Raw genomic sequence first — 72,089 nt, 5'->3', positions numbered from 1 at the left:
GACCCCCAAGGCCTGAAGCTTTCAGGGTCCCGCTCCCCATGATTAGGTAAGTAAGCTGTGCTCTCGATGGCTGACACTTGGGATTTCAGTGGGCTGCATGTGTTGGAAAGTCCTATCCCTCTCGTTGTGTTGATGCCTTCGATCTCTGAGCTCTTGGGGACAGTTCATAGAGATACTGTCCTCCGAAGGTTGATTATCAGGTTGCTTGAAGCTACTCCCTGATCTAGGGTTCAGTATCCCCCCCCCTGGCTGGATAACGGTTTTGTTACTAGGTACTCCGGTGCCAACCGTTCTCCAAAACTAAGTCTGGCTCCTTTCACTAATACCCTGCGACCAGCTCTCCGACTCCTCCAGTCCCAGACCACAGTTTGCGACCTAGCCAACGTCTCCCAGGGAGCTCCAACTCCCCTAGCTCCTCACTCTCTGAGGGTTACCACTGCTCTCCAGGGAGCTGCTACTCGCAGCGCCTCAACCTTTGGGAGCTACTACTCAACTCAACTCTGCCCCCCCCATCAGTCTGTCTGACCCCTAGGCGGGTGGCCCTATTCCAGCTAGACCACCCACTGGTGTGCCTGACAGGGTGTGGTGTGAGGTGTGACTAGGATTTGCATGCTGATGGAGCAACACCAAAAGTCAGGATCCCAGAACCATGGGGGGTTGAGTCCTGCACCAGCAGATAAAAGAGGGTGCAGTACCCTGTGACACCCTGACTAGTTCAGGGGCGTCACATGTATATTAAAAAGTTGTTCTCATTATTGATATTCACAGTGCTTGTACACTCTATAGGAAAGAGTTTGTCCTATTTTTTTTTTTTTTTTAAAAAAAGGAGCCACTGGAGTGCTACTGCAAAAATACTTATACTGAAAAATATTTACGTTTACAAGATGTCTATTTTATCTCTTTTTCCTTTGAAAACACCTTCAAAATTTATGTTCACCAGTCCAGAATTACAACCTAAATGATAGCCCGGGGCTGTATTCACAATTCTGCAGGCATCACAAATATTTCTAGGTCTCTGAGCATTCTTTGTATACTCAATATACTCAATATCTGCACAGAGCTTGTTCTACTAATTTGCATGATTTCGACATGCCCATTGTCCCACAGCATCATAGGAGCTTTAGTAGCTGAATGTGTCTGTCAAGAACCTTATTGACAGCTTCCTGGGGCAACCAACAAAGATTAGAAAGCTCTAAATTTTTTTAACCTAAAGGCCCACTGGCCAAATCCGTCACACCACATCATTTTATGTGATCCGCAAGGTCAACTCACAAAAAGATTTCAATTTAAATATCATGCTGGCGGGTAGCACTTGCGCAGATTAATCTCATGGTGGACTTCAGTAAAATGGCACCCGTGGCACTAAGCAATCTGTGCATGCGCATCCGCTGATTGCATTTTCCTGAAACCTGCCAAGAGATCAAAATGCGCAAGTGTTGCCAGTGGCTAAGACAGCACCAGTGCATAATGTAACTAAGGATGAATTGCACTATCTCTGTTTTTGTTTTTTTGTGTGATCATCCATACTGATTGAGGTGTTACTGTACATACAATATGTAATTTGTTTTCAAGATGAGTCTTGAATATGGATATGGATAGTGAATGTGGGTCTTGAGGAACTTCAAGACCCACCTCTTCCAACAAGCCTACAACCTACAATAGCCCTCAGTCCAGTAGACCACTGCGCAACCAGCTCTGTCCTCATTTATTGTACCATCACCCATTCCCTGTAGACTGTGAGCCCTCGCGGGCAGGGTCCTCTCTCCTCCTATACCAGTCTGTCTTGTACTGTTATTGATTTTTGTACGTATACCCTCTCTCACTTGTAAAGCGCCATGGAATAAATGGCGCTATAATAATAAATAATAATAATAATATATTACTGCTTATTATTTTCAATGAAAATTAATAAAAAAATATAATATTTAAAAAAAAAAGGGACCGGAACATAGTTGAAGACCCTTCCACTTAACATGCCCCATATGTCCGCCTAAATGCACGAATATATGAATGAAAAACTTCAAACACAGATTAAAGAAAATATACAGAATGGGTTTCTTAAACTTAGGCATCATTTTAATCATTATGACAGTGCAAAAATGGCTCCGTCTGTATTTTACATAGTGAAATGCTGGTGACAGTTTTGCTTTAAAGAGCAGTGTGGAAGTGTGCTCACAAACTCAAAATCCAAGATAGCACCCCCCCCCCTGTGTTGGTGCTACCCCCCTTTACTATGTACTGGCTGCATTTTATATTGACACAGCCAGTGCTTAACAGATAGGTAGAGCCAGTAAAAGGGAACTGTGTCACCTTGGAATCTAAAGCTGGGTTCACACTAAACGACAGCGACAACGACGTCGCTGTTACGTCACCATTTTCGGTGACGTAGCAGCGACCTTGTAAGTCGCTGTTATGATCGCTGCTTAGCTGTCAAACACAGCAGAAGCAGCGATCATAACGTCGCTGTGCTACATGTGCAGAGAGCAGGGTGCCGCGCTTAGCGCTGGCTCCTTGCTCTCCTACAGTACACATCGGGTTAATTAACCCAATGTGTGCTGCAGCTACATGTCACAGTTCAGAGAGCAGGGAGCCGCGCGCACTGCTTAGTGCTGGCTCCTTGCTCTCCTTGCTACAGTATACATCGGGTTAATTACCCGATGCATACTGCAGCCACATGTCACAGTGCAGGAGCCGGCGCTGGCAGCAAGAGCGGAGGCTGGTAACCAGCGTAAACATCGGGTAACCAGGGAAAGGTCTTCCCTTGGTTACCCGATGTTTACGCTGGTTACAGCTTACCGCAGCTGCCAGTGCCGGCTCCTGCTCGCTTCATTTCGTCGCTCTCTCGCTGTCACACACAGCGATGTGTGTGTCACAGCGGGAGAGTGACGACAAAAAATGAAGCTGGACATTCAGCAACGACCGGCGACCTCACAGCAGGGGCCAGGTCGTTGCTGGATGTCACACACAGCGACAGCGACGGGACGTCGCTGCAACGTCACAGAAAATGGGGACGTAGCAGCGACGTCGTTGTCGTTGTCGCTGTGTGTGACACCAGCTTAAGGCTACATGCGCACGCTGCATCTTTTTGTGTTCACAAACTGCAGCCAAAACTGCACCTTGTCAGAGAGACCCTGGAAATGTCACAAAAAATGCTTGTAATTCTAGGTGTGTTTTTGCTGCTTTTTCGGTGCGTTTTTGGTGCGTTTTTCACAACCTGCGTTTTTGCTGCGTTTTTGTGACAAATGTTGACAAAAACGCAGGAAGAATGAACATGGTGCATTTTTTTTGTCACAAACTTTTGACAAATAAAACGCTGACAAATAAACTGCAATGTGCGCATAGAAAATCTGACTTCTCATAGACTTTGCTGGGAAGTCAGATGTCAGAAAGTTCTGACAAATAAACTACAGCCAAAAAACGCAGAAAAAAAAGCAGTGTGCGCATGTAGCCTAAGCGAACTCAGCCAGTGCTTTGTATTGGGGGCAGCTCCAGCACAAGAAGTGGGTACCATCGTGAAATTGAGGGGACGCAGTCAGCAAGCACTTAGCAAAGAAGGCGTCATAAGCACAGGGAGCAGGTTCTATCTTTGAACCTTTAAATTAGCATGGTGGCAGCCAGTATTTAGCAAAGGGTCTTGCAAAACTAAGCAGGATCCATCTTTGATTTAGAGTAGATGCAGCCAATACTTAGCATAAGGAGCATTCTATCTTAGAGTCATAGATCTGGGAAAGTACCCTCAGCCCTGCAACCCAGAGACAGCGCCCTTAGCCCTACTAAGCAGAGACATCCAAATCTAAAAAGGTTCGTGCAGCCTCTGTTAGGAGTCTCGACCCAGAAAATAGCCAGATATCTCTCCGGGAAGGACCTAGCCAAAGGAGTGGCTCTTTTTAAGGTGGCCCTTTTAGTCAATATCCAACTCTTTGACAAGTTTAAAGATATGACAAGGGAAATACCAAGGCCAGGTATCCATCCACAGACAGATGTTTCGGGGTATTTCCCCTCATCAGTGTGGAGTAGGATTCTGGCTAGGTGGGAGCAATGCCTCGTAGACCAGCAAGACAAAACAATCACTGATCTCGGGGAGACCAGCCAGAGATTGCTACTACCCAGGAACAGCTCTCTAAAGGCCCAGTCACACTAAACAACTTACCAGCGATCCCAACAACGATCCAACCTGATAGGGATCGCTGGTAAGTTGCTAGGAGGTTGTTGGTGAGATGTCACACTGCGACGCTCCAGCGATCCCACCAGCAACTTGACCTGGCAGGGATCGCTGGAGCATGGCTACACGAGTTGCTGGTGAGCTCACCAGCAACCAGTGTCCCAGCCCCCAGCCAGCAGCGCCGCGTGGAAGATGGTGCGCTTGGTAACTAAGGTAAACATCGGGTAACCAACCCGATATTTACCTTGGTTACCAGCGCACGCAGCTACACGTGCAGAGAGCAGGGAGCAGCGCACACCGCTTAGCGCTGGCTCCCTGCTCTCCTAGCTACAGCACACATCGGGTTAATTAACCGATGTGTACTGCAGCTAAATGTGCACAGAGCAGGGAGCAGCGCACAATGCTTAGCGCTGGCTCCCTGCTCTCCTAGTTACAGCACACATCGGGTTAATTACCCGATGTGTGCTGTAGCTACATGTGCACAGAGCAGGGAGCAGTGCACACCGCTTAGCGCTGGCTCCCTGCTCTCCTAGCTACAGTACACATGGGGTTAATTACCCGATGTGTACTCTGCTACACGTGCAAGAAGCAGGAGCCGGCACTGACAGTGAGAGCGGAGGAGGCTGGTAACGTAGGTAAATATCGGGTAACCAAGGACAGGGCTTCTTGGTTACCCGATGTTTACCGTGGTTACCAGTGTCCGCAGAAGCCGGCTCCTGCTGCCTGCACATTTAGTTGTTGCTGTCTCGCTGTCACACACAGCGATCTGTGCTTCACAGAGGGAGAGCAACAACTAAAAAATGGCCCAGGACATTCAGCAACAACCAACGACCTCACAGCAGGGGCCAGGTTGTTGCTGGATGTCACACTAAGCAACATCACTAGCAACATCGCTGTTACGTCACAAAAGTTGTTCGTTAGCAGCGATGTTGCTAGCGATGTTGCTTAGTGTGACGGGGCCTTTAGCCATACTACTCAAGGACAGCTCTCTTAGCCCTAATACTCAATTCTACCTCTCTTAGCCTTACTACATGAGAAAAGTGCTCTTAGCCATACTACCCAGGGACAGCTCTCTTATAGCCTACTACCCAGGGACAGCTCTCTTATTGCCCTACTATCCAGGGACAACTCTCTTAAGACCCTACTACTCAAGGTTATCTTTCGTATAGTCCTATTGCCCAGCAATAGCTCTTGGATAGCCCTACTATCCTAGCCCTAGTACCCAGGGACAGCTGTCATATAGCCCTGCTACCCAGGGATAGAAGTTGTATATCCCTACTTCCCAGGGACAGCTCTCTTATAGCCCTACTACCCACAGATAGCTGTTCTATAGCTATAGTACCCAGGGACAACTGTGGTGCAGCCCTAATACCCATGGAAAGCATTCATATAGCACTTCTACCCACTAGAATCTCCCACAAAATCCCCTATACAGTATGATGTCCTCACAGAAAAGGTATAATGTCCCACACAGCTCCCAGTATAATATTCTCCACTGTTTCCTAATAATTTGATGTCCCCCTAGTCAATCCCTCTTGTTATTTCCTCACAGTCAACCCCATGTATGGCCCCTATGTATGTCCCCACATCCTGCCCCTCATGTCCCCCCCAACCAACTCCCCATATGTCCCCATAGCCTGCCCCAAGTAGGTTCCCACAGTCTATGTCCCCACAGCCTGTTCCACGTATGTCTCCACTGCCTGTCCCACATATGTCTCCACAGCATGCACCATGTATGTCTCCATAGGCTGCCCATGTATGTCCCTACAGCCAACTCCACTTATGTCCCCACAGGTAGCCCATCATGTCCCCACAGCCAGCCCCACGTATGTCCCCACAGCCAGCCCCACGTATGTCCCCACACTGAGCCACATGTAAGTCTCCACAGCCACCCCACGTATGTCCCTTTAGCCAACTCCATGTATGTTCTTCCAACTTGCCCCATAATTGTCACCACAGCTATCCTCACATATGTTCCCACAGTGAGACTCATGTATGTTCCAACAGTCAGCCCTGCTTATGTCCATACAGCCTGCCCTACGTATATTTCCACTGCCTGCTCCTCATGTTCAAACAGCCAGCCCCACCTATATTTCCACAGCCAGTGTCGCGGGTGGAGGAGGGGACGCTGTGCTCACCCACTGCTCGGGTCCGGCTGCTGCTGCTGCTGCTCTGTGGTGGCTCGAGCAGTAGGCCGGATCCCGGGGACTCGAGCGGCACTCCTCGCTCGTGAGTGAAAAGGGGAATGATTTTGGGGATTTATTGTCAGTGACACCACCAATGGTTGTGGTGAAGTTGGGACACCACCGCTGCTCTGGACGGGGATCCCGGGAGCGATGACAGGGAGCAGCTTGGATGTTGGTTCTCCCCTCTGTGGGTAGGGGGTTGGTTGTCCCGGGGCCCGGTGAGGGTTTGGGGATGCAGGCGGGTTACAGGGCCTGGTGAGGTGAAGGGTCGCGGGGGCAGCGCTGTGCCGCACGGCACGGTGGTACTCACTCAGCCAGTAATTCACACAGAGTCTCTGGTCAAACAAACGGCTGGATGGACGGGTCCCACAGGCGGCTGCGGTGGTTCTGTGGCGCCCCAGGACCTGTTCACCACAACAGCATTGCCCTCCCAAAGGGTTAATACTGAGCCTGGAGGTAATTGGGAGATCTATTGGCCAGTAAGTTTAACATCCAACGCAGTTCTCCCTCCGGCCAGCAGGGGGAGCTCTGAACCTGGAATTCCATGGAGCATTCCTTAAGTCTGACCTGAGGGAGGAAGTAGTGTTCAGTCTGTAGAAAGGAAGCAAAGAGAACAGACGCAGAGTAGTATTGCCTTGTGGAACTGGGGCCTAGAGCTGGAATAGCTTGGCCCAGTGAAGCAAGAAGTGCAGAGAGGCACAGAAGAGACTCGGACATCGGAGTCTGTGGTTGCCAGGGTATAAAATCCTTCCCTGGTAGCCGAATCCGGAGGGCAGGAGAGCTGCAAGCCCCCTGGCCCAGAAGCAATCTGAAGGTACAGCTGCATCCCAAGGGCCCGGTGTGGACTCCAGCAGAGAAGCACCAGAGAGGGCCTGCGCAGTCTACCACACAGAAAAAGGGACGAACCACTGGTCCCAGCAGCAGGAGGGCCTTTGCTAAATTCAGAGTGCAGGGACCTATAATAGTAAAGAAAAGAAAGATTAGGGAGTAGGCCTCATACTCAACTGGCAAAAGATCACCCCCTGGCACTTCCAGGCTGGCCGGACCATCTTTACCATCTGTGACGGTCTCCCTGGACTAAACTGCTGCCGAGTAAAAGAGGAGAAGGTAAAGAGACTACTGTTTGTGCCTGTTTCTTTCACTGCCTGTCGGCCCTGCACCGTGTTATTCACACCATAGACTCTCATGAACACCAACTGTTGCCCCGGGGTACCGCTCCACCTGTGGGGAGCAGGACCATCCTAGTTGCCATTCCAACAGCCCCGGAGGCCCCATACAGCAGTGGCGGCTTAATAGCCGCATACTACAGGTGGCGTCACGAACACAAACTTTATTTAAACCCCAAGTCACCAGCCATATTTAAACTGACACCCACCAGGGCCACGGAGTCGGGCCCCACCACCACTGACTACCCCCGGACTAGTCCGGCCCGGCACCGGGTGTCCCATAGCCCTGGGGTGGGCGAGTCAACTTTGGTGTCACGAACAGGATTTCGTGCCCGGCGCCCACCGGGTACTGTGCGCCTTTGAAAAGACTGTGTGTTTACTGTTTGAAGACTGCCGCCGCCATTAGCTTCGCTGAGTGCAGGAAGATGGGGGGCGTGCCCGAAAAAGAGCGCGAAGGGAGCGCACCATCAGAGCGGAGGGTCGTTAACCCCGCGCTACCCGGAAGAGATTGTAAAAAGAAAGCGGAGCCTGGTAAGGTTCACTAAGGGGGAGGAAGATGTCCGACACCGAGGGAGAGCCGGTGGCTGTAGTAGTTCAAGACGCAGCAGCACCAGCCAATGTAATCCCAGTCGCCGTCGCCCCAGCCCCCGCGGTAGCGCCTGTAATGCCGATCACAATGCCGTACATCCCGGGAGCAGAATGGCTGCCGCAGTACTCCGGGGAGTCCCATACCCTGAGCGACTTCAGAGAAAGGCTGCACAGCTTGTTTAGAGTGTATCCGCTGACTGAGAGCCAGAAGGTGGGCATATTAATGGGGCAGCTAGCCGGCGCGGCCCAGCATGAAGTGAAGTCCTGGCCTGATACAGATAAAAAGACAGCAACCCAGATACTGGCCAAGTTAAAGAGTACTTTCGACACCCGCACCGCAGCAGAAATAAAGATGAGATTCTTTGGGTGCAAACAACGGGCCACAGACAGCATACGGGACTATGCCTTAAACTTGCAGGAGGCCCTGAGATCAATTAAACAGGTGGATCCAGAGAGTGTACGTGAAGAAGACAAACTCCTAACTGAGCAGTTCATAGAAGGGCTCCTGTCAGATGCCCACAGGACCCAGCTGCGTATCATGGTCCTGCAGAACCCTGCTCTGGACTTTGCAAAGTTTAAGGACCAGGCCATCCGGGTACTGAGGGAATCTACACCGAATGACCCAGTACCCCTCCGGCCTCTTGCTATCACGTACCCCGGGGTGGTGCCTGCAACACGAGCCGCTGCAGGGGCTGAGGCGCAGTCCCTGGATAAAGATCCCACTGCAGAGCTCAGACAGCAGGTCCAGGAGCTGACCAAGACTGTAGCTGCCCTTGCCAAGACCGTGCAGTCTCTACAAGTGACCCCATCGCCTGCAAGAATCGAGTTGGCCTCCAGCCCAGATGACGTCCCATGGATGCGACAGAGGAGGATTCCGCCGACCCGAGGAAAAGACACAGACCGGTATGATTCAACGGGACAACCGATCTGCCGCCGCTGCAGCCAGGCGGGCCATATTGCAAGACACTGTCCTTTAAATGGGCCGAGCCTGGGGCCAGGAGCCGACCCCCAGGTGTAAGGCGGGCTTTGCACACTACGACATCGCAGGTGCGATGTCGGTGGGGTCAAATCGAAAGTGACGCACATCCGGCGTCACTTGCGATGTCGTAGTGTGTAAATCCTAGATGATACGATGAACGAGCGCAAAATCGTCGTCATCGTATCATCGCTGCAGCCTCCGACATTTCCATAATGCCGGGGGAGCGACAGGTACGATGTAGTTCCTCGCTCCTGCGGCAGCACACATCGCTGTGTGTGAAGCCGCAGGAGCGAGGAACTTCACCTTACCTGCCTCCCGGCTGCAATGAGAAGGACGGAGGTGGGCGGGATGTTTACATCCTGCTCATCTCCGCCCCTCCACTTCAATTGGCCGCCTGCCGTGTGACGTCACTGTGACGCCGCACGACCCGCCCCCTAAGGAAGGAGGCGGGTCGCCGGCCAGAGGGACGTCGCACGGCAGGTATGTGCGTGTAAAGCTGCCGTAGCGATAATAATCGCTACGGCAACTTTCACTATATATCGAACGTGCGACGGGGGCGGGACTATCGCTGCAGCATCGGTAACACATTGTTACCGATGTTGCAACGTGCAAAGCCCGCCTAAGGAAGCCCGGCTCAACCCCCAGTCGCAGCAAGTATGTGGGAGGACGCCCGGTCCTTCCTATTGTGCTGGATGGGATCCCTTTGAATGCCCTCCTGGATACGGGGTCCCAGGTAACAACCATCCCTTACAAACTGTACAAAAGATATTGGGCTGATTCAGACATTGACCATGGCCCAGATGATGATTTAACAATTGTGGCCAGTAATGGTCAGCCCTTGCCTCAAATTGGGTATAAAGAAGTAACAATTAAAGTGGGGTGGGTAGAATTGCCATGTCAGGGGATGATAATTGTAGATATTGATCACAAAGAATCTGACCCACTGCTAACCATTGGTACAAATGTGAAAATTGTATTGCCGAAGTGATAATTTTGTTGCAACAGGCGTCTGAAACTGCCAGATCCGGGCAGCAGCGTGCCCTACAGAGGGAAATCCGAGCCCTGATGAGGAGGCAGCAGGTAGAGCTGGCCGGAGGAGAAATTGGCAGTGTGAGGGTAAGTGACCCCCTCCCCATTGCAATACCCCCAAGAAGTGAAATGTTGATATGGTGTCGGGCAGCAATAGGCCTCAAGGGTCAGGATTACCAGGCCTTGGTAGAACCGGTGTATTCAGACAGTAGGCCTGGAGTCCTGATAGCCAGAGGGGTGGCAGACGTCCGCAAGGGAAGAGTGCCCGTCCGTGTCCTGAATTGTGGGGAGGAGGAAGCCAAATTGCCCCGGTACGCCACTGTAGCAAAACTGTACACTGTCAGTAACAATACGATCAAAGCAGTGGAACCCTTGATCCCGTCCGACCAGAAGACAATGGCTCCAAGGGACAGCTGGAAGACTGGTGCCAAAAATTACATGTGGGCACCGACTCCACCCCCTCACACCAAAAGCATGGGATTTACCGGGTGGTACAGGAGTACGAGCGGGTCTTCAGCAAACACCCCCTAGATTTTGGGCAGGTGAAAGGGGTTAAACATCAAATCCCCACGGGTGATCATCATCCCATTAAAGAGAGGTACCGCCCTGTACCCCCAGCACAGTATCAGCATGCCAAAGAAATGTTACGGGAAATGAAGGAGGCTGGGGTTATCAGAGATAGTTGTAGCCCCTGGGCAGCTCCACTAGTGCTCGTAAAGAAAAAAGATGGTACAATGAGAATGTGCGTAGATTACAGACAAATTTACCGCATTACACATAAAGATGCTTATCCACTACCCAGAATAGAAGAGTCACTAACGGCCTTAAAAATCAGATAATTATTTCTCCACCCTGGATCTCAGCAGTGGGTATTGGCAGGTTCCCGTGGCAGAGGCGGACAAAGAGAAGACTGCATTCACGACACCAATGGGTCTCTGCGAGTTCAATTGTATGCCGTTCGGGCTCTGCAATGCCCCAGGGACATTTCAGAGATTGATGGAGTGCTGCTTGGGCCATCACAACTTTGAAACCGTGCTATTGTACCTGGATGACGTCATAGTCTACTCCAAGACCTACGAAGATCACCTGAGGCACTTAGCAGAAGTGTTTGAGTCCCTGTCGGAGTATGGCCTGAAGACAAAGCCGTCCAAATGTCACCTCTTGAAGCCAAAGGTACAGTACCTGGGTCATGTGGTCAGCGCAGAAGGTGTGGCACCTGATCCGGAGAAAGTCACCGTAATCAAGGACTGGCCAAAACCCACCACGGTAAAGGAGGTGTGGCAGTTCCTTGGGCTGGTGGGCTACTACCGAAGGTTCATTGATGGTTTCACAAAGATAGCAGCGCCTCTTCAAGATCTCCTGGTGGGCCAGCCGAAGCAGGCTAAGAAGCAGAGCCCTCCATTTGAATGGAACAGCCAAATAGAAACATCTTTTGTCCGGCTGAAAGGGGCTCTCACGGGAGAAGAAATTCTAGCCTACCCTGACTACAGCCAGCCGTTTGTACTGTATACAGACGCCAGCAACGTGGGACTGGGAGCAGTTCTGTCCCAGGTGCAGGGAGGCAGAGAGAAGGTGATAGCTTACGCCAGTAGGAAGCTTCGGCCCACAGAAAGGAATCCAGAAAACTACAGTTCCTTCAAGCTGGAGTTCCTCGCTATTGTTTGGGCAGTGACTGAATGCTTCAAGCACTATCTGGCATCGGCCAAGGTCACCATCTTCACGGTCAACAATCCGTTGACACATCTGGCAACAGCCAAGTTAGGTGCGTTGGAACAGCGATGGATGGCCCGGCTGTCTAACTTTGACTTTACCATCAAGTACCGGGCTGGCAAGAAGAATAACAATGCTGATGCGCTGTCCAGAATGCCTCACTTACCCGAGTCTGGAGAAGACCTGGATGAACTCGAAGAGATAGAGTTACCGGCTTTCCATCACCAAGGTGTTTCCCAGTGTGAGCATGCTGTGAGCATGCTGTAGGAGTGAAGCGCTCGAGCCAGCACGAGGTCTCGGTCAACCCATTACTCCACCATAATTGGGAAGAGACCCAGAACGGTGACCCGGCCGTGCAATTGGTCAAAGAAAAGCTAGCACAAGCTGAGACCCATCTCGGTCCAGACGCTCCACAAGAAGCCCAGCAGTTGTGGAAGGAGAGGGGACGACTGTTCACCTACCAAGGCAAGCTCTGCAAGAGATATGTCAACTGGCGAACGAATGAACTCGTCTGGCAGATAGTGGTCCCACAGAGGGATGCTCCAATGGTCCTAGCAGCTTACCATGATAAAGCAGGACACTTCGGGTGGAAGAAGTTGGAGACCCTACTCCGCGATCGGTTCTACTGGGTGCACATGAGAAAGACGATCGAGAAGTGGTGCCGAGATTGTGGTCCGTGTAACCTGAGGCGGAAGGATGATGCCAGTCAGAGGTCTCCCCTACAGCCAATTGTCACGAAGCAGCCCCTGGAGTTGGTGGCCCTGGACCACGTGAAGTTAACACCAAGCCGGTCAGGCTATGTGTACGCCCTCACCATTGTGGACCATTACTCTCGTTTCCTGGTAGTAGTGCTTTTGAAGGACCAGACAGCCAGAACACCAGCTAGAGCATTCCAGGCATACTTTTGTCGGCCTCACGGTTATCCGGAAAGGGTACTGACTGATCAAGGTCCTGCATTCGAGGCCGAAGTGTTCCAAGAGTTCTGTAACATGTACGGCTGTAAGAAAATCCGAACAACACCGTACCACCCCCAAACCAATGGATTGTGCGAGAAGATGAACCATGTGGTTATTGATATGCTGAAGACTCTACCTCTGGAAGAAAGAAACCAATGGCCAGAGAAGTTACCAGATCTGGTAGACCTGTACAACCATATCCCAGTAAATTCGACCAACTGCAGCCCTGCTTACCTGATGCGAGCAAGACCTGGCAAGTTACCTGTAGACTTTGAGATGGGGACTGTGTCACCTGAAGCAGTTCAGGAGATAGAAGATTGGGATACAGAGCGACAACAGCAGTACCGCAAAGTCCAGGAATGCGTAGAAAGGAGCCTGTCCCAAGCAAGAACGAGACAATAGCAGAACTACAATCAAACAGCCCCAGCAACTCCCTTAGCACCTGGAGAACAGGTCCTCAAGAAAAAGCGGAGGGCGCATAAATTAGATGATCAGTGGGAGAATGAACCCTACACCATTATTCCCTTCAACTTTGACAATAGTAAGGTATGCCTCATAAGCAAAGATGAAGGCAAGACCTATCAAGCCGTTTCTCGAGACCGCCTGAAAGCGTGCCCTGAACGGTGCAGAATCCAAAAAGAAGTAGAAGAAGTACAAGAAAATCCCCAAAGTCAAGAAAAAGAGGAAGAGATGATCCACACAATCCTTGGAAAATTCCCCAAAACTTGGACCCAAATAAACAATGCCATAGTGGTATCAGTCTTGACGTTCCCGCAGTTGGTCGAGCCAGAAACAGAAGAGGTTCCAGATCCACCTAAAGAACCGTCCACTCCAACACAAGATGACACGCCAGCAGTGGAACAGGAGGCTCAACCCCCTGCCAGTGGTGAACCTGCCGTACCCTTGGCGAATCTGAGACCCCGTAGGCAACCAACATACATCCCTGTCAGGGTTAGGCCTACCAATAACACGAGGGGGGCAGACACTCCAAGTAGTCAGGGACAAACCCCAGAGCTACGCCGGTCCCAACGTAGCACTCGGGGACAGCCCCCTCCAAGGTATAGAACATAGAAAGTAAAATACCTAACAGAGTGTAACTAGTTATGTGAAAATGTCTTGTATGTAATGTTTTGTTTTAAGTGATTAAGTAAATGGACAATTGGGCCACTGGACTATGGGTGGCCAACACTCTAATTGTACATAGTTAGCACCAGTGTGCTCAACACCCCTGAAGAAAAACCCGTCCGGCGTGCATAGAGTGGGGTCATCAATGCTCTGACGCACGCCCAGAGCCTACATTGGGGGTTTGATCGCGGCGGGTCCCCCATGGAGCAGTGTAATGGACACCCGGCAGGGAGCCACACTGGGCTCTTATAGTAGTGTTTAAGTTTGTAACGTTTAAGTAATGCGCCTCCCATAATGGGATGAAATGTTCTAACATGTTATGTTTGTTTCTACAGTCCGGGAGTACTGAATTTAACTAAGGGGGAGTGTGGCGCCCCAGGACCTGGTCGCCACAACAGCATTGCCCTCCCAAAGGGTTAATGCTGAGCCTGGAGGTAATTGGGAGATCTATTGGCCAGTAAGTTTAACATCCAACGCAGTTCTCCCTCCGGCCAGCAGGGGGAGCTCTGAACCTGGAATTCCAGGGAGCATTCCTTAAGTCTGACCTGAGGGAGGAAGTAGTGTTCAGTCTGTAGAAAGGAAGCAAAGAGAACAGACGCAAAGTAGTGCTGCCTTGTGGAACTGGGGCCTAGAGCTGGAATAGCTTGGCCCAGTGAAGCAAGAAGTGCAGAGAGGCACAGAAGAGACTCGGACATCAGAGTCTGTGGTTGCCAGGGTATAAAATCCTTCCCTGGTAGCCGAATCCGGAGGGCAGGAGAACTGCAAGCCCCCTGGCCCAGAAGCAATCTGAAGGTACAGCTGCATCCCAAGGGCCCGGTGTGGACTCCAGCAGAGAAGCACCAGAGAGGGCCTGCGCAGTCTACCACACAGAAAAAGGGACGAACCACTGGTCCCAGCAGCAGGAGGGCCTTTGCTAAATTCAGAGTGCAGGGTCCTATAATAGTAAAGAAAAGAAAGATTAGGCCTCATACTCAACTGGCAAAAGATCACCCCCAGACACTTCCAGGCCGGCCGGACCATCTTTACCATCTGTGACGGTCTCCCTGGACTAAACTGCTGCCGAGTAAAAGAGGAGAAGGTAAAGAGACTACTGTTTGTGCCTGTTTCTTTCACTGCCTGTCGGCCTTGCACCGTGTTATTCACACCATAGACTCTCATGAACACCAACTGTTGCCCTGGGGTACCGCTCCACCTGTGGGGAGCAGGACCATCCTAGCTGCCATTCAAACAGCCCCGGAGGCCCCATACAGCAGCGGCGGCTTAATAGCCGCATACCACAGATGGCGTCACGAACACAAACTTTATTCAAACCCCAAGTCACCAGCCATATTTAAACTGACACCCACCAGGGCCACGGAGTCGGGCCCCGCCACCACTGACTACCCCCGGACTAGCCCGGCCCGGCACCGGGTGTCCCATAGCCCTGGGGTGGGCGAGTCAGTTCTCCTCCCGGCAGGTTGATGGTGACTGCCTTTCCCTGCACTTGTGTTGTGTTATGGTTCCAATGGATTCCCACCGGTAACCCGCTCCCCAGCTTGGATGGATGCTGAGGGAGCCCCTTTTGCCCGCAGGCTCTGGTCCTGGGAACTGTAGCCTTGGCGGTGACTGTGTTTCCCTCTACGGTGTGAGCTGTTGCCTTCAATCGGGTCTTGGCTGCTGGGAAACCCCGGAGGTTCCCTTTGCTAACGGATTTGCTCCAATTAGCCTCTCCTGCAGATGGTCACCACCGTCTGCCAACCTTGCTGAGTGCCCGGGCCACACACCCGGACACGGCAGTCTGCTCCTCTACCACTTCTCTCCAAAACTCATCTGACTACCTTTTCCCGCCTCCAGGACTGTGAACTCCTCGGTGGGTGGGACCAACCGCCTGGCCCACCCCCTGGTGTGGACATCAGCCCCTGGAGGAAGGCAACAAGGATTTGGTGTTTGGCTTCGGTGTGCCTAGCCAGGGTGTAGGGTATGTTGGTGTAGTACCTGTGATGACCTGGCTTGTCCAGGGCGCCACACCAGCACCTCATGTCACCAAAACCGGCTCCTCTGGTCTCCATAGTCAATTCCTCTTGTAATTCCCCCATTCAGTGGCAAATATAAAAAAAACTTAAAAAAAAAACTATACTCACTTAATCTAGGCACCCCATTCAGTCAGCCTCTGTCTCCTCTTCCATCTTGTACAGCAGAGGGTGCTGGATGGCGTGATGACGTCACTGCATTGCACCATCTGATGTCCCCTGGGTGCACCATCTCCAGCAGGTCGCAGGCCGTATGGGTCTTGCATTCTGCTGGAGTTCCAGGCGGGTCCAGGAGGTGATTACAGCTCCTCTTCTCCTGTCCCGGGTGGCAGACACAGCAATTGTATACACATATGATAGATGCAAATACAATTGAGTGCAGAAAGGGAGTGATGGCTGCGGTGTCCAGGCAGAGAGAGGGAGGAGTGGTGTCAGTGACTGATGCTGGTCACTATGCCAGCGCCTCGGCTATCAGTGTTCTGAATGACTGCGGCTGGAGGTAGGTGCTAGGTAGCCGCAGGTATTCACCAGTGGCCTTTTTGTTTTTCCCAAAAGTGTGTCCTCCTCAGGAAGGCAGGAGGTAACACCCTAGGTGGGTGCCTACTTTGCCTACCCCATGTCCTGGCCCTGCCTACAACACATGGAAAACTCTTGAACAGATCTACTACCCAGGGACAGTTCTCGTATAGCCCCTGGCAAGGCCAGGTTATGCATTGCAGTCCATTCTCATTTCGTGTTGCATGAAAATCTGCATGAGACATTCCAATTACTAGCATCCCTTTGAAGGCAACCATAATGCTGATGTGTCCCTCGTTTAAAATGAGTTTGACACTCCTGCTTTATAATATAAGATAGGATGTAATCTAAGATCAGTAAAAGTCAAACAAAAGTAATGTGATGTATTTACAGAGTATCTGACTCTCCGACCTGTGACTGTGGAGCAGATCGTCAAACTATCCAGCACATTGTTGAGGAGTGCCCCCTGAGATCCTACCATGGTGACAAGAAGGATTTCTATATTGTAAATGATAACGCTATTGCATATATAGAAAATCTTGATATTCAAATTTGATTTTTACCCTTTTGATATTTTTCAATCACTGTCTATTGTCTGGTGTTTATTTTTATATGATGGTAAGATATACGTTCATACGATTAAATAAATCTGACTTTTAAAGTAGAATGGAATACAATTTAAATGCTAAAATGAGGACAGGGTGGTGCTTTTGGAAAACTATTAATATTATTTAGTAAAATGGAACTACTATGGTCATGTAACTTTCTATGGAATGGACATTTTTATTACTATTAGTATTATTATTTTGCCACTGAAGTGCAAGTTTACAAGGTGCATGCTGTATGCTTGGAAGGAATTGTCCACTACTTGCACACGTTTGTCCTTAAGAGCTGTAGACAAGCAAAATAGATTTGATTACATTTGTTTCTAAAGCTGGGGTCACACTAAACGACAGCGACAACGACGTCGCTGTTACGTCACCATTTTCTGTGACGTAGCAGCGACCTTGTAAGTCGCTGTTATGATCGCTGCTTAGCTGTCAAACACAGCAGCTGAAGCAGCGATCATAACGACACGCGTCGCTGTGCTGCAACATGTGCAGAGAGCAGGGTGCCGCGCACACTGAGCGCTGGCTCCTTGCTCTCCTAGCTACAGTACACATCGGGTTAATTAACCCGATGTGTACTGCAGCTACATGTCACAGTGCAGAGAGCAGGGAGCCGCGCACACTGCTTAGCGCTGGCTCCTTGCTCTCCTAGCTACAGTACACATCGGGTTAATTAACCCGATGTGTACTGCAGCTACATGTCACAGTGCAGAGAGCAGGGAGCCGCGCACACTGCTTAGCGCTGGCTCCTTGCTCTCCTAGCTACAGTACACATCGGGTTAATTAACCCGATGTGTACTGCAGCTACATGTCACAGTGCAGAGAGCAGGGAGCCGCACACACTGCTTAGCGCTGGCTCCTTGCTCTCCTAGCTACAGTACACATCGGGTTAATTAACCCGATGTGTACTGCTGCTACATGTGCACAGAGCAGGAGCCGGCACCAGCAGCAAGAGCGGCGGAGGCTGGTAACGAAGGTAAATATCGGGTAACCAGGGACAGGTCTTCCCTTCGTTACCCGATGTTTACAGTGGTTACAGCTTTCTGCAGCTGCCAGACGCCGGCTCCTGCTCCCTGCTCGCTTCATTTCGTCGCTCTCTTGCTGTCACACACAGCGATGTGTGGGTCACAGCAGGAGAGCGACGACGAAAAAATGAAGCAGGACATTCAGCAACGAGCAACGACCTCAAAGCAGGGGCCAGCTCGTTGCTGGATGTCACACACAGCGACAGCGACGGGACGTCGCTGCAACGTCACAGAAAATGGTGACGTAGCAGCGACGTCGTTGTCCTTAAGCTGGCATCTTGCTGACGGTCTTGTGAGTCATCGTGTCTCTACATTGTTTTCTTTGGATGACCAATCTGCCCCTCTTCCAGGCTCTGGATTCAGATGGGTCATCACCATGCCCTCTCAGAAGGAGAGTGTATGAAGGGCTGTCCAAATTCAGAGCTCAGAAGATGGACTTATTAGATGGAAAGTCCTCGTAAGAAAACCTTTACCAGAGATGTAGAAAAACATCGTTATCAACAGTGAGATACTGGCTTATCTGCGATGTTAGTACATATGGGGGACGGTTTTAAAGTTGTGGATAAGCCGTTAGACAAAAAATTCTCTGTTGTCAATGAAGCTACACATTTACTTTCTGCTCTTCTCACCATCAGTATTCATTTAGTCCCTTCTGGTCCAAATTACATGAAAGTTGGAGAGCTTTCACTATTACGTGCATGAGACTCTGTTCACATTTGAAATGTGGCTGGGACAGTACCTCAATTTTACCAATGAAATATGAAGGAATCGGCAACAGAATCTTCGACTCAGTGGTGAAGACATGGAAGCCAGTGAGTTGCCACATCAACTACAGTGTTTTTCCTAAAATAAGACACTGTCTTATATTTTTTTTGACCCCCAAAAAAGCACTAGGGCTTATTTTTGGAGGAGGTCTTATTCTTGGAGAAGCACGGTTGGGGGTACGTTTACCCCCCAAAAAAGCAGACCCCCCCCCCACTTCTCAGGAGACTCACCAGACCAGGACGTCTGCGTGGTTCCCAGGTCCTCCTGTGATCTCCGGTCGGTGCTGCACGCCATACTACCCTGCTGCTAGCTGACACGCTGACACACACAGCAGATTGCAGGCACACACAGCAGATCACACACACAGCAGATAGCAGACACACACAGCAGATCACACACACAGCAGATCTCACACACACACACACACAGCAGATCGCAGATATACACAGCAGATCGCAGGCACACACATCCGATCGCAGGCACACAAACACAGCAGATCGCAGATATACACAGCAGATCACACACAGCCAATCGCAGGCACACACAGCCGATCACAGATACACACATCTGATCACAGGCACACACAGCCGATCACAGATACACACATCCGATCACAGGCACACACAGCCAAACGCAGACATAAACAGCCGATCACAGAAAAACAGCCGATCGCAGACACACACACAGCCGATTGCAGACACACAGCAGATCACACACACACACACACACATCACATCACATCCAGCACTTATGGCAGCAGGGAATGAGAGCAAGTCACGTGTTCCGCCGCAGGTCCTGTTCGTTGCGCTCCACTGCACTGCCTCTCAGGATTGTCCCAGCGAGAAGAGATCGGTGTCGCTGGATGAGGTGAGTGTGTATGCGATCCGATGTTTGTGTGTGTGATTTGATGTTTGCGTGTGATCCGATATTTGTGTGTGAGATCTGGTGTGTGTGTGAGATCTGATTGTGTGTGTGTGTGTATGAGAGAGCTGATGTGTGCGGGTGTGTGATCACTGCAGGTCCTGCCGCTCAGTGTCGGGTGAGTGTAATTGCCGGGTGCCGCTGTGTATAATGAAGTGTCCTGCAGTATCTGTAACTTTTTTAGCTGCACGGACACTTCATTATTGATCTGGGACTAGGGCTTATTTTCGGGGGAGGGCTTATATTTAAGCCTTTCTCCGAAAATGCTGAAAATCCCTGCTAGGGCTTATTTTTGGGGGAGGTCTTATTTTTGGAAAAACACGGTATTGGCTTAAGAGCAGAAAGTAATGACAGAGACAAGAATAGCACTTTGGGCGATTTCTGTACAAATATTTATGTATTTTGGACTATAATGCACGGTTATTATTTTAATATCTGTTGGGAAATATAACAAATGATGAATTGTTAATAAATACATGCACATCTTCTGTAAGAATATTTCTAATTCAGGCCCATAGTGTTTTAGGTCAATGCCCTTAAGTAAGACTTTTCAACACTTCTATTAAGTCCATTTTAGTCAATTCTTGAATTCCCAATAAAATAACAAATCTGGAGAATTTTTCTAGAATTTTACATATTTAATTTTCCTAGAATGTATAATTGAGAATTTAAATTTTGCCATTCCTCTTCAGGATCTCCTGTAAATGTATTAATAAATTGAAAGCAGCATGTTACTATTTCCAATGCAACAGACTTGTAAACAACTTGTCTGTCATATCTGACTAGATATGGTGGAAGTGTTTATGGAAATGCCCTGAGTTGTAACACCCAGTTGTCAAGTTATTATGAATTTTTCAGTAGGAGGAGCAGATTTTTTCTTTTACCGTAGTATTATGGGAAATACATGTATTTAATAAAACAGATGCATTTTTAAATTGCATACTAGTATTGATAGAATCTACTAATGTGTTTGAAGATTTGATATTTGCAAATTTGTATGAAAAGGTGTTTTCTGCTTGTCATACTTGATGGAAAAAATTATCAATTATTGATTTGACCATAGATGAACTTAACATAAATTCAAAATGGCCCCAATGGTAAATAAAAAAAATAGACAAACAAATTTGAAGAGGAATAATGCATTGGACGGATGGGGATAGTACTTACTGAGAAACAAGAGAATCATGCACAAAGAAAACACTGGTGCTGCTTTCAAACACAACCCTCATAAGTAAATTACCATCTTTCAGAAATTGTTGTCAGTCACGGTGGTGCTCAACTTATGAAAGATTCACAATAAATTTTCTTAAGTAAGGCATAGGTAAAAAGCCTCACCACTGAAGTCAATAGTGAGTACTGCTTTTTACCTATGCCTTACAGAAGAAAACTATGAATACTGCTTTTTACCCATCTATTACTGAAGAAAACTGAGTGCTGCTTTTTACCATGTCTTACTGAAGAAAACTATAAGTCTGCTTTTTACCCATGTCTTACTGAAGAAAACTGAGTGCTGCTTTTTATTTATGTCTTAGTGAAGAAAACTCAACCATAGAATGCTACTTAAGGCCACTTTACATGCTGCCATCTCGCTAGCGAGATCGCAAGCGTGCGTACCCGTCCCCATCATTTTTGCGTCACAGGCAAATCGCTGTCCGTGGTGCACAAAATCGCGCAGACCCGTCACACTACTTACCTGCCCAGCGACGTCGCTATGACTGGTGAACCGCCTCCTTTCTAAGGCTGCGGTTCGTTCGGCGTCACAGGAACGTCACTAAGCGGCCACCCAATCAAAGCGGAGGGGCGGAGATGAGCTGGACGAACATCCCGCCCACCTCCTTCCTTCCTCATTGCCGGTGGACGCATGTGAGGTTCCTCATTCCTGCGGTGTCACCCATAGCGGTGTGTATTGCTGCAGGAACGACAAACAACATCGTACCTGCAGCAGCAACAATAATTGGGAATAGGGGGGAATGTCACCGATTAGCGATTTTGCACGTTTTTGCGACGATTCAAAATCGCTCATAGGTGTCACACGCAACGACATCGCTAACGCGGCCGGATGTGCATCACAAATTCCGTGACCCCAACGACATCGCTTTAGCGATGTTGTAGCGTGTAAAGCGGCCTTAATGAGGGGGATTTCTAACTAAAATGTAACAAATGATAGTATTTGCTTTTTTAGGCTTTTTTGTATTTTAATAGATACTTAAACTGCATTCCTGAGGAATATGTACACGCCTTAATAAATAAACTTGGTAACAACCGTCAACACGTTTAATATGAATTTGTCCCTTTTATATGGCCGCATCTTCCATTTTTTTAAATATATATTTACAATTGCTCTATCTCGTACATAATAGGGATTTTCCTGAGGTAAAAGTTTTTTTCTTATTGCTATACCCTCCTGACACTTCTTGGTCGCATCATCTGGTTCAGCTTCCATGGATTGTAAGTGTAGACATGTCACTTGAGTTCGCAGCGTGATTATGTCTTTAGGTAATTTTAGAACAAAAATGATTGGCCAGAATATCCAGGTAAAATAAATGAAACTACAGATTTCGACTCAAGTGCATCGTCCAGTGTCCATACTGCAGGCAGGTTTTCAGGCAGAGATTGTCTCCTGCAGGTGACTCCTGATTATGTGACATGATAGTCCATCTTCATGTATCGTGCAGTTTATGACACAAGTAATGTCAGTCATCTGATGTGACGTCAATGTCCTTGGGGCTGTTCTGACATGTCGCCACCCTCCATCTGTTGATATGCTGGCTGCTTTTTCTTTTCTGTTGCGATTCAGGACACTCCTCTTCTAATTTTTGACGCTTGTGTTTTGTCCTTCTATTCTGAAACCACACTTTTACCTACAGAAAAACAAAAGTTTTTTAGCCAAAATGTAATTTCTTAAATGTTCGGCTAATAGTAGCAACATGTAAAGTAATAACCTTGTGGGCTGTGAAAGGAAGGTCTAAGCAGTGTTATAAAAATATAAATAATATAATAAATATGATTTTTGTTTTTCAGCAATTATCTTAATTTGCTAAAAACTACAAATATTGTAATGATGGTATTGTTAGATTGAAAGAGGGGCTGTAACCTCTCCTGAATATTTAGTTTTTCTATTAAACATCTTTTCTTAGAACTCTGTATATTCCATCTGTTATTCCTCCTGGAAATAAACATATAATGTGTCAACTTTTTGTTAACACTTGACACTGTCTAATCAGTATCGACAGTACCACACTGTATAGATGTACACCATATAGAAAGTGGAAATATTAAACCCCAATTGTCAATTGTTTCATACATTTTTAGAGAATTATGAGTGAATTCATATTCGGCCAAAATCTCTATGATTGAAAATAAGTTCCAGTATATAAGAGAGAAATAATAGTACTCCAATAATGCCGGTTTTGCCTCAAGCGTTTTATTATTTTTCTAAATTAAAAAAGCAGCATGTGTTTGTAATATTTTTTATAAGCAACATTTTACAGCTCCAGCCCCTGATATACTTGTCTCTGCGTACACGTAAGAACTTAATTGCAAGATTATTTACACTGTAATATGACATTATAATGTTAACAGCCTATTGTCTCTTTATAATTTTTCACACTCAATGTTGTATGGGTGATCCCGAAGAGCAGAGGTTGCCAACCTTTCTGACCATGAGAGCCACATTCAGCTCTGAGAAAGGGTCGCGAGCCACATCCAGCTGCCGCCCCCTCACAGTAGTGACACGCCACTCAGAACCCCCATTACCAGTATAATGACAGCCAAAGCTCTTCCACGAAAATTTCACCGAAGCAGTATACCAAGATCCAGGGGTTCCTACCCCCATCTAGATCTGCTCTTCTGTTTGGGGGTACTCACAAAAGTCACCATCTGGAGACCTACTCTTCATAGCTGTTTGCTAGATCTGGTGCTTAAGCCCCAAGCTTGAAGACAGCCACGAGCAACATATCACAGGCCCGCGAGCCAGATGTTGCTTCGAGCTACAGGTTGGGGACCCCTGCCCTAGAGTATTAGGATTAGTGATGGGTGAACGTGCTCCGCACTGCTCGCTACTCTGTTGAGGGTACTCTCAGTGCTCAGACTTTTCATCCATGTAACAACGAGCACAATGCACAGGCTTGCTTCACTGCATGATGTGTGCAGGCTCCCCAAGGAGAGCCATTCGCAGTCTCTGAATGGCTCTACCAGGGGATAAAACAACGTTCTCAGACATAGTGTGACAAAAACAAAACCCCGCCTTCCCTCCTCCTGGAAATGCTCTGTTTATAGCTGGCTGTATGCGGTGGAGACCTAAACAGGTCAATCACTGACTTTCCATAATGCTCAATATTCACGTCATGGTTGTCCGAGCGTCAGACCAGCTCAAATCGAATAGTGAGCATTCGAGCAATTTAGTGCTCGCCCATAACTAATTAGGACATAAGCTATCCCTTTAGACATAGCCCCTTTATAGGGCTACTGTTAATGTGTTTACAAAAATACATATATTATGCTTATTCATTTTATTTCACAGATCAACTCATAGGAGACACTACCCTTGGCACCATTTTACCATTACAAACATCATCATGCTCTTTTAATGTATTCTCAGACATTTCTGTTGAGTTATGCTGTTTGGTATCACAGGTTCTCATTTTAGTGTGGCATTTGCCTAAATATATCTGTATACCCACATGAGCACATTACTATGTTTACTGTCTGCACTATATACCACTAGCAGACCCATCTGGATGTGCTGTGACATCATCTGTTGTGCCCATACTTCTACTGAAGAATCTACCTTATCTGATTATTCGCAGTGCTCCTTTGGGGTTCACAGTATAAATTCCATAACAGCATGTTTTTAGAGTGTTGGGGGAAACCAGAGAACCCGGAGGAAATCCATGCAAACAAGGGGAGAACATACAAACTCCCTGCAGATGTTGTCCTTGGTGGGATTTGAACCCAGAACCCCAGCGCTGCAACAGTGCTAACCACTGAGTCGCCTTTGGTTGTTCTTCTTCATTGTCTATAACTTTCATGAATTATTACTGTTTCCTGGAATCCAGGTCATATACTTTATGTGTTTTTGTTTTCACTTATTCAGTATGTGTAGTTTTCATAAGTGTTATTTTCTTAGTTATCTAATATATAAAGCTGAATGTGTGTGTGTGTGTGTGTGTGTGTGTGTGTGTGTGTGTGTGCGTGTGTGTGTGTATGTCCAGGATTGGTATCTGCACCGTCGCAGCTACAGCCACAAAATTTTGCACACTCACACGTCTGGACCCCGAGAGCGTCATAGGCTATGTTTTGAGGGGAAATTTTAACCCCGCGCTTTACAGTTATTCGCCAAAAAACATGCCTCCATTAAAGCGAATGGAGCTGGGAGCCACAGGGCAGCCAGAACTTCAGAAGAATGCGCAGCCACGCCCTTAAATGGAATGTTGGCGTGTCACAATGCAGCCAGGGAGAGAGGCAGACACAGACAGGGAAAGAGGCAGATACAAACAGGGTAAGAGACAGACACAAAGAGACAGACACAGACAAAGAGACAGACTGACAGGGAAAGAGACAAACAGGGAAAGAGAGGGAAAGAGAGAGACAGGTTAAGAGACAAAGACAGGTAAAGAGACAGACACAGGGAAAAAGACAGAGGGAAAGAGGGAAGGAGACAGACAGGGAAAGAGAGGGAAAGAGACAGACAGGGAAAGAGAGGGAAAGAGACAGACGGGGAACGAGACAGACAGGGAAAGTGACAGAGATAGATAGACAGACAGGGAAAGAGATAGATAGACAGACAGGGAAAGAGATTGAGTCAGACAGAGAAAGAGACAGAGACAGTCAGAGACAGACAGGGAAAGAGACAGACAAAGAGATAGAGAGAGAGACAGAGAGATATATACAGAGATGGAGACAGACAGAGAATGGGAGAGAAACAGAGAGACAGTTACTATCCCGGGCGTTAATACATGCTATTTATACATTCTATCCCAGGAGTGTTAATACATTCTATTTTGTTAACAACAGTTATTAACCCGGGCGAAGCCGGGTAGTACAGCTAGTATATATATATATATATAGCCTGACAAAAGGGTTTTGACATTGATTACAAATAGAACAAACACATGCATGTTTTTTGGGATCTAGAAAAACAATAAAACACTTGAGGCAAAGCAGGAAATATTGGAGTGCTGTTCTTTCTGTTTGCTATAGACAGAAATCAGGATGAACATTGGTCAGCTCTCCCGAATTACGAACCCTCATCTAGTGACCCTGGAGGACATGTGCTGTCTGTGTTTCTGTTTTACATCATAAATAACTTGCATTCACTAAATTCAGCAGATTCAAAGCATTTCTGTCATCAATGAACCACCCAGAAAGATGATTAAGGACTTTGGGATTAATACACATCAACAAATTTATATTTATAGTAGCAAAAAGCATAGATTGCATTTGGAAAGTATATCTGAGAGGTTTCATGTACATTAAACATATTATGGCCCCATATAATCTGCCACAAACTGCTTACTCCATGTCTACGATGGGCTGCTGATAAGTCTTTGGCTTTGTGATCTTTTTTGTTTCTATGGTAACGACTGTTACATGACATGAAAGCCTTATGTGTCTAAGGCGCCGCTCACATCAGCAGTATTTGGCCGCAAAACCAGATCCGGTACAAATGCTTTTAATTTCAATACATTTCCAATGGAATCGCGGCAAGATGCGGTCACATGCGGTTGCGTGCGTCACACGTGGCTGCATGTGGTTGCATCTTTCCGCGATTCCAGTGGAGATGAATTGAGCTGGAGCACATCTGCAACGGATCCGGCTGTGCGGCAAAATACTGCTGATGTGAGCGGCGCCTAATATATGCTTTCAAAATTTTGTGTTTGTTGCTTAAGGCAACAGTGTTCTACACACGCGGAAAAACAAAATGGCGGAGTCTAATGCGATATTCACATATCATCATACAACTGAGAGCAGAGGAGGGATAAAATTCGTGTTTCTGCAAGGAAAGTCTATGAAGGCTATTCATGGTGATATGTCGCAGACATTGGGGGATCAAAGCCCTTCATATTCCACAGTTAAGAACTGGGTTGCCAAATTTAAAACGGGCCACTTCAGCACCAGTGATGAGGAACGTTATGGACGACCGAGAATGGTTGTTGTTCTGGAGATCATCGATGCTCTGCACAACCTCATACTGGAGAATCGAAGAAATTCAGCCAAAGCAATAGCAGACATCATGGGGATTTCCTGTGAACGTGTTTCTGTCATTATCCGTGAATATTTGGACATGAGGAAGCAAAGTGGGTCTCCAGGTGTTTGACAACAACTCAGGGAAACATGCGAGTGAAAACTTCCCGGCCCATTTGCAGCATTTCCATTCTGATAAGAACTTCCTGGATGACTGGTCACTATGGATGAGACCTGGATTTATTTGTATGACCCTGAAAACAAGGAACAGTCAAAAGAGTGGAGGCCTCATCCAAAGAGTTCAGGGTGCAGAAATCAGCCACTAAGGTGGTGTCTGTGGTCTGGGATAAGGAGGGTGTGCTGCTAGTGGACTACCTTCAAAAGGGTTCCACTATCAACGCAAGGTATTACATTGAACTTTTGAACCAATTCATACAGCTGTAAAGGCCGAAAGGCGCGGCAAGCTGTCCAAAGGAATCTTGTTCCTGCAAGACAATGCCACCGCTCACACTGCGCAAGCGTCCATGACAAAACTGGCAGAGCTGGGCTTAAAGCTTGTTGACCACCCACCTTATTCACCAGATCTAGCTCCCTCCAACTATCATCTGTTTCCAAACCTGAAGAAACACCTCAAGGTTACCAAATTTCACCCCATTTCTGATGCCATGGCTCCTACAGATGCCTGGTTTGAGGCACAACTGAAATCCTTCTTTTTGCTAGGCATACAGAACTTGGAATACCGATGTAAGAAGTATGTTGACATCAGTAGAAAGTATGTGGAATAAATGTAAAGTTTCATCCTATCTTGTTTCTTTCTGGGTAAAGCCAAAGACTTATCAGCAGCCCCTCGTATCTGCCTCAAAATGTATACAAATTTATAGAAGCATTCAGACAAAATTATATTGAATTCCCAGTGTTAAAGACTTACAATGGGTGAAAAAAAATAAGAATTGATAGCTCTTTCTGCTGCTGCCCCAACTCAGAGACATATGACCAGTGCAGCCAATCACTGGCTGTAGCATTGTCCAGAGTCAAAACATCATAACAACTTCAGCAACTAAAAATCGGTCGCGAAACAGGCAGAATTGGAAAAAGGGGTGGAAGGGGATCCTGATTCCAGCAGTGTTTTACTTACTGGGCTGATTAGTGTAGTTTCAATAAAATCCCTGTTTAATCAGCAGTAGATTATCATTAGATGACTACTTGGCGTGCGTCAGGTAGTCCAGCATATCCATGAGCTCTGTATAACTGCTAGATCTGCAGCAGAGAAAGCAGTGATTTTATCAAAATCACAGTAAACAGCTCAGTAAAAGACACCTTTAGAATGCACAGCCAAAAATATATAATAACTATTAAAGGGGTGCACATGTCAAGCAAGGCATGTAGTTAAAAAAGAGAGAAAGACGCTTGACCATGAAAGGCACTCACTCCAGAACTATTTTTTAGAAAAATATAATATAGGTCAAAAAATCTTCCTATAAAGGATAATATTATTCTTTATAGGAAGATTTTTTTTTACCTAAATTGAATTGGGTATCATATGCTGTCTTGGTGTTTTTTAACGTTTGTGCACTTGTATTTTTGTATATGTTATTTTTAATATTTGATACACAAATAAAATTTATATTATATTTTTCTAAAAAAATAGTTCTGGAGAGCGTGCCTTTCATGCGTCTTTCTCTCTTTTTTAACCAAACAGCTCAGTAAGTGACCTCTGGAATCAGGGTCTCTGTCTCTACATCATACTGCTCTCAGATGAGGAAGAAAAAACCTGGTGACAGTTTCCCTTCAATGATCAAGTGAACAATTCTGTATATATTTCTTATGTTGAAGACAAAGGAAGAATTTTGGTAATAGCATTGTATTAGAAAACTAGAGTCTTGCATAAGAAACAAAAATATATATGTATATATATTATTTATTTATTTATTTTACACACACATATATACATATATATATGTATATATATAAATATATATATATATATATATATAGGTATATTTTAACTTATTTATTTGTTATGTTTATGCATTTTCAATTTTCATTGGATGACACTGAGGATATGACACTTTTGTACAATGTAAAGTAGTCAGTGTACAGCTTGTGTATTTGGTGTGCCCTCTAAATAACTCAACAAGCAGCCATTAATGTCTGAACCGCTGGGAACAAAAGTGAGTACACCCCTAAGTGAGTATAGCCCCATTTTGCCCAAAGTGGCAATATTTTGTGTGGCCACCATTTTTTTAACCAGTGCCATATCTCTCTTGGGTATGGACTTCACTAGAGCTTCACAGGAGGCACTGGAATCCTCTTTCATCCTCAATGACAATATTGCGAGGCTGGTGGAAGTTAGAGACTTTGCGCTCCTCCACCTTCTGTTTGAGGATGCCCCACTGATGGTCAATAGGTTTTAGGTCTGGAGACATGCTTGGCCAGTCCAGCATCATTACCCTCAGATTCTTTAACAAGCAGTGGTCAACTTGGAGGTGTGTTTGGGATCATTATTATGTTGGAATACTGCCCTGAGGCCTAGTTTCCAAAGGGAGGGGATGATGCTCTGCTTCAGTGTGTTACAGTACATGTTAGTTCATAGTTCCCTCAATGAGCTGCAGCTCCCCACAGCCGACAGCACTCATGCAGCCCCAAACCATGATACTCCCACCACCATGCTTGACTGTAGGGAAGACACACTTGTCTTTGTACTCCTCACGTGGTTGCCTCCACACATGCTTGACACCTTCTAACCCAAATAAGTTTATCTTGGTCTCATAAGACCACAGGACATAGTTCCAGTAGTCCTTGTTCCTAGTTTATTTGTCATCAGCAAACAGTTTGCAGGCTTTTTTGTGCATCATCTTTAAAAGAGACTTATTTCTGGAACAACAGCCATGCAGACCAATTTTATACAGTGTGTGGCGTATGGCCTGAGCACTGACAGATTGACCCCCCACACCTGTAACCTCTGCAGCAATGTTGGTAACAGTCATGCCTATTTTGAAAAGACAACTTCTGGATATGATGCTGAGCATGTGCACTGGTTGACCATGGTGGGGCCAGTTCTCAGTGCAGCCTGGCTTGCTGAACTGCATTATTGTCTTGGCCACAGTGCTGCAGTTCAGTTTCTGATTGTTCTTCCAGAGTGTTCTTATAGCCTAGGCCATCTTTATGTAGAGCAACAATTCTTTTTTTCACATCCTCGGACAATTCTTTGCCATGAGGTGCCATGCTGAACTTTCAGTGACCAGTATGACAGAGTGTGTGAGCGATAACACCAAATTTACCCCACCTGTTCCCCATTCGCACCTGAGACCTTGTAACACTAATGAGTTACATGACAATGAGGAGGGAATATGGCTAAGTGGGCATTATTTGATAATTTTCACGTAGGGGTGTACTCACTTTTGTTGAAGGTGGTTTAGACATTAATGTCTGTGTGTTAAGTTATTTAGAGGTCACAACAAATTTACAATGTTATACAAGCTGTACACTGACTACTTTACATTGTATCAATTTGTCATATCCTCAGTGTTGTCTAATGAAAAGATATATAAAATATTTCAAGAATATGAGGGGTGTACTCACTTTTCTGGTATACTATATGTTAATCCTGTATACTGTGTTTGTATATATATACAGTACAGACCAAGAGTTTGGACACATTTTCTCATCTCTAGAACAACTATTAAGAGGAGACTTTGTGCAGCAGGCCTTCATGGTAAAGTAGCTGCTAGGAAACCACTGCTAAGGACAGGCAACAAGCAGAAGAGAATTGTTTGGGCTAAAGAACACAAGGAATGGACATTAGACCAGTGGAAATCTGTGCTTTGGTCTGACAAGTCCAAATTTGAGATCTTTGGATCCAACCACCGTGTCTTTGTAGAAAAGGTGAACGGATGGACTCTACATGCCTGGTTCCCACCGTGAAGCATGGAGGAGGAGGTGTGATGGTGTGGGGGTGCTTTGCTGGTGACACTGTTGGGGATTTATTCAAAATTGAAGGCATACAGAACCAGCATGGCTACCACAGCATCTTGCAGTGGTGTGCTATTTCATCCGGTTTGCGTTTAGTTGGACCATAATTTATTTTTCAACAGGACATTGACCCCAAACACACTTCCAGGCTGTGTAAGCGCTATTTGACTAAGAAGTAGAGTGATGGGGTGCTACACCAGATGACGTGGCCTCCACAGTCACCAGACCTGAACCCAATCGAGATGGTTTGGGGTGAGCTGGACCGCAGAGGGAAGGCAAAAGGGCCAACAAGTGCTAAGCATCTCTGGGACCTCCTTCAAGACTGTTGGAAAACTTTTTCCGGTGACTACCTCTTGAAGCTCATCAAGAGAATGCCAAGAGTGTGCAAAGCAGTAATCAAAGCAAAAGGTGGCTACTTTGAAGAACCTAGAATATAGGACATATTTTCACACTTTTTTAAGTATTTCATTCCACATGTTTTAATTCATAGTTTTGATGCCTTCAATGTGAATCTACAATTTTTAGAGTCATGAAAATACAGAAAACTCTTTGAATGAGGAGGTGTGTCCAAACTTTTGGTCTGTACTGTATATATATATATATATATATATATATATATTCTGTATGTGTATGATCCTCATCTGTCCCATAGAACTTCTTGTCTCATGCTATACCTGGGTCTCTGTGAGGCACAAGCTGTTGGCAAGTTGTTTTCTTTCTGTCCCTACTACGTAGTGATTCTTCTCAAAAGCTCCTTCAAGCCGCAAAAGTTGTGATGGAGAGAAAGCAGTCCGTATTCTTTTAGGTTTTCGTGAAAAAGGTCCCTGTAGTAAATAGTTCTCTGGAGTATTTTCCTCACCTTAATATAAAAAAAAAAACAATAGAAATGTTATAACACCATATAAATGTATAGTGAAAGAAATAATATTGATAACTGTTCCATACATTTTCAAGAACTGTTCTGTATGGGACCGATGGTTGGGTTTACACTGTGTTTGTTGAAACAGATATATACAACATTTGCCTATACAAATGTCTATGTCTGCTGCTCACTGCAATATATACTATTGAGTAGTTGTGCTTTTCAGGTATCACGGAGTAAGAGTAAAGGCTGCTTTACACGCAGCAACATCGCTAGCAATGTCGCTGGCGAAAGCAACCGCCTCCGCCAGTTGTGCGTCACGGGCAAATCGCTGCCCGTGGCGCACAACATCGGTAGGACCTGTCACACGTACTTACCTGCCTAGCGACGTCGCTCCTTTCTAAGGGGGTGGTTCGTGTGGCATCACAGCGACGTCACGCGGCAGCCGTCCAATAGAAGCGGAGGGGCGGAGAGCAGCTGAAAGAAAGTGACGCCCACCTCGTTGCCGGAGGACGCAGGTACGGTGTTGTTCCTCGTTCCTGTGGTGTCACACATAGCGATGTGTGCTGCCTCAGGAACGACGAACAACCTGCGTCCTGAAACAGCAACAATATTTGGGATTAGAACGACGTGTCAACAATCAACGATTAGTTGAGTAATTTTGATCGTTAATGATCGTTCGTACGTGTCACACGCAACGACGTCGCTAATGAGGCTGGATATGCGTCACAAATTCCGTGACCCCAATGACATCTCGTTAACGATATCGTTGGGTGTAAAGCCCCCTTTAATCTCACACATGGTGTGCACTAAAACAGGTATTATAATGACTATAAAAAAATGTATTAAAACGTCACCAACATAATAAAGAATGTATAAGATAAATCAGATTAACTCTCTTTCTACTGAACAACTTAATCCAAAAAAAACATCTAGACACTGGTATGGACATGCCATGACAACACTTTTCATTTTAATAGCGTCTTCTGTGTGTGTGTCTGTGTGTGTGTGTGTGTGTGTGTGTGTGTGTGTGTGTGTAAACCACTTACTTGAAGGGGTATCCCCATTTTCAAGATCCTATCCTAATATGTAGTAGGTATAATAATAATGTTAGCAAATACCTCCAATTAGAAATGTAGTATAGTTCTCCTAATTAGCTATGTCTCAGGGCATTGCAGTAGCTTAGGTGTCCATGGTTATAACCACTCATATAGTGACAGTTAATTAGTTAGTAACCATGGATACCTAAGCAGCAATGCCCTGCACATTAGATAAGATACATAGTTAATCAGGAGAACTATACTACATTTCTAATTGGAGGGATTTGCTAATATTATTACTATTATTATTACACCTACAACATATTGGGACATGATCTTGGAGATGGGAATAACCCTTTAATGTAAGGCCGCTTTCACATTGCGTTCTTACCTACGTTCACTGGCCCCTCACTGCAATGTGAAAGCAAAGAAAATATTGTGTATAATGCTCACCAGAATTAGCAAGAAAAGCAGAGCAAATCATATAGGCAATTGTGTGATAACAAAACCATTAAAATATAACTTTCAATATATATCACTTAAAAAATTAAAACACACACGACATGTATAGTTAGTTGCATAGCAACCAATGTAAGGACAGTAGAATATAGAGAGGCACATGTGACGCCCTGGCCGGGCCAGGTAGTCACAAGTAGGCCCCTGCTCAACACCGTTCCCTCACAGGTGACAGCAGCCAACCTTTCAAACCCTAGTCATTCCCCTCAGGGCTAGATGGACACACCAGGGGGCGGAACCAGGCGGTTGGAAGACGCCCACCTAGGGGTCTAGACAGCTCGGGGCGGGAAAGTAGAGTGACAAGTGTTAGAGTTCCAGTTGGAGAGAAGTGAGGGAAGCCGGCAGGAGCCGGGAAGACGGCTCGGTGGAACCGAGGTGGACCAAGACAGGGTAGTGGCCCGCCGGTACCGATCCGGGGAACCACCTTGGAAACCGGATCACACAGGGGGGTACTCGGACCCTGAAGCCAAGTTCAGAAGCTACTGGAACTGGTTAATTCACCGACTGAGGCCAGGACTAGAGGTCCTGTCCCAACCAAAGTCCCTATTAGAAGACAACAGCCCACTGAGGGGGATAAAAGGCCACCGCCAGGGCTCAGAGATCCCACGGGCCAGCGTCTGCGGGCAAGGGCTCCTTAGGCCACATCCAGCCAGGAGCGGACTCCTGAAGTTGCAAGCACAGGCAGTCCACCATTTTACAAAGGTGCAGGAGAAAGACAGAGACCACCAGTTGGGTGGGGGACCAAAACGTAGCCGGCTGTGGGCACCGACCACCATCACCTTGGTTTACCAGATACTTGTGTGTTTCCTTCAATAGTGAGTACACCAGCACCCTGTGGTCGCCCATCTCCCTGCACCAAACCCCAACGGGTCCCGGGGCCAGCATCCCTGCCCATGGAAGGGTTAACAACTTGCTGCATAACATCTTCCCTGGGTGCCCCGTAACTGCAGCGGTGGTGTCCAACCTCACCACATACCGTGGGTGGCGTCACGAACTTAATACGGCTCAGCCCGTACATATACGTCCTACATCCACCATTATAAACCCCTTTTTGATCGAAGTGACCGCGAGACCCCCGGGTTCGGAGACCCTCGAGCCACCCACAGAAGGTCTGTATCCGAGCAGCTCGGCTGCTGAGAGGGGGGCGGTACACCTTGATATCTGGCGTAACGAACAGGATAGATACCCATCCACTTACCTTGTGGAAGTGCGCCTTGTGTTAAAGTCAGAGGTGATCTGTTGCAAAATTTCTAGAAACCACCATCTTGCCGCCATTTTTGGCCGCAAAGATTCCCACCCAGAGTCTTCTTCCCCGAGAAAAGGACGTGAAAGCCGAAGCCCTGGAAACACGGCCGGAAAGCAAGGCCGGAAGTCTAAAAATGAAACTTTTTTAAGCGGGGCGGTACACACTTGCTAACCAATATCACAGTGACCTCTCCATAAGTTCCACAGTGAGAAAAAGAAAGCACAAGAGGTGGAAAAAAACAATGGTAACAATCAGTAAACGCCAATGGTTATGAATAATAATAAATACCAAAGACCACGTTGACCAAAAACAAAGGGGGGGGGGGGCAAATTTTCCGACTCACAGTGCCCCTTAATGGCAAAACTCTGACCTTATATGCTCCTGAACCTCCCGACGCATTTCATAATTCATATAATCATCAGGGGACTGTGGCCAAGGGAGCAAAAACTTAATAATCATCCATAACAAACATCCATGAAATGATGCCCGATCATGAGATGGTACTTTCAATATAATTTAGAATAGTACACTTAAGGGTGCTTTACACGCTGCGACATCGCTAGCGATTGCTAGCGATGTCGAGCGCGATAGCACCCGCCCCAGTCGTATGTGCGACATTTGGTGATTGCTGCCGTAGCGAACATTATCACTACGGCAGCTTCACACGCACATACCTTGTCAGTGACGTCGCTGTGACCGCCGAACAATCCCTCCTTCAAGGGGGAGGTGCGTTCGGCGTCATAGCGACGTCACTGCGGCGTCAATAAGCGGCCGGCCAATAGAAGCGGAGGGGCGGAGGTGAGTGGGACGTAACACGCCGCCCACCTCCTTCCTTCCGCATTGCCGGTGGAGGCAGGTAAGGAGATGTTCGTCGCTCCTGCGGTGTCACACATAGCGATGTGTTCTGCGGCAGGAACGACGAACAACCTCGCTACATACGAGACAACGATTTTTGGTGTTTGGACCACCTCTCCAAAACCAACGATTTTTGTCTCTTTTGCGATCGTTTATGGTCGCTCGTACGTGTTACACGCTGCGATGCCGCTAACGACGCTGGATGTGCGTCACAAACACCGTGACCCCGACGATAAATCGTTAGCGATATCGCAGCGTGTAAAGCCCCCTTTAGTCCATGTTCACATGGCAATAAAGCTGCAATTTTTTTTTTATGAAACCTAAAGATGTCCACATCTAAATACTCAATAAGAAACTTCTCTGATTACAGTTTTGCTGTGTTTATTTGTTGCTTTTTCCCATTTATATGTTGCAGGTTTTAAGCCACGTTTTTAATGCGGCTATTAGTACAGAAAAGTTTTGAGTCTGCACTTAAAAACGCAACTGCATTTTTTTACATGCATTTTTTCAGGCTCTCTATGGAAGCCTATGGAGGGAAAATGCACCAAACTGACGCAGAGTTGAATGGTGCCTTTAAACATACAATCGGCAAGAGTTTTCAGGAAGTCACATCCACTTGGCTTATTCATTCAAAGTAGTTTTATGGATTGGAATATCTGGTGGACTCACTATCATTATTGCAATTTATCTTGATCCATTGTTTAAAAGGATGTTTATATTTGCTCATTTTATTCTCCTTTATAGCAAACAGAAATATTAATTTATCAGCATTTCAGACAAAGGCATCCTATGTAAATAGATTGTTACACAAAGGAACACCCAGATATAGTTCATTGTTGCCATATGGCACAATTTTATTTAATCAAAGATCCCATTCATTTCTATGAGATGCGAATACATTGATTTATATCCAGTAAGTCACAATCTGTTTTTCTTTTATAGGACCCTAAAAATTTATTTTATGTAGGGATGTCATAAATGTAAAAAATAATACAAACTGATACTATTCATAAGATATCCAATCTCTTTAGATATAAAAAAAAAAAACCATTAAAAAATAGCAACATTGATAACTTCATTAAGAAAACTACCACCATCAACAAAGATATACCCTTAGTTGTGATAGTGTAAGCTCATCATTATGGACATTGCTCACGCCCTCCCGGTGGTAAAATACTTAAAAGCTCATCATTTGTCATCAGCTAATGTTCAGTAGGCCAAATGGCAATCAATTTAGAACTGGTCTCCAAGATATTCAAATAGCCCTCAGGTATCCAGGAACTGCCCTTCAAAGCTTCCCCCCCTAGCTACATGAATTAAGTGAACCATAAGAGGTAATTGGGCAGTCCACAAATGATTAAGCACACGGTAGCATGTCATGCACATTTATCTCTACATAATCTAGCGTGCATATATAGTCTGTTAAGCGCCATGCAATCAATAGCACTAATATACTGTATGTATATATATATATATAATATATATATATATATATATATATATATATATATATACTGTGTGTATATATATATATATATATATATTTATATATACGCACACACACAATATATACATTTTTTATTTTATTTTTTTAATATTTTTTAATATTTCATATGTACACACACTCACACAAACACACAGACAAACACAAGCAGATTAACACATATATACATATATATGTTGTTTTTATTCATTTTATGTATTGTTTTCCATGGCGGCTCTATATTAGTGCGGCACTATAATATATGCAGGGGTGTGCCAGTAAAAGCTTACAATCTACAGAAATGAGTAGTAGAATTTTATTACAGATACAAACTAGAACATGAAGCAGCAGCAGAAAAATATTCAACTACTTCTTAACCCACAAAATACAATGGTTATTTCACGACTCTGTATGAAGGCTGCGGGTGGGCAACTATTGAACGGCACAAATATAATCAGACGTGCAACAAATAGCACCGTCCACTCTGCAAAAATACCACACAGATAATGCTCGGCACAAAGGAAAAAAAATCCAGTAAAAGGTTTAGAAAGAAAGAAAAAGTGGCACTCACTTGATGAATGCTCTTTTTTCCTTCGTAACTGTTTCGTGACGTTACTATATCATAGAAATTGTAAATTAAAAAACAACAAGTACCAATACTATATATATATATATATATATATATATATATATATATATATATATATTATTTTTTTTGTTTGTTATTAATACAAGCACCAATAGGTGGATTTATCATCAATGCAGCCTGATAAATACTACATGAATAACAATTGTAGACAAAAAAAACCCGAACAGCTATATGTAACATTATAAACAGGCAATTGCCTGAAATGACATGACCATCAGCACAGACTCATGAATCAATATCAATACAGGAGAACAGGAGTCTCTAGTGCAAACAAAATTAATTAGATGCAACAAACCAGTGATACTCATATAAAAAAGAACGGACATAAAATCATAAAAACAGAACACAGAATAGCAGCACAGGAATGGTATGGCATGATGTTATACTGTATATCAAATACACACAACCAATCATATGAAGATGGAATGGGGTATATAAAACGATCTAATAAGACAAATGTATTTCAGATCAAAATGTTAATAAGTATAAAGACCAGAAGAAGGTGCAAAGTGCAATTAATATTGTCAATATTTACCAACTAAATAGCCCATATACAGCCAAAAAATATTAAACCTTCCTAGAATATCCCCACCAGAGTATCAGGATAACAAAGTGCCAACTGCTATGCTAAAGTGGCTAGTGCATAAGTTCTGTTCACAAAATCACCCACCAACATACGTTTCGCTTCTGGGGTATAGTACACCCAGATCCAGCTTCCTCAGGGAGGGAGAAGAAAATAACAATTGCTAGTACATGTTTTGCTGGCAAAATTTGGATGATTTCACACAGGTATAAGGTGCGACGATAGGCGATAGATAGATAGATAGATAGATAGATAGATAGATAGATAGATAGATAGATAGATAGATAGAAATAGCTTAAATGGATTAAAAGATGGCCGGGAGTTGGAAAAATCTCATAAGCACCAATATTCCATGTATAAGAGTAATTATCACCCTTCTTTGCTTTATTTTGGGGGAAATAAAGGGCCCATTGGTATAAAATTAATAGGGTTGTCTAAAACTATTGAAAAATTACCAGAAAATTCCTAGAAAATAAAAAAATATATATTATATCTAAAAAACTAACTTCTACTCATCTGGTAAATACCCCACCACTCAGGTGATTCCACTGGTCTTTGCTGTCCTGTGGAGAGGGATGACATTCCAACTTCCCTAATGTGAGTATCTAGATATAGAGCAACACACGGGCTCAGTGGTTATCACTGATGCTTTGTTGCGTTGGGGTCCTATATCCCACCAAGGACAACATCTGTATGGAATTTGTATGTTCTCCCTGTGTTTGCATGGGTTTCCTACAGGTTCTCCGGTTTCCTCCCACACTCCAAGATATAAGGAATTTAGGTTGTGAGTCTCAGTGGGGACAGTGATGATCATGTCTGTAAAGAGCTGTGGAATGTGATGGCACAATATAAGCAATGCATAATAAATAATGTGACCACTGCAGCCAAAGATTGGTCCAAATACTTATTGTACCATGGTCAACATGTAACCAAAGAGCGAGTGCAGCCGTCATTTGAGCGTAAGGAGAATGGCATCACGGCAAGACAACTTGAAAAGACCGTCAAATCCATTGGAGCAATGGCGCTGGATTTGTGGAGGTTTACCAATTATATGAAAGTTATTTTATTCCATCCTAATCTTTGTGACTATTTGTTTGAACAAATCTTGAAATCTTGAACAAATCCTTTGTTAAAATGTAAGTATGTTCCACCATTTTAATTTTTTTCCCAACACATAATTTTTTATTCAAATATTAAATACCACAAGCATTCAGGAACCAAGCATTTAGACATATCAATACCAGTGTGACTACATCCTCTTTTACTAAGCTATGCATTGTATTAACACAACATAAAAAGGGAAAAGTATAGATAATTTATTTCATCTGGTTATTCATCCCTACATAATATATTGGAATTTATTTGTGCGTAATAAAATCTACTTTCCTGGGAAGACAAGGAAGAGATGTCTCTATAGGTGGAGCATGGTACGTGTGATTATGATTATAATAGTCACAATAATACAACTATTATAAATGTGTAACACCGCTTAGAAGATAATATAGATATACTACATATTCTTCTAGTCACTATTATCGGCTGAGTTGTAAGAGCCTGGTATAATATAATAGCTGAGTGTAGGTATAAAAATACATAACTATAACATAGTAAAGTGTAGGTATAAAAAACTATAATATAGTAAAGTGTAGGTATAAATAATTTTAACTATACCATAGTAAAGTATTGGTATAAAAAACTATAACATAGTAAAGTGTAGGTGTAAAAAACTGTAATAATATAGTAAGATGTAAGTATAAAAAACTAGAACTATACACCATAGTAAAGTGTAGATATAAAAAAATATAACTATAACATAGTAAAGTGTAGGTATAAAAAACTATAATAAAGTAAAGTGCAGGTCTTAAAAACTATAACTATAACATAGTAAAGTGTAGGTATAAAAAACCATAACTATAACATAGTAAAATATAGGCATAAAAACCATAACTATACCATAGTAAAGTGTAGATATAAAAACCTATAACTATACCATAGTAAAGTATAGGTATAAAAAACTAGAACATAGTAAAGTGTAGGTATAAAAAACTATAACTATAACATAGTAAAGTGTAGGTATAAAAAAACATAACTATAACATAATAAAGTGCAGGTATAAAAAACCATAACTATAACATAGTAAAATATAGGCATAAAAAACCATAACTATACCATAGTAAAGTGTAGGTCTAAAAAACTATAACTATAACATAGTAAAGTTTAGGTATAAAGAACTATAACATAGTAAAGTGTAGGTATAAAAAAACATAACTATAACATAATAAAGTGTAGGTATAAAAAAACATAACTATAACATAGTAAAGTGTACATATAAAACAAACTATAACATAGTAAAGTGTACATATAAAAAACCATAACTATAACATAGTAAAGTTTAGGTATAAAGAACTATAACATAGTAAAGTGTAGGTATAAAAAAACTATAATTATAACATAGTAAAGTATAGGTATAAAAAAACATAACTATAACATAGTAAAGTGTAGGTATAAAAAAACATAACTATAACATAGTAAAGTGTAGGTATAAAAAAACATAACTATAACATAGTAAAGTATAGGTATAAAAAAATCATAGTAAACAAAGCTATCCTAAACGCTATCCTAATAATTTCATTAAATTAATGTTGATACATATTTTCTTATCATCCGATCTCATGGATGATTTCAGGATAATGTAAAATAACACAAAGATATGCAATCAGTTAAAAGTAATGAGGAGATATGTATTATCAAATATCATATAATAATGACGTAAAAAAAGAAATAAAAACTTATTGACCATTTTCAGTCTCTGCTTCAATCTTGTCAGACGAATATATAATTTTCCAAGTTACTTAATAAAAGTATCACTCTAACACCTTTATTTTATTTTTTTGTACGCAAAAGTATTTTGGACTCTTTGTATTATATATATTATATTATATATTTTTTATATATATATATATATATATATATATATATATATATCAGACTTTGTACTTTGGACTATAGGAGCATTATTCTTCACAGTTTCATTATCTTTATCTTGATATATTTCATATTGTGGGGCTTATAATATAATGCAGACATCGTAGCTATCAAGAATATTGTATTTAGACCCAATCACTATTGAGTGAACATGATTCTAGTTGGAAATTAAGGGGAATGATATTCCACACGCTCGTCAATAAGTCTCAAGTTTCGTTAATAACCCTGCATGCACCTATGAGCAGCGGGTTAATCTACCATGCAGAGGTCATGATCATTTTTTCACATCCATTATCAGTTTTATCATTGACAATTACTAGTTTTATTACTTAACGCTTAATAATTTGCTCTGTCTTAAGGAGGTAATTATTGTTACAATTGCTTGTAATTGTTCAGTTCTAAGAAGAAAAAAATGCTTCACGCAAACGGGCGTTTAGGTCAGATGTTACACAATTTGGGAGATGAAACAGCCAGACATACTACACTAGGGGTCATGTGTCAATTGGGGAACAGCAATCTCATGGAGTAAGTAGGTCAGTAAATAATATGGTTTTTACATTACATATTTAGATTAAAAATCAACTTACAAAGAAAGGAAATCATTGCAAATATTGATATAGAAAATGGATGGTCAATTATAAACTTCGAGATAAAAAGGGGCATAAAAATCTGTAATAGAAGGATAATAAAATAAAATTCTGTGTATAATATGATAGTAAATTTCTACAAATATTGCCTCAGACGAAAAAAGGATGGATCTACCTGTGGCCAAACATTTTTGTAACTCAGACCACAGCATCATGGTCATGAAATTGCTGGTAGTGAAATGAAATTTCAAGTCCCAGAGAGATAGGAGACTATGGGAGTACAAACTTATGATGACCTTTGACACATTCAGAGAAGGAATGAATGTGTCTCATGGATTCATGTCTTTTTACATCAGTTAAAAGATGTGCTCCTCTGACCATCCGAGCGTGTCACAGCCCTGGACCAGACCCTTATCAAAGGACAATAAAACTTTCACACTGAACTGCAGCAAAATTTATGGCCACAACAGTTTCCCCCCCTGCCATAGAGATAGTTCTGTTTTAAATAACTTGTTTCTTGTTTGTTTTTTTTTACTGCCCCATTCTATGTCCTGTTGTGTATAAATATGTGACTCTTCAGATTTTGTGTTATACCACGCCTGATGAAGAGACCTGAGTAGTCTCGAAAGCTTGCAATTATTACCATCTTTTCAGTTAGCCATTAAAAGGTATCAACCACTGAGGACTTCAGTTCTTTTAAACATTTTTTTTACAAATATTGCATAATATACTGTGGTAAATTAATAATTTATTTTAAAAAAAAAATGCTCATTAAAAAACAGGATAAGGCTACGTTCCCACAATGAGCTTTTGGTGCGTTTTTTACGCTGCATGTTTTTGCTAAGTAAAAAAAAAGTAGTGATTTACAGTTCCAGCAAAGTGGATGGGATTTATGTCCTGCGGTGCGTGTTTCATATCGGCAACATGTCAATTTCTCCTACAGGTACACTAAGGTTTCTGTGCAGATGGTCCATTAACTTGCATTAGATGCGGAAAATCTGCAGGTAAAAAGTGCACACGTGTTTTTATCGCAGAAACACATCAAAAACTCATATAAACTGCACATAAAAATGTCAATAAGGTTTTGCCAAATAACAGGACATTTCAAAAACAAAGCAGCTTTATTTAAAGCATGACCCACCAGAGGCAAAAAATTGCAACATCAAAAAGTAGTAAAAATTTCTTTTAAAAAAAAATGCATACAAAAACACAACTAACCAAAACTACATAAAAGGTGCAGAAATTCTACATCAAAAACTCACTAAAAGCTCATTGTGGGAAGGTAGCATAATATGGAGGGCACAACCACACAGAAATACAGGTGGCAAACTACATGGTTAAGGAGTAATATACAGTAAATAAATAATCTACATTATAGAGGAGCAAAGTGCATGGAGTGTAAAACTGCCCCAAAATGTACCCTGAACAGCTACCAAGCCTACAAAACAGTACCACAAAGTCAATGCAAACCATGGGATGCAACACAACGCAAATTTAGCCAAAAAAAACTTGTGGATAAGAAGCAATGCCTGTTAAGGACCGGGTGATTTGTTTTTGCACTTTTGTTTTTCCAAGAGCCATAACTTTTTTATTTTTCCCGTCGATATAGCCGCATGAGGTCTTGTTTTTTGGAGGATGAGTTGTACTTTTGAATGACAAAATTCATTTTATCATGTAATGTAATGATAAGAAAGAAAAAAATGTGTGGCACAATAGTAAAAAGAGAAATTCTGCAATTTTTTTTTATTTTTTATTTACAGCGTTCATTTTATCATAAAACTGACCTGGCAGTATGATTCTCCGGGTCAGTATGATTCGTAGATACCAAACACGTATACATTTTTGTTTTAACTAGTAAAAAGAAAAAAAAAATCAGGCATTTTGAAAAAAAAAATCTTGCTTGTGTGACTACGTTCCAAGAGCCGCTTTTAATTTTTGGGACATGGAACTGTATGAGGACTTGTTCTTTCATTACATTTTTTCTGTTGTAGCAGCCGAAAAACTGTAGTTCTAGAGTTTACTTTTTTTTTATCATTACAGGGTTTATCTATCGGATTAAGTTACTCAGTGATACCAAATATATGTATCTGTTACTTATTATTATTATTATTATTATTATTATTATTATTATTATTAATAATAATAATAATAATTTTTAATGTTGTAAAAGGGGGTGGTTTCAGCTTTTATAGTTTTTCCAATTTTTTAAAACTTTTTTTGCATTGTATTTAATTGTCTCCTTTCGGGAACTTAACCTGCATTGCTGTACTATAATAATAATCTTTATTTCTATAACGCCAACAAATTCCGGAGCGCTTTACAATTCAGAGCTTCATATACAAGCAAGTAACAGTTTTAGAAAATACAATAATTACAGCAAAAATAAAGGCAACACTGCTTGTAACAGCTTAGAATCTACAATGGGGTGAGGTGGGGGTGACATAAGGTTCAACTGCTTATTTACAACGACAGTCCAGCCATCTCGAAGACATGGGGGATAGATAAAGGATGCATAAACCAATCTTTGTAATGCTATTGGGTGCAGTGGAGTCTGGCGGAGAGTTATGTTCACAGAAATAGTGGAGGGGATATATATGAATTTGCTTTGAGCAGAGAGTGTGATAGGCCACCCTGAAAAGATGTGTTTTTAGGGAGCATCTGAGGCTTTGGAAGTTCCATCCTAGTTTCTTGGGTTAGAGCATTCCAGAGAATTGGTGCAGCTTGGGAGAAGTCTTAGAGCTGGGAGTGGGAGGTTCGGATTAGTGTGGATGTCAGTTGAAAGTTGTTTGCGGAGCGTAGAGAATAGGTAGGGTGATAGACAGAGATAAGGGTGGAGATGTAGGGGGTTCTGCAGTGTGGAGATCTTTGTGAGTGAGGACAAGCAATTTAAATTGGATCCTATGATGTATGGGCAGCCAGTGCAATAACTGGCACAGAGAAGAATATACAAGAAATCACAGTCTCCTATGAATGTCGGCCACGGGCTGCTTATCATAGGAGTACTGTGATGACAGACTCAGGGGTCATCAGCTGACCCCTGGTTGTCATGACAGTTCATCAGCGTCCGGAGATTGCGTTGTGGGAGAACCGATGAGGACTCAGGAGAGCGTGCTTCCCTGCCAGCGTGGGTTAAATGCCGCTGTCAGACAACTGTGGCTGTTATAGTCAGATTAAGATTGAAAGATTCAGCTTTCATCTGCAGGGAATGATGCAGGCTCAATGTGTGAGCCCGCATCAACACAGGGTAACAACTCATTAGTTGTAAAAAGGTTAATATACATTGACATAGAGTGCAGGGGATGCAATCACCCTGGAGCCTATGGGGACCAAAAGGTTCCTTTGGCTCATATGAGAACACTATTACTATTTTCACCAATAGCACGTAAGGGCACCTAAAAGGTTACTATCTAAAGACCAGATCATTCATCTTTATATGTAACCAATAAACTAGCATAACAATGGCCGGCCAGATCTACAAGTGTGCTTCAACTCTTGTGTCCCCCTGTTTCCCCATAGATTGTAAGCTTTCGAGCAGGGCCCTCATTCCTACTGTAGCTGTTGAATTATGTACTATTTTGTTTTGTTTTTGTCTGTACAAGCCCCCACCTGATGTGATGACGTGCTGCGGAATATGTTGGTGCTGTATAAATAAACTTTATTAATATTATTATTATATTATATTTCAGACCTGGGATAACTGGGTGTCCTGTTAAAGATTTTGCATTGAGGCCTATAAGCTTCAAGTTACTCCATAATTCCATACTAATTAGTGTGCATTACTACTTATCCACGTTCTTTATGGCTCACTTTGGGTTGTGTTGCATCCCATGATTTGCATTTTTCTTTTCTGTACGGCTTTCTAGGCTTACTGACTATTAAGCCCATGCTTCTGTCTCCTGTTTTTATGTCTGTTTTTCTTTTTCAATTACTCCATATGTTGTGCAATGTTTGTAGGAGTTTATTATTGTAACATCTATATAGAAACCTAATAAGTTTGTGTAAAGATTCTAGTTTGTATAGGTTGGATACAATATAATAGGCCATGATTAAGATATGCTGATTCTAACAATTAACTCTAAGGGGTACTTTGCATGCTGCGACATCGCTAGCCGATGATAGTGATGCCAAGCGCGATAGTACCCGCCCCCGTCACACATGTGATATCTTGTGATAGCTGTCATAGCGAACATTATCGCTACGGCAGCTTCACACGCACTTACCTGCCCTGCGACGTCGCTCTAGCCGGCGACCTGCCTCCTTCCTAAGGGGGCGGGTCGTGCGCCGTCACAGCGACGTCACACGGCAGCCGTCCAATAGAAGCAGGGGGGCGGAGATAAGCGGGACGTAAACATCCCACCCACCTCCTTCCTTCCGCATAGCCGGTGGAGGCAGGTAAGGTGATGTTTGTCGCTCCTGCGGCTTCAGACACAGCGATGTGTGCTGCCGCAGGAACGAGGAACAACATCGTATCTCCTATTGGTGCGACATTATGGAAATGACCGACACTACACAGATCACCGATTTTCAATGCTTTTGCGATCGTTTATCGGTGCATCTAGGCTTTACACGTTGCGACGTTGTTACCAACGCCGGATGTGCGTCACTTTCAATTTGACCCCGACGATATCGCAGTAGCGATGTCGCAACGTGCAAAGTACTCCTTACATGCTGGAAAATATGCCATCTCTTTGAACAGTATATTCTATATACCTTTCATATTAAAAAACAGTCGACAATGGCTTTCTTAACAGTTGTTTTGAAAAAGTATACTACCCAGTATATGGCAGATGTGTGATATGACAAATATGATATATGATTGATATCATGAATATGAATGAATGTGGCTTCTCTTAGCTACCATAAATGACCAAATGAGAGGAGTCTAGGAGCATAACATATTCTTTATGGTTTATTTATCAACGCGTTTTGAGGCACATGTCTCTTCATCAGGAGTAAAACATAATCCCACCCCACCTCTTCCGACAAGCCTACCACCTGCAGTAACCCTCAGTCTGATATAGCACCGCACGACCATCTCCACCCTCACCTACTGTATCCTCACCCACCCCCTGTAGAATGGTTTGCAGAGTAGGAGGAAAATGGGTTTGAATACCGCGCCAAAACCACAGATTCACCGAGAGTTTGAAAGAATCCCTTTTTATTTTCACAGGTCTACATGTTTCAGGGACATTTCCGTCCCCTTCATCAGGACAAATACAGGGAATAAATCGATTTATTCCCTGTATTTGTTCTGATGAAGGGGACAGAAATGTCCCTGAAACGCGTAGACCTGTGAAAATAAAAAGGGATTCTTTCAAACTCTCGCTGAATCTGTGGTTTTGGCGCGGTATTCAAACCCGTTTTTCTTCCTACTCTGCAAACCAGCTCAACACTATGGGACTGCTGCCGACCACGTTACTGTCATACTGTTCAAGGGGTTGTGACTTGCACAACCTGATAAGGTGAGTGTCTCTCCTGCATTTACGCCACCCTTTTATACCTGGTAAGACCCTATTTGCGCCTGTTGTTTCCACAGTTTTGGCTCAATCCCCTGTAGACTGTGAGCCCTCGCGGGCAGGTTTCTCTCTCCACCTGTACCAGTCTGAGCCTTGTATTGTTTACGACTATTGTACTTTTCCCTACTATCTGTATCCCTTTTCACATATAAATCATCATGGAATATATAGTGCTATGATGATAAATAATAATATTCAAAACCATAATGATTGATATGATATAATATGCCAAGGACATAGCCCTGTTGATTAGGGGGTGTTATGAACCTAGCCTAGCCATGTCAAATAAGGATAGCTGAATATTATGCTGCACTATTCTTCTAACTTGGATAATATGAAATCCAAATACGTGAATGGATTTTGGAAGCCTTCAATACCTTCATACATAGGATTGTGCCACAAATCAGTTTGGACTCATGAACATGAAATAAATGGTTTAGAAAATATAAAATATTTTTTGTACTGTGATAAAAAGCAGCCTAACTTAGCAGAAAAGGGGAACCATATAATCAATGGCATACCTGGCAATATATTCTAGTGTTTCTCCAGTTTTGCATTGGTCTCCATCAGACATGAAAGTGATATATGTTAGATTGGCCAGTGGATGAGTACACAATGTATGAGCATGGACCTCACTATGGCCACAGCTGGTGAAACCCAGATCATTTACCCATACAGTGGAGCCTTGGAGTACGAGCATAATTGGTTCTGGGAGTTTGCTCTTAAACCAAGTTACTCTTATATCAAAGCAAATTTTCCCATAGGAAATAATTGAAATGCAGACAATTCGTTCCACAACCCAAAAACAGTTAATGTATTTATACAAACTTCTTACAGTAAGGCTACTTTCACACATCCGGTTTGAGCACTGCGGCTCAATCCGGCTGTGAAACCTATGTAACGGATGCGGCGAAAACACCGCATCCTTTGCATAAGTTTTTACATGCGGCTGGTCCGTTTTTTTCCGGTTGCGGCACGCTACTGAGCATGCGCAGTGGAAGAAACCGCATGCGGCGGCCGGATGCGTTTTTTTCCGCATCGCGCCGCATCCTGCGTCCATAGGCATGCATTGAAAATGCGCCGCAGCGGCCGGATGCGGCGCGATGCGGGTTTTTTTGCCGGACAAAAAAACGTTGCAAGACACGTTGCCTCCGGCCGCCGCTTTGAAACATTTTGCCGCATCCGGAAAAAACCGGATGCAACGCAAAGCCATCAGGTACAATCCGGTAACAATGCAAATCTATGGGGATAAAACGGATGCAGTACCGGATCCGTTTTACCCGTTTTTTTCCGGATTGTACCTGATGGGAAAAAACTGATGTGTGAAAGTAGCCTTATACAAAATAATGTACTTTATCCATATAAAATTATTACAGTACACTAATACAAAATACTGTACAGTAAAACATATAAAGCAAATTAATCTGCACTTTAGCTTACAATAACATTATTGGTGTGCGGGAGGTACAGTATAAGCAATGTGCTGCACTGGTTATCAATAAGAGTACAATACTATATCCACAAATGCAAATTGATAGACATGCTGTATAGTATATACTGTACTGTACAATGGTATACAATATACAGTACATATGTACAGAAAGTTACCTCCAGAGCGAGTCAGAGCGCGGTGAAAGGATAGAACCGGAAGTGTGCACGGTGAGGATTTGCTCTTATTGCAAATCATTGCTCTTAAACCAAGTTACACATTTGTAAAAAGCTTTGCTTGTCTTGCAAAACGCTCTCAAACCAAGTTACTCTTAATCCAAGGTTCCACTGTATATGGTTTTCATATATTGAGGAAAATATGATTATTTGGAAAATCTTAACAATCACAATAACCTACTAATTTTTTTCATTTTCAATATCTCTACTATGAAATGTCACACCAACAAAAATTGGATGGATAATTAAGTAATGAGCTTAAGAAAAATTGAGCACAAAAACAATTTTACATTTGGAAATTTTTTAGAAGAAGCAATCCAAGTTAAATTTGTACAATGCAGCAAATGTACGAACTGATCTGATACCTGGTATTCTCCAATAGCATGGACTATATTGTGGGCAGCTGCCATTAAAGTAAAAATGTCAGCAGATTTTTGCTATGTAACCTGATGACAGCATGCTGCATGGATTAACACAGAGAAATCAGGGATGCCTGTCTCGTCAAGGTCTTATCTGTTGCTTATTTGCTATGTTTGTTTGTTTAAGTAGCAGGACCCTTACCATTGCTCAGACTACAAAGTCACACACAGGGCAGTCTAGACGCCATCTCACTGTCAATTTACAATCTCTATAGAGAGCATGGTGTGGGCGGGGTTAGCTTTCTCAGCTCTGCTGCATGACTAAATCTAAAACTTCTGATTGTGTCAGAACGGCTGCAGACAGTAATCAAACTGATACATTATTGGATTCAGGGTCTCTTTGCCTGCATCACGCTGCTCTCAGATGAGGTTGCAAAAACCTGCTGACAGATTCCCTTTAATGGATGAAGGTGTGCATTCATTGAACAGAGTGATACAATTTGTCTAAAATTCAGAATGGTTGAACTTTTTGGATTTGCAGTGTGAATTTGGCTACATGTATGTAATTACCCAGGTTCTGCTTCCAGTGATGCTTTAAAATAAGTCATTATACGGATGGTAGTTATGCATTACATAGAATTACAAATGTTAGGTTTGTTCTTGTGCTGATCCTGCAGGTTGGTAAACAATTAGTGGATTAACACATACCTCTGCCCATAGTGTATCATGTGGCCCGGTAGAATAAACCTGAGGCACATGGTGTCATGGATACTGTATTAAACATAGGGAAAACATTCTCATTTCCCTTCTTGATTCTTCTAGCTCTACATTGACCACTTTACACCCTGAGGAACTGTGCATTAACTAAAGTCTTATCATTTTATGTTAAATGAGCAAGATTGGACATGTTAGCATGCCACTATAGTGCGCCAAATAGCTGCTTCAATAGTATGTCTTTCTACATCTGTGCCAATCTATGTGCTAGAATACCTGAGCAGTATCATTCACCTGAATCACAGCATATATAGTATACAAACATTCTCGTGGAATATCACTGATATTTCAGAGTATATTATGGAGTTGTATAATGCAGCTTTACAGCTGTCTTTCTTCTATGGGACAAGTTTATGGAGAACCACCTGCCCAGGACCCCTGTTTCCTACAGGCCCCTCAAGAAATGGTCTTCAGCAGGAATCGTGGCATTATCATGTACAAGATCTTGTACAAAATTCCTGCATGTATAGGAAAAAGTAACAAGATGCAAAGATATTTTTTCCAAGAATTTCTGAGACATTGAATGATGGTCTTATGTGATCACTATATAATAGTTTAATATGGACACTGTATGGCAATATCATCTGTACTCTGGGCATTGAATGATGGTCTTATGTGATCACTATATAATAGTTTAATATGGAAACTGTATGGAAATATCATCAGTACCTTGGGCATTGAATGTTGGTCTTATGTGAACACTATATAGTAGTTTTATATGGACACTTTCTGGAAATATCATCGGTACTCTGGGCATTCAATGATGGTCTTACGCGAACGCTATATGCAAAGATATTTTTTCCTAGAATTTCTGAGACACTGAATGATGGTCTTATGTGAACACTATATGGTAGTTTTATATGGAAACTGTATGGAAATATCATCAGTACTTTGGGCATTGAATGTTGGTCTTATGTGAACACTATATGATAGTTTTATATGGACACTGTATGGCAATATCATCCGTACTCTGGGCATTGAATGTTGGTCTTATGTGAACACTATATAGTAGTTTTATATGGACACTGTATGGCAATATCATCCGTACTCTGGGCATTGAATGTTGGTCTTATGTGAACACTATATAATAGTTTTATATGGACACTGTATGGCAATATCATCCGTACTCTGGGCATTGAATGTTGGTCTTATGTGAATTTTATATGATAGTTTTATATGGACATTGTATGGCAATATCATGAGGATACTAATGCACTGTGAACACTATATGGTAGTTTCATGTGGATAATGTATGGCATTATCTTATGGACAATAGGGCTCTGAATATTGGACTTATGTGAACACTAGATAGTAGTTTTATACGGACACTTTCTGGAAATATCATTGGTACTCTGGGCATTCAATGATGGTCTTACGCGAACGCTATATGGTAGTCTTATATGGATACTGTATGGCAATATCATATGAACAATAGGGTATTGAATGTTGGATTTATGTGAACAGTATATGATAGTTTTATATGGACTATATGGCAATATCATCGGTACAATGGGCATTGCATGACGGTCTTTTACAAATGCTATATGGTAGTTTTATACGGGTACTGTATGGCAATATCATCGGGACACTAAGGTATCATAGTATCATCATAGTATCATAGTTTTTAAGGTTGAAGGGAGACTCTAAGTCCATCTAGTTCAACCCATAGCCTAACATGTTGATCCAGAGGAAGGCAAAAAAAAAAACAATGTGGCAAACAAGCTCCAATAGGGAAAAAAATTCCTTCCTGACTCCACATATGGCAATCAGACTAGTTCCCTGGATCAACACCCTGTCATAAAATCTAATATACATAACTGGTAATATTACATTTTACAAGAAAGGCATCCAGGCTCTGCTTAAACGTTAGTAGTGAATCACTCATTACAACATCATGCGGCAGAGAGTTCCATAGTCTCACTGCTCGTACAGTAAAGAATCCTCGTCTGTGATTATGATTAAACCTTCTTTCCTCAAGACGTAGCGGATGCCCCCGTGTCAAGTCACAGGCCTAGGTGTAAAAAGATCTTTGGAAAGGTCTCTGTACTGTCCCCTCATATATTTATACATTGTGATTAGATCCCCCCTAAGCCTTCGTTTTTCCAAACTAAATAACCCCAAGTTTAATAACCTGTCTTGGTATTGCAGCCCACCCATTCCTCTAATAATCTTGGTCGCTCTTCTCTGCACCCTCTCCAGTTCAGCTATGTCCTTCTTATATATCGGTGACCAGAATTGTACACAGTATTCTAAGTGCGGACGCACTAGTGACTTGTACAGAGGTAGAACTATATTTTTTCATGAACACTTATACCTCTTTTAATACTTCCCATTATTTTATTAGCCCTGGCAGCAGTTGCCTGACACTGTCCACTAAAGTGAAGTTTACCATCCACCCAAGTCTTTTTCTGTGTCTGTTTTACCCAGTGTTCTACAATTAAGTACATAATTATACATTTTATGTCCTCTACCCAAGTGCATGACCTTACATTTATCTACATTAAACTTCAATTGCCACTTCTCAGCCTAATCCTCCAATTTACATAAATCTCCCTGTAATATAAAATTATCCTCCTCTGTATTGATTACCCTGCAGAGTTTAGTATCATCTGCAAATATTGAAATTCTACTCCGCATGCCCCCAACAAGGTCATTAATAAATATGTTGAAAAGAAGCGGGCCCAATACTGACCCCTGTGGTACCCCACTAAGGTATTGAATGATAGTCTTATGTGAACACTATACAGTAGTTTTATATGGAAACTGTATGGAAACATTATCGGGACACTCAGGCATTGAATGTTATTTCTATGTGCACATTGTATGGCAATATCATATTGACACTAGGGCATTTAATGATGGTATTATGTGAGCACTATATCATAGTTTTGTGTAGATATTGTATGGCAATATCTTTTGGACACTAAAGCATTGAATGATGTTCTCATCTGAACACTATAAAATAGTGTTATGTGGATAATATATGGCAATATCATATTGACACTACAACACTGAATGTTGGTCTTATGCGAACACTATAAAGTAGTTTTATATGGGCACTGTATGAAAATATTATCGATACCTGCGGTCTTATGTGACCACTATATGATAGTTTTATCAGAACACTGTAACAAAATATCATCAGTACTATAGGCATTAGTCTTATGTGAACACGATACACTATATTTATATGGCAACATCATCGGGACACTCTGGCATTGAATGGTAGTTCCATGTGGACACTGTATGGCAATATCATCAGGACACTAAGGCACTGAATTGATGGTCTTATGTAAATGCTATATGGTAGTGTTATGTGGATACTGTATGGAAATATCATATGAACAACAGGGAATTGAGTGTTGGTCTTATGCAATCACTATGTGGCAGTTTTATACGAATACTTTACGGAAATATCATTGGTTCTATGGGCATTAAATGATGGTCTTATGCTAACACTATATGGTAGTTTTATATGAAAGCTGTATGAAAATATCATCGGTACTATGGGAATTGAATGTTGGTCTTATGTGAACACTATATGGTAGTTTTATATGGAAGCTGTATGAAAATATAATCGGTACTATGGGCATTGAATGATGGTCTTATGTGAACACTATATGGTAGTTTTATATGGAAGCTGTATGAAAATATCATCAGTACTATGGGCATTGAATGGTCTTATGTGAACACTATATGGTAGCATACAGCAATATTATCCGGACATTGGACACTTAAAACGCTTGTATTTTAACATGTCAATATATGAAGTAATTCTAATGATAGAAATTTTCTATGTCATACTTTATTATTAGTAAAGGCCCTTTCAAACATGAAGAAATTCCTGAAATAGGCACTAAAATGAAAAAGACAAATTATATCAGCTTCTTGTTCTCTATAACAGTCGTTTGGCTTGGGTGGAAACTAGCAGTTTGCTTTACATTTAATGTATGTGCATTGTACACAATACACAAAAGAATAAAATATTTATGCTATTTCCTATTATTTTTTCCATTACTGTAAAATCAAACCTTTTGGCATTGGCACTTTCCATTTCAGTTTTTTTCATTTCTCAATTCTAATGGAAACGGCTTAAAATAAGGTTTTCTGGAGTTGGGACACTCAAAATTGATTAAAAAAATGATAAATCAATATATGTTTTCATCAATTTGATATTTAATAGCGAGAGGCAATTATTTATGTATATAAGCGCAAGGATGCCAAAGCTTTTTTTTTTAATTATTATTATTTTGCTCAGCCAGGAGGGCAGGTCTTTTATTTAACGAGTCAATCTTTTTTAATAAGTGTCATGTCCAGATTATTCCAAGGGCTTAACCTCCTCATATGTGTGCACACTTTCATCGCCAATGTAAACTCTATCATTGCACACAAAGGTTATAACATCAGTACAGACTAACAGGATACTTGTGAATCAGCCCAAAAACACAGATGCAAGTGGCTTATTCCATGTCGGATCAGTAATCCACTGATATATAGAATTTTGACAGAGGCGAGCCTTGTCATCATGCCAGCAATTGGGCTTTCCACATGATCCTTTCGTCCTACAGAGTTCGAATTCGGTGCCACAACCAGTCAGCTTTAAATTATTGCAAATGAAATAGAATATTGAAAATGAAAATTGTATCATTCTGGTGATGAGATATTCTTGGCTATTATATTTAACCCTTTTATTAGATGATACTGATTATTTTTATATAGCACCAAAAAATTCTGTAGCAGTGTATATTGTAATATATTGCTAAATGTCAACACGCATTATAATTTCTAATGGAAAAAGTGAACACAGGTATAGCATCACAGAATATAAAGAGAGTCGTAACCAATAGGCCATAATTCTTATTGGGAAGAAATAATCTGAACTGTAAAAAGTGAAAATTATAGACACAAATGTTTTTATCCAGTATAAATGAAAACATGATTGTGACATCAATTAGAACAAAATACTAAGAGTACAAAGTTTTGCAATAGACGTAGTGTTTCTCACACCTAATTATGCTGTCAGCCTCAGAAGAGGCTCCCGATCTTTAGTAATTACAGAGAACTTACATGCAAACAGTGATGAGGATTTACTCTGCTTGTGCTAGGCCCAGAGTGAAAGTGATTATATGATGTTAGTGAATCATCCATTTCTACTCGATAGAGGGATAGATAGATAGATAGAGGGATAGATAGATAGAGGGATAGATAGATAGACAGATAGATGGATAGAGGGATAGATAGATAGATAGATAGATAGATAGATAGATAGATAGATAGATAGATAGATAGATAATTGATAGATAGATAGATAGAGGGATAGATAAATAGATATGTGACACATCGATATATGAGAAGATACAAAAGACCAGAAGAAGGAATTGCTGCCGAAACGCGTTGTTTTCACATGTAGCCACCTATAATATCGATATTGATTGTGCCAGTGTGATGAATAATCTTTTAAGAAAAGAAAATAAAAATTAATTTTTATTCCTACCACCGATTCCCAGCGGATTTCATCCTTATATTGGATCGATAGATAAGAGATAGAAACACAAAGAGAGACATCAATAGACAGATAGGCAAAAAAGCAGGCAGCATTCCAAAATAAAGTGAAAAAAGTGGACTTTAATATCCCATATGCTGTATGCTTTTTTGCTTATATATATTGTTCACCAAAGGATTTATGGCTTGTTGGGGGGCCTTGCCTCCAATTTTCATACTTGTTTGTGCTGTTCCAATTTTTTCATTAGATAGATAGATACAGATAGATAGATAGATAGATAGATAGATAGATAGATAGATAGATAGATAGATAGATAGATAGATAGATAGATAAAATATTGGGGCAGCACTCCAAAGTCACAAGGTAAGAAAATGGATTTGAATTAACCTATGCGACACTTCGGCTCACGACAGAAGAGGCTTTTTCAAAATAAGGTTATTTTAACTTGTATACAAGAGGTTTTGGTGATAACCTTGGAGGCTTTGCACCCATGTTTGCATGCTTTTAGTCTTCTATCTCTAGATAGACAGATAGATGTGTCCTCTCACTAGCTATTCTCCAAAACGATGTAGTACTCACGCCACTAAGCCATTACTACTGTGCAGTAAGCCTTTGCTAGTCTTGTGGATATATATATTAGGTTTAGCTATGGCAGCACAGTGGCTCAGTGATTAGCATTGCAGCGCTAGGGTCCTGGGATCAAATCCCACTAAGGAGGTTGAATGTTCTCCCCGTGTTTGTGTGGGTTTCCTCCAGGTTCTCCAGTATCCTCGAACACCCCATAGAGGTATAGGGAATTTAGATTATGAGCCCCAATGGGGACAGTGATAATGTCTGCAAAGCGCTGAGAAATAATAGCGCTATATGAGTGAGTAAAATAACTAAAGTGCTCAGGTCAAATTGCCTCCTCTGTCAGACAGATATCTGTGGAAAAATGTTACCAGATATCCAGATATTCTTCCATGCACAGATTAACTAAACCGGGTATAGCAATCAAAATATCGACTAAAATCTCACAATGTAAAATGAATTGTCTATATGAAGCACAGACTAAAATCCACAGAGATTTTCACAGCCACATATTAATTGGATCTGCTTTCTAGAACCTTCATTGAATCTGAAAAGTATAATCCTGGCCCTAGGGCCTGATATTTACATAATCACAGGTTCCCATGCAATATCCCCACTAACCGTTTGTCCTGATGGTATTGATGACATGTATATTTGGATTAGAGCTTTTCCTGGGACAATACATAAAAGGGGACAGTACAAAATGACAACTTTGAGCTGCCGTAGGGAGCTCATCTGTGTACAATGGAATAACTCCTCATGGAGCGTATGGAATAACTCCTTATATGAAAATATCTGTATGACCATTGCAAAATGGGGTAATAGTCCTAAAAATGTCCATCCTTGTACCCTGATTGCGAGAGACACATCAGCACCTACACATGCTTCCATACACTATAATCTATAATAAGGAATAATACAGCCACCTAATCATGATAAGGGCAGGGGGTTTCAGTGTTATGAAATGGCGTGTGGAAGGTAAAGCGTTGCATTACCTATTAGAACCATATTTTTAACCCTTTTTTGGAGTCCATAATTATTTGTAATTCTTGTTTTTCTTGTTATATAATAAAGGAAAACCCTCAGATATTTAACAAAGGGCATTAAAAATGATACTCCTATGTATATAGAGGGTCCTCTTCTCTCTGTACTAGTCTGTCTACTGTAACTTGTGTATGTATTCTGTATGTAACCCCTTCTCATGTACAGCACCATGGAATCAATGGTGCGCTATAAATAAATAATAATAATAATAATAATAATAATCCACCACTATGCTCGTGAAGTAACAATTAAAATTAGATCCTTTTTGCTCTAATTTTTACAAATAATTTTCCTAAATGAATCTCTAATTTTATATCAAATAAATGGTTTTCAGACTGAAAAGAGTAAACCTACAGATGCATCGCTAATAACTAATAATTCATTAATATTGACGTAAAGACGGGTCTCCATTTATCCGTGGCATCAAAATTGGTTTTCTTGCGCTTCACTTGATCTCAACTGATATAAAAACAGATACAGCTTTCATCTGGCGCCTGCAAAACTGGTGAGCTGGATCAAAAAATGCAACATGTAGTATTTTCTGACCCGCCCCCTCGAAGGGCTTGGCGGAAAAACTGATACCCCAACCGGATGGGAACCATCCCATTGAAATTTATGGGATTGTTCCTAGATCACTTTTCCTATAGCATTTTGAGCACAATACAAGTTAAAAAAAAAGCAGCTGACTAGGAAAATGAATTCTAGGCCTTCCCTCGATGCGCTTGGAGATTAACAATAATATTGTTAAATGTTTATCAGGTAGATAAAAAATGAAATTACATATCTCTCTCTATTATATATATATATATATATATATATATATATATATATATATACATATGTACACACAGTATATATATATATATATATATATATATATATATATATATAAATATATATATATATATATATATGAAATATATTGAAATATATATATACTGTATATTATTTTTTATCATCATGTGTGTAAACATATATTTTATATATATATGTATATATATATATATATATATATATATATATAGATATATGCACACACATTTGTCATTAAATATTTAATGCACATATAATACAAAAAAAATGATATGTAATTTATTTTTTTATGTATACTTGATTCACAATAACAACATTTATTGTATAATTCCAGTCCAACAATTATACAATACCAATTCCCTACTTTTTTGATCAGTATACATTGCTGCAAAATACAAACAATTTATTTTTGTATATTGATAAATGTATATATATATATATATATATATATATATATATATATATATATACACAATTACACACAGAAAAGAAAGAAAGAAAGAAAGAAAGAAAGAAAGAAAGAAAGAAAGAAAGAAAGAAAGAAAGAAAGAAGGAAAAACAGAAATAAAGAATTTTTCACAAATTTTCCAAATCTTTTTTCCTATATTAGTTAGTATTAAGAAATATGGAGAATGGAATGCACATTTTCTCTTGAATGTTTAAAAGAATTATCCCATAGAGGTCTGAAACACAACAGTACAAAAGATACAGATTTTCTCTTAATAGGAATATATAAATAGGAATGTTGTTAGATTTGTCATAGAGAGATACATGTTTCTTTTTGGATTAACAAACTAGATATATTCCTGCACTACCTGAAATTCGGATTTGTAAGTGTAACATCCTCTAGAAAGTCACAGGAGTGTGTGTGTGTGTGTGTGTGTGTGTGTGTATAACTATGATGTCAATAATTATTTCTTATTTATATAGCAGCAACATGTATAGATATATATCTATATATTTATGTGGGGATATATATATATATATATATATATATATATATATATATATATATACACACACATATATATTTTTATATATATATATATATATATGTATATATATATATATATATATATATATATATATATATATATATATATACAAACACATGTTTTAACTGATGTGACATGATATAATAGGAGATTTAATGAATTGTACAGAAGGTTGATAATAAATGCACCTACCACTCTTTGAATCTATCTACCTATTGGTTTAATATCTTACTGTCTAGCTTTTGTATATCTCTCTATATCTCTTAGTTTCCTATTTCTCAATAATCTGTCCACACATTCTATTTCCATATAATGATTGTCCCCACAGTTCTGCGATTCCAGAAACACTGTAGTGATCACATTGGGATGGTGCTGACATATACCGTGGAGTGTGCTGTATAATGAGGGCAGCTTTCAGGGTGCTAATTACAATCTGTGAGGTGTGACACCGACTCCTGAGCCTGCACTAATAAGGATCTGACTGCCAGTTCATTAGCAGTACAATCCAAGGATCACAATTTGCACCATAAGGTTCATGGTGCTGGAAAATGAGGATTCATTACTCTAAAACAACTCCAGAGAAAGATTATATTCTGCAGTCAGGAATAAATCGAGTAAGGCTGGGCTCCTTGTAGGTGTTTACCTCTACCCTTATTCTGGTACTTGTAGGGGGACCTGCATTTTAAATAAATAAATATATATATATATATATATATATATATATATATATATATATATATATATATATATATATATATATATATCCTTCATCACAAATCACAAATGTATGTACATGATCTAAAGTAATGAAGATACACCACACTTTCCTGAACTCTCTGCACCCTTGAGGCACTCACCTGGCAGTCGGTGCCGCAGGATCCAAGGGCAGAAGCTGAGAGGGTCCCGGTGCAGAATCCGGTGCTGTGGGATGCCCAGGGTGTGCCCATAAGGGTTGGCAGGCGGCTCCGGGAAGACCAAATCTGGGGCACCAAGAAGACGCAGTCCTGGGCGAAGAGTGGCAGGCGGCAGCCCAGGCTCTGGGTACTTTAGGGCAGTGGGTCTGAGAGGTTCCTCTGGACTTCGGTCTGGACCCACTAAAGCCTCAATGGAGAAGCCTTTCCTGGCTGGAGGCAGGAACATGGTGCTGCCCCTGGGGCAGGTTACAGGAGGCAGGGGGAGGAGGGCATTACCCAGTGCCACTTGTAGTAGAATCCTGTGCCAGTTCTTACAGTGTACCAGCTCTCATGAATTCTCCTAATATCCTGGAGGCACCTGTAAGATGGAGAAGAGTACTTTACCCCCTGTGCAATTGTTCTGGCCAGGTCTTGCCCTCCTCCAGGATCTAGAACATTATCTTCTGTAAAGTAGCTCCACCGGACAAATGTGTGGCAGTCGTATATATAATGTGTCAGGTATGGGACTGAAAGCAGAAGATGGCAGAAAGTAGAGAAAGCAGAAGAATGGAGGGGAGTGAGGGGAGGCCAGTGAGTGGGATGTGTTTGGATCTGACTGCTCTCCTCCTCTTATCTGCCCTCATCTCCAGACACACCAATAGCACAGGAGCTGGGAGGTGCACCCTACACATGCCACCCATGCTGGAAAGTCTGCTACCTGCAGCAGGTCAGCACCAGGTCCTGCTAATTATCATATGGCTCCACAGAATGTGATATATCCTCTATATAATGCAATATTCTGCAAACTGCTGTGCCTGGTCTCAGGGCTTCTGTTCAGTGTCATGAGATACTTCATTTATGTCTGACCGTGTATAATAATACAGAATAATGACCATGTCCAGGGCTCTATATGGGGCTAAACACAACGAATTTTACAGTATTATAATCTGAAGAAATAATAATAATAATAATAATAATGATTCCCCCAGAACCAAACATATACATTATTATTATTATTATTATTATTATTATTATTATTATTACTACTACTATGGAATAAAATACTATTACATGTCACATAATGTATTCATATAGTTAATGTAACGTTGGTTTATGTCATCATTAGTGTCACATGTAAATATGGTTAATGACTGATCTGCAATTATTAGAACACACTAAATTAGAAGAGAAATGGCAACCGTCTATGTTCAGAGGAAAGCTCACCTACATGGAAGAAAATGGGAAACAAAATAATAATAATAATAATAATAATAATAATAATAATATGTGTTATATTATTATTAATAATAATTTTATATTCATAATAATATTTAAAACAATAATATTTGTTATATTATTAGTATTATTAATAATATGTTTATATTCATAATAATATTAATAATAATAATACAAATAATAAAAATAAATATTATTATTACTACCATTATCTCAGTGTACTGGGAGTGCTGCCGTTTATCCCCTACACCTGTATATAATCTGCGTATCGGGCAGTTTGCTGGCACAAAGTCTCCCCAGATTTCTCGGGATCGGTGCTGGCACTTGGTGGAAGGCACAGAGCTAAACATAAATCTCTGGATCGTTAGATAATGAATTAAGAGACCAGAAAATCGGTGAAAAGGGATAAGGCTTTTGCTGGTAATGAAATGTCCCAAGTATCATGTCCTCTATGGAATGACTAATGAGCGATCATCTCACATTCATCCGGTAAACGAATGTACACTAGAAATGACCTCAATGACACCTGAATAAATATGGCCGGCATCTCCATTGTGTTAATATATTGGAATTAAAGCAATATTTTTCAGTTTATCGTATCCCAAGCCTTGCTTATTCAATTAATAAATATTATTGTAAAAAAGAATAATAGAGCAAATGGAGAGATCGATCTTACACACCATAAATGTATAGACAAAAATACAACTATAACAAAATAGGTGTAGTTTACAGTTCATTTAGACAATACATTTAGCAGTATGTTTATGTTTTTACATTTTAGACAATCATTAAATATTATCATGTGGTATGTGTAAGTATTATGTGTTACTATATTTGTCTCAAAATATCCATGTATCAAATCTATCTATTATCTTATATATCTATCTATCAATTATACATGTCTTTCTGTCTATCTACTTGTAGGTATCTCTATTATCTAATCTATCATTTGTGTCTATTTAATGTATCTATCATTTATCTATCTATATTATCTTATCTATCTATTGTTCGTGTCTATCTATTTGTATCTATCTATCCATCTACCTATCTATGTCTATCTATATTGTCTTATATATCTATCTCTATTATCCAATCTATTGTTCTGGTCTATCTTTTTGTATCTATGTCTTATCTATCTCTCTAACTATCTATTTGTATCTCTATCTATCTATATCTGTCTATCTGTATCTATCTATCTATCTGTATCTATCTATCTATCTATCTATCTGTATCTATCTATCTATCCATTATCTATCTATCTATCTATCTATCTATCTATCTATCTATCTATCTATCCATTATCTATCTATCTATCTATTTGTCTCTATCTATCTATCTATCCTGTCTGTCAATCTATTGGTATATATCTATCTAATATGTCTATCTATTATCTAATCTATCTATCTATCGATCCAGTCTTTCAATCTATTTGTATCTAATGTGTCTATTTATTATCTATCGTTTGTGTCTATCTACTAATGTATCCCTCTATCTATCTATCTATTATCTATCTATCTATCTATCTATCTATCTATCCCTCTATCTATCTATCTATTATCTATCTATCTATCCATTATCTATCTATCTATCTATCTATCTAGCTATGATTCTATCTATCCATTATCTATCTATCTATCTATCTATCTATCTATGATTCTATCTATTATCTATCTATCTATCCATTATCTATCTATCTATCTATCTATCTATGATTCTATCTATCCATTATCTATCTATCTATCTATCTATCTATGATTCTATGATTCTATCTATCTATCTATCTATCTATCTATCTATCTATCTATCTATGATTCTATGATTCGATCTATCTATCTATCTATCTATCTATCTCTATTATCTCATATATCTATTGTTTGTGTCTGTCTATCTCTTTCTCTCTCTCTTTCTCTCTATGTATCTAATGTCCAGGCATCCTTTGCAAACCAACGCTTATTTGGAGGACCAGATTTCTTGACCATGAGCATATAAAATTAGCCAATTCTTTGTATCCATCTTGGTAAATAAGTGCAGCCCTTATAGCACAAACTGAAATGTCCCAGTTGTAAATATCCAGACATATTGAGACATTCTGCTATGATGTATTTGTGAGCCATCACATCCATAACACCATTAATGGGGCAGTGAACTCCCACAGCTTATAAGCTAATAATGTGTGTGTAAATTGAACAGGGGACTTATAGGCACAGAAGATCTGCAAGATAAAGTAGTGATCTAGGGGACAGACTTTTTTTGTTTTTTAAACTTCATGTCAATCATTACATTAAAGCCTGCCTCTCCCCAGCCTGGAATGCTGATTACAGATGGTGATAAATTGTGGGTTATGTATCAATGCAATGCTGACAGTTATCTATCCTAGTGGTATAGAAAACAACTGTGTTTGGCATGAGCAGTGATGTTCCCCACACGATGAGCCTTAACATAGGTGTTAGAATAGGCAACTGCCTTCCTAGTACTGGTTTCTGTGCCAGTGAGCACGACCAGGTTTGCCATTATTCATCTGGGTGGGCTATGTGGTAAATGCCACATGCATTGTGCCCCTCCATCAAAGAATACTGCTCTTTATATATGCACAGCAAGCAAACAGGCGTTGGATTAAGACCAGTGCGTACGCTGCGTTTTTTGCCTCGTTTTTGTGTGTTTTTTGGGTGCAGTTTTTTTCCCAAAACTGCATGCATTTCCATCTCCAGTAAAGTCTATGATATTTCATTTTTGCTGTCCGCACGCTGCAGCTTTTTTTTGGCTGTGACTTTGTGGTGACCACAAAGTGCAGCATGTCAATTCTTTCTGCGTTTTTGAGCCCTTCCAGTCAATAGATTTGACTTAAAAAACGCACTGGGCAAAAACGCTGTAACAAAAGCAGTAAAACGCAGCAAGAAATGGGAGTGTTTTTTGGGACCAAAAACACGCATCTTTGTGGTCACCAGAAAAAGGCAGCGTGCGCACATAGCCTAAAGGTCCAGGGTTAGAAAAACATGGATGCATTTATTTCAGAAACAACACCATCCCTGACATTGAAGTGAATGGAGCTGAGCTGCATTACGCAATAAAAGGACATGTGCAATCATGTCATGTACCTCTCCTAGCTAGTGTGGATATGGACTGTTAGGCTATGTGCGCACAGTGCGTTTTTCTCGGCGTTTTTGCGCGTTTTTCGGGTGCATTTTTGCTCAGAAAACTGCATGACTTTGCTTCCCCAGCAAAGTCTATGAGTTTTCATTTTTGCTGTCTGCACACAGCGGGTTTTTTTAGCTGTGTTTTTGTGGTGCCCAGATAAACGCAGCATGTCAATTATTTTTGCGTTTTTCACTGCGTTTTCCACCCCTTGAGTTCAATGAGATGTTCGAAAACGCAATGGAAAACGCAAATTGCAAATATATTTGCGTGTTAGTGCGTTTCTATGACTAAAAACGCAGTTATAAATGCAAGGGGTGGGTAGTAAAGTGACATGTACAGGAAGAGGATTCCTTCTGTCAGTAAACACAGAAGCGTGAATCCTCCCGATACCGCCACCGCTGCTTCCACCTCCCGTGCGGCGCCATAAACAGAGGTCTGAATTCGGCTTTTTAGAATAGGGTCATAAGTTGTGTACTTACCATGAATAAATGCAGATTTGGGGTCTTCACTGAAATGAAAGTGTAAAATCCACAGCAAAAAATGTGTTTTTTGCAACAGAAATTTATGTGGTTTTTAACAAAAGTCAATTTGTGTGCAATTCAGCTAAAAAACAAAACAAAACAACTTGCCATGAGATTGACTAAAATGTATCCACTTTACTTGTGGTGTAAAATACTATGGATTTTATGTGCACAAAGTCCTACCATAACATTTGCAGAAAATATGCAACACGTAAATCCAGCTTAAGACCTCATGCACACATTGAGTATTTCATGAGGTTTTTTACCTCAGTATTTGTAGCAAAAACCAGGAGTGGGTAATAAATACAGAAGTGGTGACGTGTTTCTATTATACTTTTCCTCTGATTGTTCCACTGCTGTTTTTTTCTTACAAATACTGAGGTAAAATCTCACGAAATACTGAACGTGTGCATGAGGCCTATCTATAAACGTTATTTGGCCATGTGCACATGCTGAGTATTTGGTGAGTATTTTACCTCAGTATTTGTAAGAAAAAAACGGAAGTGGAACAATCAGAGGAAAGTATAATAAAAACACGGCACCATTTCTCTACTGTATTTATCACCCACTCCTGGTTTTGCCTTACAAATACTGAGGTAAAAACCTCATCAAATACTCAGAGGGTGCACATGGCCTTATAAAGTTTATACTTAGGTCTTGTGCACACACTGAGTATTTGGTGAGGTTTTTTACCTCAGTATTTGTGGCCAAAACAATCAGTGGAAAAGTATAATAGAAATATGAGCACCATTTCTGTATTTATTACCCACTCCTAGTTTTGGCTTACACATGCTGAGGTAAAACTTACAAATCCTGAGGTCACCAAAAACTCAATGTATGCACATGGCCTAAGTGTACATTTCATTAGGCCTCATGGACACATTGAGTCTTTGGTCAGTATTTTACCTCAATTATTGTGTCCAAAACAAGGAGTGGAACAATCAGAGGAAAAGTATAATAGAAACACGTCACCACTTCTGTATTTATTACCCACTACTGGTTTTGGCTTACACATACTGAGGTAAAAAACTCACCAAATACCGTGTGCACGAGGCCTGTGTCCCAGGCAGGGTTCCTTCACACACTATTTCCAAGTGTTTGCAATAATTTTATCATACATTTATTACAATTTTTATTATGTTTTATGATGTTTTTGAAGTCTTGTAGAAAAAAAGAAACTCTACTAAACCAGCAAAACACTGTGAAGACGATGTGAGAAGGCTGAGGATTTATTTTTGCTTTTTCAGTTTTTTTGTTTTTTTTTTTAAATGCCATATTCTTCAGCAATCATTTAAAGACATTTTTTCTTTTTTTGCCTTTTAGGCTATGTGCGCACGTTGCGTCGGAGTACCTGCAGTTTATTCTGCACGTTTTCCTTCCCTTGGTTTTTGACCAAATGACTTTTGACCATTTTTTAGCGCTAAAAACGCATGCATTTTTACCGCGTTTTTAGTGCGTTTTTAGCGCTTTTTACCTGCGTTTTCACCTGCGTTTCTGCAGATGCGTTTTTTAGATCAAGACACTGAGAAATAAAGTTGAATTAGTCAAAAAGAATGAAAAAAGAGAAAAAAAGTATAAAAGTAACTTTTAATAAAACTATATGGGAAATTATCAATTTTAATGAAAAAATAGTGGTTATGCACATTTTATCAGAAAAATAGGTGAAGTTTCTAATTTTTTAACATTTAAATTTTCGGTTATTGTGTGTGTGTAAAGGAACATTAGAACCCATTAATTTTTGTCCAGAAAAGCATGCATTTTTGGAGCCAAAAACGCAGTGGAAAAGCAGGTAAAACGCATGAAAAACGCAGGAATTGTGATTTTGGTTGCGTTTTGCCATTTCTCATTGACTCCAATGTTAAGGAAACGCTGCAGAAATGGCAAAAACAACTGACATGCTGCTTCTTTTTCAGCATGGTTTTTGACCACAAATAGGCAAATTAAACGCTGCAGAAAAAAAAGCAAAGTGCAGACAGGATTTCTGCTTTTCCCATAGACTTTGCTGGAAAACAAAAACGCATGCGTTTTAGCGCAAAAACGCTGCTGCTAAAAACGCTGCAGAAACGCGGAAAAAAACGCAACGTGCGAACATAGCCTAAGGCTGTGTGCCCACAATGAGATTTTGGGGATTTTTTTGATATTGTGTAATTGTTTATTTTCACTGAATCAAAAACGCAGCATTACAGTTCCACCAAAGTGGATGTGATAGAAATCTCCTACCCACGTTTTTTTACTCAGTCTAGTCTCATCTTCACATCTGCAATATGTCAATTTCTCTTGTGGGTACAAGGAGTTTTTTGCACAGATTTTCCCCATAGACTTGAATAAGGCTATGACCGCACTTTGCGTTGTGCTACTTGCAGTTCAGAACGCACGTTTTTGCCTTAATTGATTTGGCCAAAGTTGCCTTTTCCAGAAATTTAGCACTAAAAACGCATGTGTATTTACCGCGTTTTAGATGCATTTTCAGCGCTTTTTACATGCATTTTCACCTCCGTTTTGACAGATGCGTTTTGAACATCAAGTCGCTGCTAAATAAAGTTTACACAGTCAAACAGAATGAAAAAAGAGAAAAAAAACAATACATATATATTTTGTGAATTAATAAAGAAAAAAGTTATATTTCATGAAATTATAGCGGATTTATAATATTTAATGCAAAAATAGCAATAAAATCATAATTTTCTTTAATTTAATTGTTGGATTATGTGTGTGTGTAAAGGGACATATGATTCTATTAATTTAATGTTAGAAAAGCATGCGTTTTGTTTGTCCAAAACGCATGTTTTCTGCACCTAAAAAGCAGTAAAAACGCAGGAAATTTGAAGTTTCTTGGTTTTTGCCATTTCTCATTGACTTCAATGTTAGCAAAACGCTGCAGAAATGGCAAAAACAATTAACATGCTGCTTCTTTGAATGCATGTTTTTTGCCACAAATTATGTAAATTAAACGCAGCATTTTAAAACGCAAAGTGCGGTCTAGAAATATACATTTTCCATAGACTGTTATGGAAAAACAAAACGCATGCCTTTTGGCATGAAAACGCTGCAGTTCAAAACGGACTTAAAAAGCAGCTGAAACGCAGGTGGAAACGCAAAGTGCGGTCATACCCCTTAGGGTATGACCGCACTTTGCATTGTGCTACTTGCAGTTCAGAATGCACGTTTTTGCCTTAATTGATTTGTCCAAAGTTGCCTTTTCCAGAAATTTAGCGCTAAAAACGCATGCGTATTTACCGGGTTTTAGATGCATTTTCAGCGCTTTTTACATGCTTTTTCACCTGTGTTTTGACAGATGCGTTTTGAACATCAAAACGCTGCTAAATAAAGATTAAATAGTCAAACAGACTGAAAAAAGAGAAAAAAAAGCAAAACATATATAATTTTTGAATAAAGGAAATAGTTATATGTCATGAAAATATAGTGGTTTTATAATATTTATTGCTAAAATAGCAATAAAATCATAATTTTCACAAATTTAATTGTTGGACTATGTGTGTGTGTAAAGGGACATATTATTCCATTATTTTAATGTTATTATTATTATTATTATTATTATTATTATTATTATTATTTATTTATAGAGCACCATTGATTCCATGGTGCTGTACATGAGAAGGGGGTTACATACAAAATACATATACAAGTTACAGTAGACAGACTAGTACAGAGGGAAGAGGGCCCTACCCTTGCGGGCTTAAATTCTATAGGATTATGGGGAGGAGACAATAGGTGGGGGTTTGAAATGTTTGAAAAGCATGCGTTTTTTAAGTAAAAAACGCAGTGTTTCTGCACCTAAAAAGCAGGTACATAGCAGGAATTTTGATGTTTGTTGTTTTTTGATACTTGTCATTGACTTCAATGCTAGCAAAACGCTGCAGAAGTGGCAAAAACAATTGCCATGCTGCTTCTTTGAACGCATGGTTTTTGCCATAAATTATGCAAATTAAATGCAGCGTTTTCAAACGCAAAGTGCGGTCTAGAAATCTACATTTTCCATAGACTATTATGGAAAAGCAAAATCATGCATTTTGGCATGAAAACGCTGCAGTTCAAAACGGACCTAAAAAGCAGCTGAAACGCAGGTGGAAGCGCAAAGTGCGGTCATACCCTTAGATGCAGAAAAAGCACAGGTAAAAAAAAATGCACAATATCAAAAAGAAAGCAGCTTTATTTAAAATGTAACATACCATAAGAAGACAAAAAAATACAGAGTTAAAAATGCGATAAAAACGGATGTAAAAAAACGTAAGTAACTACAGAAATTCCGCAACATTAAAAACTCATCAAAAACTCATCATGGGATCATAGCCTTAAGCCTTAATACGATGAGCTTTTGGTGACTTTTTGATGGTGCAAATTATTTGCAGCATTTCTGCACCTATTTGGTAAATTAAGTTACTGGAGTTTTTTCATTGCGTTTAGAAGTGGAATTTTTCACATGCATTTTTATCAATTTTTTATGCTGATTTTTGTTTCTTTTTGGTTTCTAAGGTTGTAAATAAAGCTGTTTTGTTTTTTTATATATATCTCCTGGTAGTTGGCCTTGGCACAACTTGATACAGTCATGTGTAGATTATATCCGTTTACTGTGCCTTTGTGAGCACTAAAAACACTTATGCAATTACTACCTGTGCTTTTTTGCATTCAATTCAATTTTATGGGGAAAATCTGCACAAAAAACTTAGTACCCGCAAGACAAATTGACATGTCTATGCAATATAAAAAGCACAGGGGGAAGGAGATTTCTATAAATCCCATCCACTTTGCTGGAACTATAAGATGCAGTGTTTGGCTAGGTTCACACACAGCGTTTTTTTGACGCTGCGTTTTTGTGCGTTTTTTGCGGCAAAAACCGCACAAAAACGCACCCGCGGCAAAAAACGCACGGGTTTTGCAGCGATTTGGTGCGTTTTTTTGCTGCGTTTTGCTGCGTTTTTGCTCACTGCGTCTTTATGCGTTTTTTATCAGTGAACAAAAAAAAAAGGTCTGATGTCATTTCCTTCTTCAATGTGTTCTTCATTCTCCACTAGTGTATGCAGAAGAGCAAACAGCTGCAGAACTACAAGGCTCAGCATACTCCATCCAATAGTGTATGCAGGAGAGCAGACAGCAGCTGCAGAACTACAAGGCTCAGCATGGTCCATCCAGGACTGTATGCTTGAGGGAGAGTCAGGGGGGGCAGACCTACAAGGCTCAGCATCCTCCATCCAATAGTGTATGCAGGAGAGCAGACAGCAGCTGTCGAACTACAAGGCTCAGCATCCTCCATCCAATAGTGTATGCAGGAGAGCAGACAGCAGCTGTCGAACTACAAGGCTCAGCATCCTCCTTCCAGGACTGTATGCAGGATTTCTTTGCCCCCCCAAACAAAAAAAATGACGTGGGCTTCGCCATATTTTTGTATGCTAGCCGGGTACAGCAGGCAGGTACGGGCTGCCCCCAACCCCCAGCTGCCTATTTGTACCCGGCTGGGAACCAAAAATATAGGGAAGCCCTTTTTTTTTAATTATTTCATGAATTTCATGAAATAATTAAAAAAAAAAAATGACATGAGCTTCGCCCAATTTTTGAGTCCAGCCGGGTACAACTAGGCAGCTGGGGATTGGAATCCACAGTGCAGGGTGCCCATGCTTTCTGGGCACCCCCACTGCAAATTGCAGTCCGCAGCCACCCCAGAAAATGGCGCTTTCATAGAAGCGCCATCTTCTGGCGCTGTATCCAACTCTTCCAGCTGCCCTGATGCCGGGTGGCTCACTGGGTAATAATGGGGTTAGGGCTAGCTGTATATTATCAGCTGGCCCTAAGCCCGAAATTCATGGTGTCACGCCAATATTAGACATGGCCACCATGAATTTCTAGTAAAGATAAAAAAAACACAACACACAGAAAAATATTTTTATTAGAAATAAAACACAACACAATTAGTGACTCCATCTTTATTGAAATAAAGAACCCCCCTCCGCAGTAATCCTGGGTCAAGGGTCCCGCGCCGTCCAACCCAGATCCAATATCATCTGATCGGTTTGCTGGAAGGCAAAGCGATCAGATGATGTGTCAGGCTCTAGGGGCTGAAGCACATCACACATCAGCTGATTGTATAAAAGCCGATTATACAATCAGCTGATGCGTCAGTGCAAAAAAAAAAAAAAAATACTCACTTATGTGCTGATTACCGGTAGCTCCTGGAGCGATGGGGCGGGAGTCTGATCCCGTCCGATTGCTGCAGCAGCTGCCGGTAATCAGGGATGAAGTTTCCTGACGCATCCGCTGATAACCGGCTGGGCGCCGGCGTCAGCCCGAGACTTACGATCAGCTGATGCGTCAGGTGACTGCATCAGGTGATCCATCGCCAGGTCCTGCATCCTGCAGGCATACGCACCCGGGGAGACTGCACACACCGGCGGGCATGGCACCGGGAGGCTGCAGACAGGTGAGTATAACTTTTTTTTTTCTACTGTTCACTTGTGTTTTCGCAGCCGCTTCCACCTCCCGCCCATACATGACGCCGCACGGCAGCATACATGCACAGGACCGGAGGTGGAAGCGGCGGTGACGGTACAGGGAGGATTCACGCTTCTGTGTTTACTGACAGAAGGAATCCTCTTCCTGTACACGTCACTTTACTACCCACCTCCGGCGTTTATAGCTGCGTTTTTGGTCTTAGAAACGCACCAAAACGCACCAAAACGCAGCTATTTGCGTTTCTCATTGCGTCTTTCAACATCCCATTGCACTCAATGGATGAAAAGCGCAGTGAAAAACGCGGGAATAATTGACATGCTGCGTTTTTGTGGCACCACAAAAACGCAGCTGAAAAAAAACGCTGTGTGCAGACAGCAAAAATGAAAACTCATAGACTTTGCTGGGGAAGCAAAGTCATGCAGTTTTCTGAGCAAAAACGCACCCGAAAACTGCGCAAAAACGCAGCGAAAAACGCACTGTGTGAACTTACCCTATTTGTGTGCAGCGGCATCAAAAACTCATTGTGGGAACTTAACCTTATACATAGATACCTTTTTAATGTTTTTTTTTTCTATATATACACTTATGAGAAATTGTATTTAAAAAAAAAACAAACAGCAAATATAGAGCTTGCTGTGTTTGGAACACAACATAAAAACCTAAAACGTTCCATAAATCCTTGTTCTGTTTGTAATGTGCTTAACCCGTTTCCAGTACCAAGAAAAATAAAAATCATTATCTGCATGGGGTCATGGTACAGACAAGGGCTAATATAATCCAACTCACTTACAGACAAACTTTGGTTGTATCATTTGATACCATAAAAAAAGAAAATTGTGTATAAAATCACCATAAGGCCACAGCATTATTTTGGTGAATATTTTACATCAGT

At 41.6% G+C, this 72,089-nt stretch overlaps 1 protein-coding gene across 1 annotated transcript; it reads right to left on the bottom strand.

Moving 5' to 3' along the window:
- Positions 1–21,899: 21,899 nt before the first annotated feature.
- On the bottom strand, positions 21,900–60,426 carry LOC142301382 (homeobox protein EMX1-like). The gene is made up of 3 exons (XM_075342371.1): positions 59,805–60,426; positions 31,577–31,761; positions 21,900–22,606 (listed from the first exon to the last, which is right to left on the bottom strand). The coding sequence occupies exons 1-3, from the start codon at positions 60,085–60,087 to the stop codon at positions 22,439–22,441; spliced, it is 636 nt and encodes a 211-aa protein (XP_075198486.1). The 5' UTR covers positions 60,088–60,426; the 3' UTR covers positions 21,900–22,438.
- Positions 60,427–72,089: the final 11,663 nt, after the last annotated feature.

Source organism: Anomaloglossus baeobatrachus, chromosome 4, assembly GCF_048569485.1.
Source record: "Anomaloglossus baeobatrachus isolate aAnoBae1 chromosome 4, aAnoBae1.hap1, whole genome shotgun sequence".
NCBI classification, from domain to species: Eukaryota; Metazoa; Chordata; class Amphibia; order Anura; family Aromobatidae; genus Anomaloglossus; species Anomaloglossus baeobatrachus.
The sequence above is the reverse complement of the archived record's forward strand: the minus strand, read 5'-3'. Positions and strand labels throughout refer to the sequence as shown.

Bases quoted from the DNA above. Each gene is read 5' to 3' on its own strand.
- LOC142301382 (XM_075342371.1), bottom strand. From the start codon at position 60,087: ATGTTCCTGCCTCCAGCCAGGAAAGGCTTCTCCATTGAGGCTTTAGTG. The intron at 31,762-59,804 runs GTGAGTGCCTCA...TTTTATATTAAG, and splicing joins CCTGCGGCACCGACTGCCAG to GTGAGGAAAATACTCCAGAG. The intron at 22,607-31,576 runs GTATAGCATGAG...GTTTTTCTGTAG, and splicing joins TGTGCCTCACAGAGACCCAG to GTAAAAGTGTGGTTTCAGAA.